The sequence below is a fragment of the Spinacia oleracea genome, chromosome 3 (assembly GCF_020520425.1).
Source record: "Spinacia oleracea cultivar Varoflay chromosome 3, BTI_SOV_V1, whole genome shotgun sequence".
Lineage (NCBI taxonomy): Eukaryota > Viridiplantae > Streptophyta > Magnoliopsida > Caryophyllales > Amaranthaceae > Spinacia > Spinacia oleracea.
The window spans coordinates 56333568-56405656 of record NC_079489.1 but is presented as its reverse complement, the minus strand read 5'-3'; the positions used below and the strand labels follow the sequence as shown (position 1 = coordinate 56405656).

General features: G+C 37.5%; 2 protein-coding genes across 5 annotated transcripts; one reads left to right on the top strand and one right to left on the bottom strand.

Annotated features, from left to right (window-relative positions):
• Positions 1 to 13793: 13793 nt before the first annotated feature.
• On the bottom strand, positions 13794 to 16415 carry LOC130469709 (uncharacterized). The gene is made up of 5 exons (XM_056839141.1): positions 16407 to 16415; positions 14972 to 16294; positions 14630 to 14884; positions 14536 to 14564; positions 13794 to 14436 (listed from the first exon to the last, which is right to left on the bottom strand). The coding sequence occupies exons 1-5, from the start codon at positions 16413 to 16415 to the stop codon at positions 13794 to 13796; spliced, it is 2259 nt and encodes a 752-aa protein (XP_056695119.1).
• Positions 16416 to 30982: 14567 nt separating this feature from the next.
• On the top strand, positions 30983 to 45824 carry LOC110803570 (MLO-like protein 4). Of its 4 annotated transcripts, XM_022009091.2 has the most exons (15): positions 30988 to 31337; positions 31422 to 31479; positions 32700 to 32926; positions 33001 to 33117; positions 33668 to 33710; positions 33988 to 34079; positions 35818 to 35892; positions 36470 to 36555; positions 38838 to 38887; positions 38980 to 39020; positions 39123 to 39293; positions 39380 to 39415; positions 43973 to 44040; positions 45122 to 45182; positions 45266 to 45824. In XM_022009091.2, the coding sequence occupies exons 1-15, from the start codon at positions 31221 to 31223 to the stop codon at positions 45671 to 45673; spliced, it is 1650 nt and encodes a 549-aa protein (XP_021864783.1). In that variant the 5' UTR covers positions 30988 to 31220; the 3' UTR covers positions 45674 to 45824. The 4 variants fall into 4 exon arrangements, with proteins under 4 accessions (XP_021864784.1, XP_021864783.1, XP_021864786.1 ...); XM_022009092.2 differs by lacking the exon at positions 35818 to 35892 and having other exon boundaries at positions 30983 to 31337; XM_022009094.2 differs by lacking the exons at positions 30988 to 31337; positions 31422 to 31479 and adding an exon at positions 32108 to 32494.
• The last annotated feature ends 26265 nt before the right edge of the window (positions 45825 to 72089 follow it).

Below are 72089 nucleotides of genomic sequence, written 5' to 3'. Positions count from 1 at the left end.
TAAAATCGAAAATTAATAAGAATTATTAATAAATTAAATTAATTTCGGATATTTAAATTAAAAGGAAATCCGAAAATAAAAATAAAAATAAATTCAAGAAATTCGAATAAAAATAAAAATAATAAAAAAAATTAATTCGGAAATTTAATTAAAGAAAAATCCGAAAAAAAAGAAGTTCAAATAAATTAAAAATTAATTCGGAAATTCCGGAAAAAAAAATTCGAATAATTAACTTAATTTAAATAATAGTTTCGAACTTTTCAACTCATTTCGAACGACCCAAAATAATTGATATTTGACCTTTAAAATATTGAGTACTCAAAATAATACGTTTTGACTTTAGGAAAGTAATTTTCGAAAATCCTAAAGTTCCGCAATCGTAGTTTAAGGATTTACCACTTTGCACTATTAATTAATGCAAAGCAGCTCTCAAACTAGAGCTCTGCAAATACCACTTTGTAACACCCTAATAATTCCTTGCTTTTATAAAACCATTTTCCAACTTAAAATAAAGGAATTACTAAAGCATTACCGCCACCGTGATAACGGTTAAGGCTATTACCAGAATTACGCAGCGGGATTAAATGTCAACTAACTTTTAAAAACCATAATTAATGAAATATTGAGGCCTCCTACAATTTGGAACCATAATGGCCCAAAACCCAAAGTATAAATAATTCAAACATTTCAAACATAATTAAAATATTAAATAAAATAGTTTCAAAGAACGAAAGCATGCAACTCTCTCAATCATCCCAAGCCACATGATTTCGATCGTACTTGATCTACCAACCTGCTATATTAATCTACTCCCCAACAATGCAAGTGCAAATGATAGATCATCATAGGGTCATTAAGGCAAATGCCATGACCAGAAACACACAAAGCACGTAGTCAGCAAAAGCCGAGTACTTACAAGCATAGAGTAAATGAAACTAAAACATGCATCACTCACTAAGTACTAATCAACATGCAAAAGCCATATAATAACAAATCAAACAATCATGAGATACAAGACTCGACTCTTGACTCACAATTTAATTAGAATAAGCTTCGAACGGGCCAAAGAATAATCCACAAAGGGAAAAGGTGATGGGAGCCAACCATACACCAAATATAATAATAATAAAATCGGGCCATACCGAGTGTCGGGCCATACCGACGGAATTCCTGCGCATAATATAAATGAAACAACGTCTTGTATCATTAGTAGGAGTACGAGCTTTCCGGCAAGACTCCCCCCATTGTTCATACTCAAGGTATATACGTTCCAAGAGTTTTGAAGCTTGTTCTGGTTGCACTTTACGTTTATTAATATTTTATTAAAGGCGAACTCAAGACTCGACAACATGCATACATACCATTAATAAACAACAACCAAAACACTCTTATTTTAATGCTTTAAGACTTGTGATCAACCAAGCAAGTGAAGGAAATAATGCCCTTGGTCCAAGTATGCATTCTATGTTAAGTCTAATAAGTGCGGTTCAGTATTAATTAACAAGTTAATAATTCAGTGAGATCAAGTGAGCTGAATGCCTAGCTAGAGGCCGCTTCAGTTCAAGTGGAATTAATGATATTAATCCACAGCTTACTCTTGACTGAACCCGTAGGGTCACACAAATAGTACGTAAACGGATCAAGTATTTAATGGCATTAAATACTCTATCTATGGATATTCGGAATCGACGGATCTTGGTTTCAGTGGGAGCTGAGACCGTCACAAGCAAGAAATGAATACTCCGGAAACGATGATATTGCCGGAAACGGAAATATGGATCGTATCGGAAATATAAATATTATCCAAGTCGTAGATGTTGCCGGAAACGGAAACATGGTATGTATCAGAAAATATTATCGGAAATGGAAATATTGCCGGAAACGGAAATATTGTCAGAATCGGAAATATTATCGGAATCGGAAAATAATTCCGGAAACGGAAATATTAAATATTTGTTCGAAACGGAAATTGATTCCGGAATCGGAAATATTAAATATTGTTCGTAACGGAAATGAATTCCAGAACCGGGAATTTAATCGGAAGCGTATCGTACGAATAAGCATCGGACGAGGCCTGCCGGACGAGGGCCCAGCACGAAGCCAGGCCATCGCCCAGCAAGCCAAGCGCGCCACACGAACAGCCAAGGCCAGGCCCAGCAGGCCATGGCAGCGCGCGCAGCGCGCGCAGCGATGGGTTGCGAGTTGTGCTGCTGCTCGCGTGGGCTTGCGGCTCGCGTGGGCCGAGCGGCCGTGTGGGCTGTGCGCCGGCATGGCCTGCACGCTCGTGGGTCATGCTCGTGTAGAGTTTGTGTTCACATACGAAACCTAAATTGTGTAGGATTTGTTTGATGATTAAATTCCTAATCCTAAAAGGATAAAATTAATTAATTAGAGTCCTACTAGGATTCTAGTTTAACTAATTAGTTGGTCTAACTTGAGGGCAGACCCGGACGTACTGTGGACTATCTACGGAGGGACGACATTTGGAGTCCTAAAGACTTGTTCTTGTTCGGTTCGGGCGCAGCTAGGGAAGGCACGCTACAACATGTATGCATCAATTCTATGCTAAATGATTATGTGAATGTAATATACTTTCCTGGCTTTATGGTTTTTCCGCATGATTTATGAATTGTCATATGTATCATAACCTAACAGTGGTATCACGAGCCTCTTATTATTTTCATAATCTAAATTGCATAAACATGGTTAAATATTACAAATTTGCAAGAATTAAAAAGGGGTGATTAATTTTCGTAATTGTTAATTAATTGCAAATTGCGTTTATTTAATTATACGTGCGCAGTTTTTCGGCAGTTTCTTCGTTACTCATCCAAATCGAGTGATTTTTGTGTCAATTCCGCATGTAAAAGGCATTCTAAAATTTTGACAAAAATAGTGTTTTTCGGCCGAACCCAGAATTCTCAAATTCGAAGCCTAACTATGACTTTTCGGAGGTTTTAGTTTTTCGAATGCAAAATTTCGTAAATTTAAGATGTTAAATTAAATATTTGCGATGCTTGTTGATAAATCTTGAATTTTTGATTGACCTACTGTATATGTTTAACAAGTTTGAATGCCTAGCCTTGTTAATTATGCAATCTAATTTGTAATTATGATTAATTTGTTGAAAATTGGAATAATTTAGAATTAATTTGATTTTCATAATTAGTTATAATTTAATTAGATACCTATGATTAAAAACCACCATAAAAATTGTAAATTTATGTTAAATTTTAAATTTTTATGACCTAGACTTGAATCCATGTTAATCGGAAATCAATTAAATAATAAATTTTTGATTTTTCGCCCTAAAATTATGAAATTAATATTATTTATTAATTTGTTATTAATTTTGAATATAAATTTTAATTTTTTATGCGATTCGCTCATATAACTTGCACGCACAAAGCAATGGATGCTAGGTGTTACCCTTAAGGGGTGTTGTATAGTGCGGGCATGCGACGACGAGCAAGGGAGCTCGTCGCCCATGCAGTACGAATGCAGCGAGCAAGGGCATGTTGCACGAGCACAAGGCAGCAGCCCTGCCTTGTGTCGTGGGCTGTGAGCAATGGGCGCATGGGCAAGGGCGAGAGCAAAGAGCGAGCAGTCGCGTGTGGGCAGCAAGCGTGCTGCGCCACAGCGCGCACTGCCTCGCGCAAGCATGCGGAGCCTCGCGCGCAGCGAGCGCTAGTGTGCGTGCGACGAGCGCTGCGCCCAGCGATGGCGTGCAGCGTGCTTGTTGCGACGTGCGACGAGCGCTGCGCCCAGCGATGGCGTGCAGCGTGCTTGTTGCGACGTGCGACGAGCGCTGCGCCCAGCGATGGCGAGCAGCGTGCTTGTTGCGACGTGCGACGAGCGCTGCGCCCAGCGATGGTCAGCAGCATGCTTGTTGCGACGAGCGCTGGCGCGCACCTTGCGATGGGGAGCAGCAGCGATGCGACGCAGCGCATGGGCTGCGCGCACATGGCCAGCGATGGCTGTGTGCGTGTGGCCCATGGGCGTGCGTTGCGTGGAGTTGTTGCGTTGCGATTAGATCGTTTTGAAATTTTAATTTGAAATTTTCAGTTTACGTAATTTTAATTAATTTTAAAATTAATAATTTAAATTATTTTCTTGGATTTTAATTTTGAATATTGTAATTATAATAAATTTTATTTATTCTAATTATTTTACTAAAATTAAAATCATGAATTAATTTAAATACGACTGAAATTAAATTAAATTTATGGATTCAATTATAAATTTATATGAGCTTTAAATTTTAATTAAATTTGTATGTTTCCGGTTAGACTAGAAATACATTTTTATGTTTAAAATTAGTAAAGCATATGAATTTATTGGTTTAAGTGGGAGCCCTTTTAGTCATATACTCTTGATTAGGTCTACAAATCCTTAAGGTTAAAACAACTTGATTAGAATTAATAAGGACTGAATAATTTGTAAATTATTGGTGCCCTTGATTAATTGTTGCAAATGTTTATGTGATGCATAATGTGTTTTACTAACCAGCTATGTGGGCCATTCATGATAATGAATGGGTGAATGGTATATATTGTATATGTACTGTTTTGCAGGTTATGAAGTGACTAGTATGGCCCAAATAGGATAGAAAATATGGTCTGCGTACCATTAATTTGAATGTAATTGGTCTAAAGTACCAAAGTTGTTTTTCAATTCAAATATGGTCTGCGTACCATCAAATAGTTGTAATTAGTTTTAATTATAGCTTATCCTATTTGAAGAAAATGGTGCCTCCCACGGAGATTTTCAAGACGGACTTTGAAGTTAAAGCTTCAAGATGAATTCGGGCCATACTAGATCACATTTATCTTATGCATGTTTTAAGTTATTTATTGCTTTTAAATATGTCTTAAACGGCATGAGATCAAAGCTTGATTATGTTGCATGATTAAGGATTTTAGTTCACTTAAAATCTAACCAACATAGTAAGAGCCTTAAGTTCCAAACTAAAAAATTGAGTTAAAAGGTGCCATGCCAAAATATACACTTGCTTGGATATCCTTTACATCAATCTAGTAATAGTTTTCGCTCAGCGAGGTGTTACTTATTGGTCCTAAAGGGGCAAGGTACACAAATAATTGTGAGTACATGTTAGTTTTGGTGAAACTCAACGATATAAGTAAGGAGTCCTTTTATGTCGTGGCAAAATCGATAGGTTTACCTAATAAGTTCTTAGACGTACCTATCAACCAAGAATAGTTTCTAGACTATTAGCAAAAGGCTTTTGCTTACCTAAGATGTTTTAGGATTAAGTCGACAAATTGTGCTTAGTTCTTGAATAATTTTAGGATCTTGGAATCATTTTATTCACACCTGCCGGAACACATAACTTGAATAAAATGCTTAATGAACATTGAATTATGCATGTATGCTAGAATTTAAATTTATTAAGAGAAACTGTGAATGGTTATTTATTTGTTTATTCTTTTCAATTGTAGTTTTAAATATGGCAAACAACAATTCATTCAACATTCGATCAATTCTCGAAAAGGAGAAGTTGAGCGGGAAAAACTTCCTTGACTGGCAAAGGAACTTGCAAATAGTTCTTATGCAGGAAGAAAAGGAGTATGTCCTAGAAGAGGCGATGCCCGAAGTCGCAGGCGACGGGGTCACTCAAGCAGCCCTCAATCGTTGGATTGATGCCAACAAGGATGTGAAATGTCTAATGCTCGCCACCATGAGTGCAGATCTGCAGAAAACGTTCATCAACTCAGATGCTTTCACAATCATCAGTGATTTGAAGAACATGTTCCAAGATCTGGCTCGAGTCGAAAGATTCGAGACTCATAGGAAAATTCTTGAGACCAAGCTTAAGAAAGGCGAGCCCGTAAGTCCACATGTTCTCAAAATGATTGGACTCATTGAGAATATGAGTCGGCTGGATCAGCAATTTTCTCAGGAAATGGCTATAGACACCATCCTCCATTCTCTTCATAGCGGGTATGATCAGTTCAAACTGAACTACAGTATGAATAGTCTGGACAAAACGCTCACTGAGCTTCACGGTATGCTGAAGACCGCTGAAAAGACGCTCAAAAGTGATAAGCAGGATGTGCTTATGGTGCGTGGGGGCAAGTTCAAGAAATCTGGAAAGAAGAGGAATGCTAAGAAAGGTGGCAACAAGGCCAGCCCAACTAAGAAAACTGGCGCCAAATCTGTAAAGAGGAAGGTCAGTCAACCCACTTCTGAATCCGAATGCTTCTACTGCAAGAAGAAGGGGCATTGGAAGAGAGATTGCTTGAAGCTAAAGGAAGATCAGAAGAACGGAACAGTCGTTCCATCTTCAGGTATTTTCGTTATAGACTGTATACTTGCTAATTCAACTTCTTGGGTATTAGATACAGGTTGTGGCTCACACTTATGTTCCAATCCACAGGGACTAAGAAGAAGTAGAAAGTTAAGCAAGGGTGAAGTCGACCTACGAGTGGGAAATGGAGCACGGATTGCTGCATTAGCTGTAGGAACTTATTATTTGTCGTTGCCCTCCGGGCTAGTTTTGGAACTGGAAGAGTGTTTCCATGTTCCAAGTCTTACTAAAAACATCATTTCTGTTTCTTGCTTAGATGCTAAGGGATTTTCCTTTTTAATAAAAGACAATAGTTGTTCGTTTTATTTTAAAGAGATGTTTTATGGATCTGCTAGATTAGTCAATGGACTTTATTTATTAGATCACGACAAACAAGTATATAACATAAATACCAAAAAGGCCAAAAAGGATGATTGAGATCTCACCTATCTGTGGCATTGTCGATTAGGCCATATAAACTTGAAACGCTTAGTAAGACTTCAAAAGGAAGGAATTCTAGAACCATTTGACTTAGAGGATTATGGTAAATGCGAATCATGTTTACTTGGCAAAATGACAAAGCAACCTTTCTCTAAAGTTGGAGAAAGAGCAAATGAACTATTGGCTTTAATCCATACAGATGTATGTGGATCAATGAGTACAAATGCTAGAGGTGGTTTCAGCTACTTTATCACTTTCACTGATGACTTCAGTAGATATGGTTATGTCTACCTAATGAAGCATAAGTCTGAATCCTTTAACAAATTCAAGGAATTTCAGAGTGAAGTAGAGAATCAATTAGGCAAGAAGATTAAGGCACTGCGGTCTGACAGAGGCGGTGAATATCTGAGCTATGAATTTGATGACCATCTGAAAGAATGTGGAATTCTATCAGAATTGACTCCTCCTGGAACACCACAATGGAACGGTGTGTCGGAACGGAGGAACAGAACCTTGCTAGACATGGTCAGGTCAATGATGGGTCAGGCCAAACTTCCATTAGAATTTTGGGGACATGCACTAAATACAGCTGCACTCACTATAAATAGAGCTCCGTCTAAAGCTGTCGAAAAGACTCCATATGAGTTATGGTTTGGAAAGCCTCCAAATGTGTCTTTTCTTAAGATTTGGGGATGTGAAGTATACGTCAAACGATTAATTTCAGACAAACTTCATCCAAAATCTGACAAATGTATCCTTGTGGGCTATCCAAAGGAAACAAAGGGGTATTACTTCTACAATACATCTGAGAACAAGGTGTTTGTTGCTCGAGATGGTGTCTTTTTGGAGAAAGATCACATTTCCAAAATGACAAGTGGGAGAAAAGTAGACCTCGAAGAAATTCGAGTCGAACAACAAACTCTAGAGAATGCTCAAGATGACATTCAGGATGAAACTCAGAGATCTTTAGAAGAATCTGGTGAGAATCATGGTCAATCTAGAAATGTTACCCCGCGTAGATCGCAAAGATATAGATCTCAACCGGAAAGGTACTTAGGTATTTTGACGAACGAGAGCTATGACGTTCTATTACTTGAAAGTGATGAACCTGCGACTTACAAACAAGCTATGACGAGCCCTAGCTCCAAGAAATGGCAAGAAGCCATGCAATCTGAATTAGACTCCATGTCTGAAAACCAAGTATGGGATTTGGTCGATTTGCCAGATGGCTACCAAGGCATTGGAAGCAAATGGGTTTTCAAACTGAAAAAGGACAAGGATGGGAAACTTGAAGTTTTCAAAGCTAGATTGGTTGCAAAAGGTTACAGGCAAGTCCACGGTGTGGATTACGATGAAACCTTTTCACCAGTTGCAATGCTAAAGTCTATTCGGATAATGTTAGCAATCGCTGCATATTACGATTACGAAATATGGCAGATGGATGTCAAAACTTCTTTCTTAAACGGCGTTTTAACAGAAACTTTGTTTATGACACAGCCTGAAGGTTTTGAGGATCCAAAGAATGCTAAAAAGGTATGCAAGCTAAAGAAGTCAATCTACGGATTGAAGCAGGCATCCAGGAGCTGGAATATACGTTTTGATGAAGCAGTCAATGACTTTGGTTTCATCAAGAACGCAGACGAATCTTGTGTATACAAGAAGGTCAGTGGGAGCAAAATTGCTTTCCTAGTATTATATGTCGATGACATATTACTTATCGGAAATGACATTCCTATGTTGAACTCTGTCAAGATTTGGCTGAAATGTTTTTCGATGAAAGATCTATGAGAAGCACAGTACATATTGGGCATCAAGATTTACAGAGGTAGATCTAAAAAGATGATTGGACTTAGTCAAAGCACTTATATCAATAAGGTGCTTGATAGGTTCAAGATGGCAGACTCCAAGCGAGGCTACCTACCCATGTCTCATGGAATAACTCTAAGCAAGACTCAGTGCCCAAAAACACTTGATGAGCGTAAACGAATGAATGGGATTCCATATGCATCATTGATTGGTTCAATAATGTATGCTATGATATGTACACGCCCGGATGTTGCGTACGCACTCAGTGCTACGAGCAGATACCAGTCAGACCCAGGAGAGGCGCATTGGACTGCTGCCAAGAATATTCTGAAGTACCTGAAAAGGCACAAAGATGACTTCCTGGTCTATGGTGGAGATGATGAATTAATTGTTAAAGGTTATACGGACGCAAGTTTCCAAACCGACAAAGATAATTTCAGATCACAGTCTGGGTTTGTCTTCTGCCTCAACGGAGGTGCAGTAAGCTGGAAAAGTGCTAAGCAAAGCACCATTGCGGATTCTACAACTGAAGCGGAGTACATTGCTGCACATGAAGCAGCAAAGGAAGCTATATGGCTAAGGAAGTTCATAGGTGAACTTGGTGTAGTCCCCTCCATTAAAGGACCAATAGCCCTGTATTGTGATAATAACGGAGCTATTGCACAGGCAAAGGAGCCTAGACACCACCAGAGAGTCAAGCATGTACTTCGTAGATTCACCTTCTACGAGAGTTCGTTGAAAGAAAGGAAGTCGAAATAAGCAAAATTGGAACTGATGACAACATATCAGATCCATTGACTAAACCTCTGCCGCGGGCGAAGCACAACTCGCACACTGCAGCTATGGGAATCAAGCATATTGGAGAATGGCTTTGATATCCTTGTTTAATGTTTTAAAGTTTTAGAGTTTAAATCTTTGTAAAACATTATTGGTTAATCATTCACAATAAATGAAGAGAATTCATTTTTCCATTTAATTTGTGGTTTATTAAATGATGAGTCCCTTCAATTTGGCGATATATTCAAGATAGACTGTCAGGACCAGTCCTGTGACTAAGAAATGTCTATCAAGTGAACTTGAATGTCAAAGGTTGAAAATGGTCCCTAGTCGGAGTTTTCTATAAAATTGGACGCATAGAAAACGTTAGACGATTAGAATGCAAGATGACTAGTAGTTCTGTTTCTTGAACTATGTGGACATGGCAATGTCATAATCATTTGCATAGATACTTACTTTGGGAAGACTAGTATCGGACAAGACCTATGAAACTTTACTGTAAGAGATGAAAATCTGTCATAAGTAAATTTCATTAAAATTATTAGACACTAAATCCTCAATACCTGAGTGATTTGAGATTACTTGTTTGAGAACTGGTTGCTTTGACGTTGACCAACCGTCGCACCGTAAAAGGAGGCTATAAAGGCAACGCTCAGGTGATCACCTATCAAACGAAGTCTAATCTCAAGATCGCAAGATTGGGATTGTCCTCCCATAAATCGGGATCAGATGCTTAAAAGTTGTACAAGGCCACTCGGAGAGCTAGAAACTGTGAAATGCATGGCCGTGCTCGGATGAATCATAGGCTATGATTATCTGTTTATTTGATCAGTTGAACTCTGAAACCGAGGAACACCTCTGGACATAATAAGGATTACAACTCTTACCTTATGTTCAAGAGCAAGCATCGAGCGACAAAGGAATTAGGAAATGCACACTTGTCCCTAAGGACAAGTGGGAGACTGAAGGAAATAATGCCCTTGGTCCAAGTATGCATTCTATGTTAAGTCTAATAAGTGCGGTTCAGTATTAATTAACAAGTTAATAATTCAGTGAGATCAAGTGAGCTGAATGCCTAGCTAGAGGCCGCTTCAGTCAAGTGGAATTAATGATATTAATCCACAGCTTACTCTTGACTGAACCCGTAGGGTCACACAAATAGTACGTAAACGAATCAAGTATTTAATGGCATTAAATACTCTATCTATGGATATTCGGAATCGACGGATCTTGGTTTCAGTGGGAGCTGAGATCGTCACAAGCAAGAAATGAATACTCCGGAAACGATGATATTGCCGGAAACGGAAATATGGATCGTATCGGAAATATAAATATTATCCAAGTCGTAGATGTTGCCGGAAACGGAAACATGGTACGTATCGGAAAATATTATCGGAAATGGAAATATTGCCGGAATCGGAAATATTGCCGGAAACGGAAATATTGTCAGAATCGGAAATATTATCGGAATCGGAAAATAATTTCGGAAACGGAAATATTAAATATTTGTTCGAAACGGAAATTGATTCCGGAATCGGAAATATTAAATATTGTTCGTATCGGAAATGAATTCCGGAACCAGGAATTTAATCGGAAGCGTATCGTACGAATAAGCATCGGACGAGGCCTGCCGGACGAGGGCCCAGCACGAAGCCAGGCCATCGCCCAGCAAGCCAAGCGCGCCACACGAACAGCCAAGGCCACGCCAGGCCCAGCAGGCCATGGCAGCGCGCGCAGCGCACGCAGCGATGGGCTGCGAGCTGTGCTGCTGCTCGCGTGGGCTTGCGGCTCGCGTGGGCCGAGCGGCCGTGTGGGCTGTGCGCAGGCATGGCCTGCACGCTCGTGGGTCATGCTCGTGTAGAGTTTGTGTTCACATACGAAACCTAAATTGTGTAGGATTTGTTTGATGATTAAATTCCTAATCCTAAAAGGATAAAATTAATTAATTAGAGTCCTACTAGGATTCTAGTTTAACTAATTAGTATCCTAATAGGATTCCAGTTCCTTTTCCATACCTCTATAAATAAGGGCCTAGGGTCATTATTTGCAGAAACGATTAAAGTATTCAAAGGGTAAGTTTTTGAAATAAAATTAACCATACACTTGCAAACACTAGCCGAAATTCCTAGTAACCTTAAGGGCGATTCTAGTTGGTCTAACTTGAGGCGGATCCGGACGTACTGTGGACTATCTACGGAGGGACGACATTTGGAGTCCGAAAGACTTGTTCTTGTTCGGTTCGGGCGCAGCTAGGGAAGGCACGCTACAACATGTATGCATCAATTCTATGCTAAATGATTATGTGAATATAATATGCTTTCCTGGCTTTATGGTTTTTCCGCATGATTTATGAATTGTCATATGTATCATAACCTAACAGCAAGACACTTGTGATATTACTACCATGTTCCTCCTCACCAAAGTGAGACTCCACATCATTCATATTAACATGAGGGTTGTGCCCTTGCACGACAAATCCTAATTCATTTCATACATAACATTCCCAACTGAACCCTACATGTGCGGTGGCTTACGTGAGCTAACCCTTCACATGTGGTAAAATAAATAGTACAACGAGGTACAAATAAATGGCTCAAAATATGCTAGACATCCCGTACAATAGCATACAAATAATTAATCCATCCTTTGCATGTGAATTGAACCATACATGCATAAATATTGAACAACATGATTGACAATGAAATCCATACTCATAATAATTTCAACATGCTTGTTCAACAATTAATTCAATAAATCCAACATCACAAATCACATGCTCGTTCACCAAAATAACATGATTCCACATAATGTAATTCACATCATCAACAATCATGTAATGTCATTGACAAAAAGGTGTGGTCGCCCTAGACTTGTACGTACCTTGAATACCTAAGCGTAGGGGCCACTTTGCAATAACGAGCACTCAACTAGAAATCACCTCCTATCATCAAAATAATGAAACTTAAATTATTTCCATGTTCATTAAATTTTCAGCAACTTTATAAAATTTAAAACCTCCTTTAAACTTTAGAATTCAATCGTTTTTCAATAATAAAATCGCCTCAATTTGCAAAATCAATCCCTAGTACGAAAACATACTTTTTCCGCCTTTAAAATCAATAAAAATCGACACTATAAACCTTTATTCAAATCTGAAAATATAATTGATCATCATAATTAAAATCATCACCTAATTATGCTAATCAATTGACTCATTAGGTCTAGGTTAAAACCCTAACTTGAAAATCCCAATAACACTAGTTTAATTTCATAAAAATCAATGCTTTATCAAATAAACAAATCTGAAAATTCATCCTTTAATAATTAAAACAACCCTAATGAATCACAACACACAAATCCTTAAACCACGGTATTCATAACCGGTTCCAATCATTTTAATTACTGAAAACAATATTAACATAATAATTTAAAATACGGAATTTAAATAGAATAGGTAAGGAAGAAGAGAATTTATGCGGTTTTTTCATGAAATGCCCCTGAGGTTTGCAATAATGCACCAAATACACCTGCGCGTTTCAAAATTCATAAAATACCCCTATTTACTCAAAACTGTTCACCAAATACCCCTATTATGACTTTCCGTTAGTCCTCCGTTAAGTCATGTTTAAAATTCATAAAATGCACCTAAATATAAAGGTTTTGCATAGTATACACCTATTTGTAAAGTTCTTTGCACCAAATACCCAAACTTCATAATTTGAATCCAACGACTAGTTTTAATTCAATATAGCCGTTATGTTCATGCTGCCTATAAGTAAGGCTGTTGTTCACTTGACTTGCTCCATGTTTAGCCCTCTATTTCCTAAATAGCCATGAGTTCTAATTCAAAAACCGGATCCTCTTCCATCCCAAGTTTGTCATACCTAAGAGTTCCAAATAAAAACTGCAATTGTGGGAGAAGATTTGCAATTAGGAGCTCGGAAACGGCTAAAAATCCGCAAAAGCTTTACTACAAGTGTGATTCTTGTGATAATTTCAAGTGGTGCAAAGGTTTTGTTGAGCAGACATTTGATGAAGCTCAAAGCAAGGGAAACAGAGCTGATGAAAACAGGGGAATGCAAGAAGAAAACAGGGGAATGCAAGAAGGAAGCAGGGGAATGCATGAAGAGTTGAAGCTATTGAAGAAGAAACAGAAACAACAGAAACAACAATTCAAGTTTGCAATAAAAATTGGTGTAATAATGTTTGCATTTCTAATTTGGATAGCAATGAAGTAGAGTTGTAACAAATTTCAAGCAAGAACATCACTTGTTTAAGCATATGAGCTTTACAAAAACTGATTTCTAAGTGGACAAATGCCACTGAAACTGCACAAAAACATCTTGTCTAAGCAATTGTGTTCTTTCCAAAAAGTGATACTAATTGTAAATTGCCTAAGCTATTTTAACTTTGTGCACCTACAATTCACCAAAAACTGACTAACTTTTAACTTTGTGCATGGTTAAGTTGCTGTGTTTGCTCTTTTCCTCCCCCTTGAACCCCCTTGTGATGTACTTGCTCCTGCTGCTGCTGAAGTGCTTGGTCCAGTGCTTGGTCCTCCATTCTTACATGTCCTTGAGTTATGACCAAACTCCCTGCACTTTCCACATTTCACATTGCTGTTTCTCTTCCCCTTCCTGGGTTCATTTGGTCCTCTCTTTCTCTTCTTAGCAGGTCTGCCAGCTTGTCTTTTGATGACTGGAGGCTGAATGGTAGGGAGAGAAAAGTTAGGCCACTGTGTTGGGTCTGACATGGGGTGAATGTGGTCTGCATATGTAAGCTTGTATGCAGCAGACTTGAAGAATGGGGAGACAAAATCAATGGGGTTCAGCCTTTGGTCATAAATCACCCTGAGTGCATGCTTGCAGGGGATTCCAGAAATTTGCCACTTCCCACACCCACAGCTTCTAGTTGATAACCTGATGGGGAAGTTCACATGTGCATCTCTGACCTCAAATTCCCCCCCACCACAGGCTGTAGCATAGCAGAACCTAGACTCTCCTGTTCTTTCATCCACCTCTTTCTTGGCATACTCAGTCAACTGACCATCCTCCATATCAATTTCCATGTCAAATCTTGCCCCAACCCTCTCCATACACCACTTTCTGATTGTTGTACAACAACACAACAACATACAACATTATACACAGAACATCACAAACATCACAAAATAAAGGAACAGAACATGAAGTGGTGAGCTATACCTTCCAACAATGAGAATACAGGCATGTCTCTGTATGGTTTTGTGCATGCATTGAATGACTCCACAAAGTTTGTTGTGTTGTGATCACAACAAACAGCAGGGTCAAACATATGCCTGGACCACTGCTCCTGGCATGTGTCCAAGTATGCAGCAGCATTTGGATCATGAGCAGTGATCTTCTCTAATGCTTTACCATACACATACTCATTGTGTGCATTTGCAGCTATCCAAAACAGTTTGAAGAAAGCAGATCCACTAAATCCATTGTTTTTGCAATTCATGTACAAGTGTTGGAAGCAAACTCTCCTAGTAGCTCTAGGAAAAGTATCTCTCACTGCCAAGTCAACTCCCTACACAGGATATGTTCATTTTAGGCCAATCATATCTGTTGCAATATTATAAAATTGAAACAAAAAAGGAGCAAAATAAACATATACCTTCATCCTGTCACTGATGAAGGTCCAATCATCTTTGTTGCAACCCTCTTGCTCAAACATCTGCCTCAAGCATCTCATGAAATGTGTCCAACTATCACAGCTCTCAGTGTCCACTATCCCATAAGCCAGAACAAATATTTCATTGTTCCCATCAATGCCAACAGCTGTGAGTAGGATTCCCTTGTAAAACCCACTTAGATGAGCCCCATCTATTCCAATTATAGGCCTGCACCCCCTCAAAAACCCCTTGACTTGAGCAGCAAAGGAGAAGAAACAAGCTCTGAACTTGGGGTTCACATCCCCACTTGTAGCACCCCATGAAATCAGTGCATAACTTCCTGGGTTTGTCTGTTTAATCATCTCAGCATACCTAGGAAGCAACTCATAAGCCTCAGCCCAACCACCATGTATCTTCTCTACTGCCATACTCCTTACTTTGTACAACAATCTCTTTTTAACCCTCAATTGAAATGTCTCCTGTGCATACCTTCTCAATGTCTCAACAGGAATTTCAGTGTTGGCCTCAATTAGACTCATCATGTTCTTACATAGCCACTCAGAGGTCACCACAGGGTTCTCCTCCAATCTCCCACAAGTTTTGTGGCACCCACTGATCCCCTTAATAGCCCAACTGACACTGTCAAACATCTTACTTGCATGTATCCTCCAGTCACAAGTTTCTATTGCACACACTGCAGTGTACCTCTTACTGTGAGCCCTCTCAACACTTAGTCCAAACCCCTCTTGTATGCAAAAACTCCTCAAAACATCTAGGAAAGTGGACTTGTCTGGAAAGATCAACCAAGGTTCTAATTTGATGGACCCATATGGTTGATGAGTCCATATCTTTCCATTCTTGTAGGCCTTATCCATCTTACTAGAACCATCCAAACATTCCTCAAACAATAAGTCAGGCACATCATCTGTTATCACCTCAGCCTCCACATCAGAGTCAACCCAATCATCAAGTTTATCCTCCTCTAGTTCAGAGTCTGGTTCAGATTCCTCCCAATCTGAATCCTCACTCTCCTCTTCTGAACCTATATCCTCAATATCAGTGAACACCCTTGCACTCTTTGACCTCCCTATACCCTTCCTACCTATGCCCTTCCCTTTGGATACCCAAGTTCCAGCTTTCTTGGCAGTCACTTTGTTCACCCTGAACCCTGTAGGTCTAGTTCTGGCCCCCTTCCTTTTAACAGCTTCAGACTGATTCTGTGTTGGTGTTGAATGGGGTGGCTGATCATTTTGGGTGTTCTGTGGTGGTGGGGAATGGGGTGGTTGATCATTTTGGGTGTTCTGTGGTGGTGGGGAATGGGTAAGCTATGTGATCCATGATGCAATAACAACCACATTGCAGTCATCCTAAAGGGAAAATTTAAGGAAAAAAAACATGAATTTCGATTCAACCAACAACAATTCATCAATAAACAACCACAATCATGATCACAATGAAATTCAACAGGTCACAATCACAACTTACAACTAACCAAACAATTATTCACAACAAATCCAAGGAATAACTAACTTCTAACCAATCAATTAATCTCAACTGACAATTTCAAAAAATCACTGACAATTTCGCAAAACCCTAACCCTAATCAATTTCGCGAAAAAAATTGTACTTTACAAGCAAAATAAATCAGCGAAGAAGGAATTATTACCTTGAAGTAGATAATCCAACTAGGAAAAGGGCCCTTGTTCGTCCACTGCACCCGAAGCTCTAAATCGCCTCCAAGTTGCCCCCTTTTTGTCGCGAATTCACCAAACGAACACCCACGAACTCGCCAAAAGAGAACGCAACAAATTTCACTAAATTCTTGAAGATCTACCCAGAATTTTGTCAGTTACAGTAGAATTGATGAGGGTTGAAGAACAGGGGAAAGGAGAGAGAAAGAAGAGAAGTTGAGAAGTTTTTTTTTTTTTGGAATTTCAGTCACAATTGTTACCTAAATCGCGCCAAACAACAATTAAGGGCAAATTGGTAAAACGTCACTAACGGCAAGCTAACGTCCGTTAAATCCAGGAGAATTTAATGAACAGTACGGAACTTTAGGGGTATTTTATGAATTTTGAAACGCGCAGGTGTATTTGGTGCATTATTGCAAACCTCAGGGGCATTTCATGAAAAAACCGTAATTTAAAATACGGAATTTAAATAGAATAGGTAAGGAAGAAGAGAATTATACCAATCCGGCCTATAGCACGGAACAACCACGAACTAATGTGATTGGGCGAAAAAGAAATCGAATACGAACACACACACACACAACGCACAACTCGTGTGCGTGCGTGCGAAGCGACGAAGGGGGACGCAGCAGGGTCGCGCGCGCGCGGGCTGGGCTCAGCGCGAGGGAGAGAGCGAGAGGGGTGCTCGGCGCTGTGTGCGAGGGAAGGCGAGGGCACAGCGGGCGCTTGGCGCGAGGGAGCGGGCGAGGACACAGCGCGCGCTTGGCGCGAGGGAGCGGGCGAGGGGAGGCGAGGCACGCAGCAGCGTGCAACACTGCTGGGCGCGGAACGAGAGAGGAAGAGAGGGAGTGTGCGAGTGTGTGGGCAGCAACGACACACCACACAGCAACAACACACGCACGGCAACGAGAGGGCAGCAACGAGCAAGGCTCGTGCTTGCTGCGTGCGGACCGAGCCGGACAAGAGGAGTGTTGGGCAAGAAATCAAAGGGAGGGTTTATGAGATTTTGGGGGTTCATTTAATGATGGGGAGTCCTATTTATAGGCTCCTTATTGTCAATGGGCTAGGCTTAGGGAATTAGAATTGGACTTAGGGAATTAAATGTTTGGGCTAGCTTAGGACTTGAATTAAATACTTTTGATTGGGCTCGTTTAATAAAACGAATTGGACTTTTCATTTAAAACCCGAAGCCTTTAAAAATCATTTGCAACTCGTTTCGTAATTAATTAAAATAATAAATATTCTAATTAATTAAAATACATTAAATAAAATGCATTTAAATATTATTTAAACGATAAAAAATCGTAAAATGCTTTATAAATATAATAAAATATATTTATAAATATTATAAAAATACGAGGTATTACATGTCCACTATCCTAGAGCTTGCTGAAAAGAGTTATGAGGATGGTAGACTAGTAGAAAGCTTAAACCTTGATCATATAGAAGGAGATAGTGACAATGAAAATGCTATGAATGAGGATGAGGATGAAAATGTGAATGAGGATAGTGATGATGATGATGTTGTTGAGATTGAGAATCCTAATCCTGTAGAGCGTGAGCCAACTATTGAGATATCTAGTGAATCTGAGGCAGAGCCTGAGACTAACAATGAGGTTAATAGCATACCACAACAAGATGATGAGAATATGGAGTATGATTCTGATCCTGAAGAAGACATGGATGGTCCTGAAGATCAAGACTTCACTCCATAGCACTACAACGAAATAAATGATCGTCGTGATGCCTTTAGTATTTGAGTATTGTAATAGTTTAGTTATTTATTTTGTTGGATAATAAAGTAGCAAAGCTACTATTTATGGTTTAAGTAATGAATTATTTATGGTTTTAGTGGAATAAAGTATTATCTAAAGGATGTAGAACTCTTTTTATTAAAGTAATAAAAGTACTTAGATTCTTTTCGTTATCCTTAAATTCTAAGTTTCAAATTTAGGTTGAGTGATTATCGCAAAGGGATTTATTTTTATTTCTTCAATGAAATTCTACTTGTATCGTGGTTGAATTTTTCTACCACTTAAATTTGTGATGCGAACAAAGTCGGGACTTGGCCCAATGTTGGTGCCACTTCCCCATATACGTCCGAAATTTGTGCCCTTGTGTGTTATTGATTTGGTTTGTTTAATTGGAGTAATACCTTAGCAACGTCGTGTCCGACCCACTAATTAAAGTTAGTCTTTTATTTTATTTAGGAGAAAGAATATGGCTAACAAAGGAATTATTGATGTGGTTACAATGTTAGCTGAGGTAGTGCATGCAGAACTTAGCACAAGCTAGGAATAACCCATTACATGATCCGACTGGGGAAATGTTCAAAAAGGTGGCCCAAAGTAAGCCTCCAATGTACCAAGGGGAGATTGACCCGAGTGTACTAGAAAACTGGTTAAGGGAGTTCGATAAACTAATTGTGGCTGTGAATTTCCCAGAGAACCTTGGGGTTAATAGTGATGTGTATTACCTTAGGGGAGAAGTTGACTTATGGTGGCAGAGATGTGAGATACCTTGAGAGCTACACCTAACTTTGGATGGGAATCATTTAAGGTTACCTTAAGGAATAAGTTTTACCCACCATACCTAAAAAAGCAGAAAGCTCAAGAGTTCATCGAACAGAAGATGGAAGGAATGTATGTGACCGAGTGCTGCTCTAAGTTCATAGAGTTGTCTAGGTTTTCACCTGAAGTGGTGGCAACGGAAGAGATTAGGGCTCAATGGTTTGAGAGTGGACTCACCATGGATTTGCAGTTGATGCTAGCTAAAGAGACCTTTACCTCTCTAGACACCCAATACGGAAGAGCTTCCCATTTATATGGACTATAGCAGAGGAATAACGGAAGTGGTGAGAAAAGAAAAGACGTTGGGAACCAAAATCAGGGAGGTAACCAACAGAACCAAGGAAACTTTAAGAAGAACAAAGGGAACAACAACTTCCAGTTCGGGGGAAACAACAGTGGAAACCAAAACAACAATTTCCACAACAACAATGGTAATCTAGTGGTTTGTAGGTTCTGTGAGAAGTTATGATTGCAAAAGTTGTCATACTAATCACCCCGGAAAGGATTGTGATGGTAATCTAGTGGTTTGTAGGTTCTGTGAAAAGTTATGCCATAGGGATTGAGTGCTTTTCTAAGAACGGAAAGCCTAACCAGAAAAACTCTCAGAATAACCGCCAGAGCAACAATCGGAATAACCAGAACCGGAATGGGGGAAATGCCGATAATGATGGTGGAAACCAGAGAGGTTACCAAGGCGGTAACAGCAACAACAGTGGCCAGAACAATGGAAATTTTGGGGGAAACTATCAGCAGAATGGGAACCAAAACACCAATGGTAATGCAAACGGAGGTGGCTACAACAAAGGTGTTTCCCAAGGAAAGCTGAATGTGATTACTAGGCAAGAGGTCGAAACTTCATCCGACGTCATAGCCGATACTCTTTCTATTAACTCCATTTTAGTTAAAGTACTATTTGATTCTGGTGCAACTGATTTGTTTATCTCAATGGGTATCTTGGAGAAATTAGGCTTGAAAGAAGCTAAAATAATTGAGGTACCCATAGTCATACCAACTGGTAGGATAGTAAGGTGTACCAAGATCCATAGAGATGTGCCTTTGATCATAGCCAAAACTGTATTCTTATCTAGACTAATGGAGTTCGAATTAGGAGAACTAGACGTGACTTAAGAATGGATTGGTTGGACTTGTTCAAAGCCAAGATCGACTGTGAGAAGCAAAAGATTCATTTAAGGTCTAGCTTAGGAAAGGTAGTGTCCTATCGTCGTTTTGGTGAACCGAGAAATGTAGGAATCATCACGACAATGAAACTCGTGAATCTAGTCAGTAAAGGGAACCCAGTTTTCCTATGCAATGTGAGAAACCTCGAACATGTGACTAAGGATCAACATGAGGATATTGCAGTAGTGAATGAATTTCTGGAGGTGTTTCCGGAAGAGATCCCGGGAATGCCGCCCAACCGACCTATTGATTTTTACCGTAAACTTAGTACCTGGAACTGCACCTATTTCGAAAGCTCCATATCGGATGGCTCCAGCAGAAATGAGTGAGTGGAAGGGTCAATTGGAGGATTTGCTAGAGAAGGGTTATATCAGACCTAGTGCATCACCATGGGGGAGCACCGGTCTTGTTTATGAAGAAGAAGGATGGAAGTATGAGACTCTGTATAGACTATATGGAGCTCAATAAGGTCACAATCAAGAATAAGTATCCTTTGCCTAGGATAGATGACTTGTTTGATCATTTGAAAGGAGCAGGAATCTTTTCAAAGATCGATTTGCGTTCTGGTTATCATCAGTTGAGAATCGCAGATCACTATATACCGAAGACTGCATTTAGGACTAGATACGGTCATTATGAGTTCACGGTTATGCCTTTTGGGTTAACCAATCCACCTGCAATATTTATGGACTGAATGAACCGTGTATTCCATTAATTTTTGGACAAGTTTGTGGTGGTTTTCATAGATGATATCCTAGTGTATTTAAAGAGTGAAGAAGATCTTGATGAACACTAAGGTCTGTATTAAGTACGTTGAGAGATAACCTTTGGTACGCCAAATTCTCGAAGTGTGAATTCAGGCTGGAAAAAGTTGTATTTTTGGGACATTTCCTGTCTAAGGAAGGAGTTGCAGTAGACCCTGCAAAGATTAAAGCTGTTAGTGAATGGCCTACGCCTAAAAGTGTATCGATATTCAAAATTTTCTTGGTTTAGCTGGATATTATAGGCGTTTTGTGCAACACTTTTATAGAATAGCCAAGCCAATGGCTACTTTGATGAAAAGGAAGCTAGGTTATTTGAGTGGAATGAGCAGTGTGAGGAAGCATTCCAAGTCATGAAGACGCGATTGACAACCGTGCTAGTGCTAACTCTACCAGATGGAGGTGATAGCTACGGCGTGTACATTGATGCGTCGAAGAATGGTTTATGATGTGTATTGATGCAAAATGGGAAAGTGATTGCATATGCGCCAAGATAGTTGAAACCGTATGAACCCATGACTTAGAACTAGTTGCTATAGTGTTTGCATTGAAGATATGGAGACACTATATGTATGGTGTGAAATGTAAGATATTCACGAATCATAAGAGTTTGAAGTATATTTTCACACAGAAGGATTTGAATATGCATCAAAGAAGGTGGTTGGAATTGATCAAAGATTATGATTTGGACATTCAATATCACGAGGAAAAATTCAATGTAGTTGCAGATGCCTTGAGTAGCAAATCGAGCCATAGTGTGAATGTATTAGTAGTAGCTAACGAGCTGTGCAAGGATATGCAACGATTGAATTTGGAAATAGTGAATGGTGAATGTCTGGAGGGAATGATGAATGCATTGGCTATCCAACCGTCAGTGTTTGATGAGATTAATGAGAATCGGGCTGGAGATGTTAAGTTAGAGCGAATCAAGGAAAAGATTGATTTCGCAGGTAAAAGAAATAGATTTTAAGATCCATGATGATGGAAGCTTGAGGTACAAAGGAAGGAGGTGTGTGCCTCAAAAGTGTGGAGAACTGAAGGAAAAGTTTGATGAGAGAAGGTCACCATACACCGTATTCTGTTCACCCGGGTGGTGACAAGTTGTATAAAGATCTAAAGAAGGTCTATTGGTGGCCAAGAATGAAGAACGAAGTAGCTGAATTTGTAGCCAGATGCTTGACTTATCAATAGGTCAAGATAGAGCATAGGAGACCTCAAGGAAAGGTCCAACCATTAGAAATCCCGAGTTGGAAATGGGACTGTATTTCAATGGACTTCGTCATTTGTTTGCCAAAGTAAAAAACCGGAAACGATACCATTTGGGTGGTGGTAGATAGGTTGACTAAGTCGGCAGTGTTCATACCAATGAAGAAAACCTGGAAGATGGATAAACTTGCCAAGGCTTACATCAACAACGGTGTAAGACTACATGGAGTTCCTAAGGATATCGTGTCAGATAGGTATTCAAGGTTTCTTTCGAACTTCTAGAAAAGGGTGCAGAAGAACTTTGGTACGACATTGAAAATGAGTACAACGTTCCATCCAGCTACATATGGACAGACTGAAGGGACTATTCAAACACTTGAGGATATGCTTTGAGCATGTGTGATAGATTTCCAAGGAGGATGGGAAGATAATTTAGATCTGATTGAGTTTTCATACAATAATAGCTATCATGCCAGTATATGAATTGCACCATTTGAGGCCTTGTATGGACGAAAACGTAGAAGTCCCCTATGTTGGAATGACATTAGTGAAACCGTTGTGGTAGGACCTCAGATGATAGAGGACACAATGAACTAAGTCAAAACTATTCAATCCAAAATTCAAGTAGCACAAGATCGCCAAAACAGCCATGCAGACTTGAAACGAAAGGATGAAGAATTCCAAATAGGTGACAAAGTGTTGCTCAAAGTTTCACCAATGAGGGTGTAATGAGATTTGGTAAGAAAGGAAAGCTTAGCCCGAAGTACATAGGCCCACATGAGATCATAGAATGGATAGGAAAGGTAGCTTATAGACTAGCCTTACCCATGGACTTGCATAGAGTGCATAATGTGTTCCATATATCCCAGTTGAGGAAGTATGTTCCGAATAAATCGCATGTGTTGCAACCGGAAACCATAGAATTACACCAAAGTTTATCTTTTGAGGAAAGACCAGTGAAAATCCTGGATAATAAAGTGCGTAGTACGCGAACTAAGGATGTTAAGATTATGAAAGCGTTATGGTCTAATCAAGAATCAGAAGAAGATACATGGGAAGCCGGGGAGGAAATGAGAAAGATATATCTCGATCTTTTTCCCGAGGTTAGTTGAGTTACGGGGTCGTAACTCGTGTCTTTTAAGGGGGTAGAGTGTGGTAGAATTTCGCACTCTACCCCCCTTATTTCCCTTATTTTATGCTTACTTTAGTGATTTCCATTGAATTTGCACTTCATATTGTCATGTTGAAACATCTAAAGAGCACAAAAACTAAAATTTTTGCAAGAGAACGCAATAAAGTCTCACAAAGTCTCAAGTTTTGAGTCTCAAGTTTTGAGTTTCAAGTTTTGGTTACCGAGCCCAAGGTTCGGGACGAAAATTATTTTAAAGAGGGTAGACTGTAATACCTCGAATTTTTCATATTTATAAATATATTTTATTATATTTATAAAGTATTTTTATGATTTTTAGAATTTAAATCGCATTTAAATATTATTTAAATGTATTTTTATTCATTAGAATATTTTTTATTTAATTAATTACGAAATGAATTTATTATTTGAAGTCGGGAAATTTATTTGGGTTTCGATATTTAAATGGTTTGAATTAATTCTAAGCCCAACGCGTTCTAATAGTTGAGCCCAACTAAAGTTTCTGATTTAAATCCCTAATTCAAACTCGATCATTAAAGCAAAGCCCAATACCCAAACTCATAAGCCTAGCCCGCTAGGGATTTGGAGAAGCCTATAAATACACCTCTTAATTCAATTGATCCCTCATTAATTCCTCATTATCTCTCTCTCTCTCTCTCTCTCTCTCTCTCTCTCTCTCATACCCGGCTCCCCCTCTCTCCTATGCTCGTCCCTCTCATCCGTGCACAACGCCCCAGCCGAGCACCTTTTCTCGTGCTCCTCTCATCGCTTCCCCTGCACTAGCGCACTCCAGCGCCACACAAGTCTCACTCGATGTTGCTGCTCTCTCACCCGCACACTCGTGCACTCCCTCTCGCTCTCCTTCCCTCGACGCTGCGTGCCCTGCTGCCTTTGTGCCCGCATCCCGCGCCCTCTCTCCTCGCCACATACTCGAACAACATCGTGGCCCTGCCAAATGCTGTTAATTCTTTGTTGCTCGCGTACCCGCACACCCCTACTGCCTTGTGCTTGCTCGCGTCATACACCCGCAGACACACAAGCACTCGTGTGTGTGTCGCGCAGCGTGCTCCATTTTTTTGATCCTTTTTGCGCCAGATCACATTCAATTCGTGATCGTACCATGCTATAGGTCGGTTTCGTATAATTTTGTTCTTTCTAATCTATTATATTTCAATTACATATTTTAAATTTGGGATTTTTTTTATTCATATTGATTTATGATCGATTAAACTGCTAGGATTGGTTATGAACACCAAATTTTGAGGATTTATGTGTTTAGAGTATTGAAGGATATTTTGGTTTGAAGTATTATAATTTTCAGATTTGAAATATTAAATAAAGTGTTGAATTTGATGTTTAAAGTGATTTTAATGATGATTTAGGGTTAGGGTTTTAATCTAAGCCTAATGACTAATAGATTAACATAATTAGATGACTATTTTAATTATCATAATCAATTGTATTATTCAGAATATTATAAGACTTAAAACGTCAATTTTTAATGATTTTTAGCATGAAAATAAATCAATTTCATGCTAGGGTTCTAATCGTTCAATTGAGACTATTATTTTATTAATAAACAATTGATTTCTAATTAATTCAAGTACTTAAAAAGTTAATAAAGATGCGGGAAATTTAGTGAACATGAATAATAATTAAATTTCATTTATTGTAATGATAGGAGGTGATTTCTAATTTAAAGCCTTGACTCACAAAGTGGCCCCCGTACTTAGGTATTCAAGGTACGTACATGTCTAGGGTGACCACCGTTTTCATGAGGAATCATGTGATGTTATATTATTGTGATTCATGTGACTTGGATTATTATGGATTCATGTTTGATGTTGTAAAGAACATGTTGTATTATTATTGATTCATGTTTGATGTGGTGAACAAGCATGTTTGGATTATCGTGGAACTATAGTTGTATTGAACAAGCATGTTGTGATTATTTATGATCGTTGAATTTAATGTCAAGCATGTTGTTCAAGTTTTATATGCATGTATGGGTGTTTCACATGCAAGAGAATATTGTTATGCTATTGTATGTGATGTCTAACATATTTTGAGCCAAGTATTCGTACGTGCCTCGTTGCACCATTTAATCTACCCCGTTTGTAGGGTATGTTTGGGAAGTCTATGTGAATTGAATTAAGGACGTTTTTGTACCTAGTGCACAACCCGCATATTAATGGACATGTCGTGGAATCTCAAAAGTATGTTGTGAAAGAACAATGGGAGTAATATCACTTGAGTCTTGTATGTTTGATCACAAGTACTAATTGATTAAAAAGGGAGTGTTGTTTGGTTGCTTGTTGTTACTTATATGTCTTGTGTTGTGTCTTGAGTTCACTTGGCTTGAAACTATTAATAAACGTAAAGTGCAATCACAACAAGCTTTAAAACTCTTGGAACATATATACCTCGAGTATGAAAAATGGGGGGGAGTCTTGCGGAAAACTTGTACTCCTATTAATGATACAAGACGTTGTTTCATTTCTTTTATGCGCTGGAATTCCGTCGGTATGGTCCGACAAGTGGTTTACTTTTATTATATATTTTGGTGTTTGGGGGGCTCCCAACACCCTTCCTTTAATGGATATTTCTTTTGGGCCCGTTCGAAGCTTATTCTTAATTAATCTATGAGTCAAGATTCGTGTCAACAGTCGATTCTTGTCTCCATGATTAATTGTTTATTTATATGGATTTTGCATGTGGATTATTTATTGTGAGTGAAGCATGTTAGACTAGGATTTCATTCTAGCTTGTTCGTACTCAGTTTTCGCTAACTTCGTGCTTCATGTCTTTTGATCATGGTCTTTGCCTTAATGACCCTACGACGATCCACCATTGCATTTGCATTGTTGGGGAGTAAATTTTAAATAACAGGTTTGTAGAGATAACTTGCTGGAGAAGTTATCAATCATGGGAATGTTGAATGAGCATTGTTTTTTCTCCTGCATCGTTAAACTCTATTATTTTATTAGTCTAGACTACTTAAACTGCTAATTAATGGATTTTATTTACTTAAATTTTTTGGTTTTGGGCCGTTATGGTTCCAATTTGTATGGAGGCCATTAACTACTATTTAATGTTGTGAAAGTTAGTTATTTCCGCTGCGTAATTCTGGTAATAGCCTTAACCGTTATCACGGTGACGGTAATACGTTAGTAATTCCTTTATTTTAAGTCGGAAAATGGTTTCATAAAGGCAATGAATTATTAGGGTGTTACATATGCAACCATGTAATGCATGCGCATGATCCAAATCATAATTTATCAGACTACCCTTTTCTCTAGAAGACGTATCAATAACAAGCTAACAACGTATTCTAAGCACACTTGAGCATGTTTAAGTAACATAGGTTAACATTTACATGTGTGTGCCCAAGAACTTTGAGTTTGGGAAATGTTACCATTCAATCTATTTTATCCTAGAGCTTGATGGCAAGCACTAGAACATTGCGGCGCGTGCAGGTTTGTTGCGCGCGGACAATTTAATCTTTATAACGATGTGCAACTACGTATTAAAGACGTACCGGGATGAGAATGCGACTAAATACGGGTGTAGTCTATTTTGTGAAGGTTTCTATTTATGGAAATTACTATTTTAACAGGTTCTGCTCTGGATGATATTTTCAGTCAACCGAGGGTCGTTTTTCAGATAATCAGAGTTCATTGTTGACAAGTGGTGTAATCCCCCGTAAAATTATAAATATTATTAATATATTTTAACGTATAGTTAATTATATTTAAATAGAATTTACGAATTTTTGAAATAAATATGCAAGTAACGAATATTTATTTCATACGTTTTAAATATTTCAACGATTTATGAAATTAAAATAATTTTAGAATTTTATGTTGAAAAGAAATCGAATTACGAAAACCGTTTGAATTTGGAAAACAATCCTAATTGGCTTGGATTCAAACACTTATACTCAATCCTAGTTCTAGCCCAAATTGGTAAAGCCCAAATAAATAAACCCAAAACAAACCCAAACCCCTTCCACGTGAAACCAAAGATCTCAAATCCCTCCTCTTGTTTCAGCATTCACGTAAAAGAACTCCTACTTCTCTCTTCTCCCTTGTCAGCCGCCGCACCACCCTGCCACCACCGCCGTGTCGCTGCGCCACCGGCCTCCTCTTTTTGGTAACTTCTCCTCCTTCCCTTCCCTCTTATTCTTTCTTGATCCCTTTCGTTTTTTTTGTTTTGTTCTCTCACTCGTTGGTTCTGTTGATTCGAACCAGTACCTCCGCGCCGGGGTGTCGCGCAACCACCGTGCCCTCACTACTTCGTCGCCGCCGACAACACCAGCCGACGACCTCCCTCTTGTTCTGCCTCACGCTCACGAAGCCTTCCTTTTCGTTTGCCCTATACTGCACGCACAGGTCACTGCAGCCGCGAGTAACCACCGCTGCGCCACCGGCCCGCCGTGCTCCGTGCTCCATCCGTCGCTGCCGCACCGCCTGTGCTCCGCCGGCCAGCCACTCCTTCTTGTTTTGGTTATTTCTTAAACCCTAAGTTATTTAAATATTTTGATTTAAGTTTATTGATTTTAATTTATGTTTATTGATTTTAATTTATGTTTCTTGAATTAAATTATTAATCTTTATAGTTAAATTATAATTTTCAGATTTGATATTGATATTGTAAATTAATTAATTCCAGTTTTGGTTGATTAATATGTAAGTTAAGGTTTCAAATTAGTTTAGTGATTTAATTCGTGTTTATTGAATATAAATTACAAGTTATTATGATTAAAGTATATTTTCAGATTTTATATTATGTTTAAGTAACAAATTTAATTTCCAGATTTATTAATTTGGTTAAATAAGTATTTTAAACTATTAAAGCATGAATTTTTAAGGTTTTATTATGTTTAAAATCACAATAGAATGATTATACCTATTAAAGTTATTATTTTTATGATCTTAAGGATGTTGAATATATTTTGAGCAAGTTTTGAATTATTTTATATTGCTGGAAATTTAAAAAGAAACGTTTGTTGGAGTTTATGATAATTAGGGATCGTTAGGGAATTAATCACTATTCTAGGAAGTTAATTAATTAAGTTTCGATATTTGGGAATGTTCTAAATATGTTTCGGATGTGTTTAGAGTACGTTAGTGTTGCTGTAAATTATTAGGAATTGATTTGGGTACGTTTCTTGATTATTTTAGGCGGAGAATTCTCTTTAGGCGACTTTTGAAAGTGTTAAAGTGGCCTATCAGTTTGTTACACAAGGTACGTACATACCTGTGTGCTTGGAATGTGTGCTAATTGTTGAAACCATGTTGAATTTGTTGTTGAACTTGGTTATGTTGAAATTGCATGTTTAATACTGTTGGACGGACATATTGAACTTATATTGCATTATGAGAATTGTAACATGTTAGTATGGATGATTGATACAAACATGTTGGCTGGGAACACTAGATTATTCTATATGTTGGTTTGGATCGATTGATTATTGTTCCCTTTCTAGCTTTTCACTACTTTATGAGGGCGGTGGACCTTGTTTAGTAAGTTGAGACTTTATACCCATATACAGGGTTGATCATGGTTAAAGGAAAGGTTGGGTAAATTGGAATGAGTCTTGATTGATGCCTTTATGATCACGTACTTAATTCCAAGATAAAAACAGTTGTGAACGAATGTGGATTATATGCCTTATGTGATTGTTGAGTCATAACAGAGTCTCAATTTGTAAATCATGTAAAGTGAAACTGAGTAGCAATAGCTTTAGACTGTGCACGTCTAAAGTGACGAACAAACAGGAGTTGGGGTTCATGGTGGTAGCCCATGGCCTTTATCTCGGACCGGATTGATCATTGTGTCCTATTTTTATTCAAATGTTCCTCGATATCGCAGGTCTCTGAGGTTACGGAGTCGCGCCCGTACCTCGTCTTCCTTAGTGAAGGCTGTCGGACGGTCAACTCGGTCCATTGTCTATTTCAACTAAAATAATATTATTGCTAAAAGTCTAGCCTAGTCTAGTCTGGTCAAGTGTGGTCGTCAAACTATCATGTTTTGTCTGCCTTTGTTTGTGTTCATTAGTATCATGTTAGGGTTGTTCGTTTAATAGAATCATGTTAGGATTATTATTGATTTAGTATGTAGTACTCAGCTTTGCTGATTACGTGCTTTTGCTTGTGCATGTTGATCATGGCTATGCCTTATTGATCCTGTGATGACCCAATCTTTGGTGAGCAGTCTCTAAGGATCAATAAGCATTGTCCATCTGCAGGTTTGAAGATGTTGCATCATTGGGATCGGGAATATAGAGCTTGTATTTAGTTTTGATTTGAAAAGTTGACTTGGGTTTGTTTAATTGGACTTTAAACTTGTCGTACTATTTATATTTCCTTATTTTCGTTGGTTGATTTTTGGGACTAAACCTGTAATCGATTATTTATAAACCTAAAGTTAGTTTTATGTTTTCCGCTGCAAAATTCTGAATAAGCCGTTACGTTTTCACACGGGCGATAATGCCTTGATAATTCTCTACGTTTTATATTAAAAGGTTATTTTAGAAAAGAGAGAATTGTCGGGGTGTTACAAGTGGGTTATAATTTCATCATTGAACTTTCGATACGGGACAAGGGTCAAATGTAGGCGTCTACACTCCTGCATATTGACTTTTGCCAATGGTGCATGGATACCTTTGAAAATATCATTTTAAATCCAAATTACTAAGAACCATTTTTCAATAAGGGCGCATTCTATTTACATGATATTCACTTATTGTTTGTGAACTTATCTTACACTTCCCCCGTTTTTATTTACACGACACAAATGATTTTGACACAATTATTAAGGAGAGGTAAAAGAGAAAATTAAAGGACAAAATTGCCCCTTAAAACAACTAAGGTTCACTTTCACCAAATCACCGTCCTTTATTTCTTTAAAAGTGAGGGCAAATATGACAATTCACCATATAAAACTATTTTCATAATAGAATTGTGTAAACTAAAAAGGAATTTTCCTAAAAGAAAATTGTGTCATGTAAATAAGAACGGAGGAAGTATGAACTTATCTGAACTTAACTGAACATATTTCAACTAAAATAACAAAACTTATTTTAATTATAAATTGTACTTAGGTAGCCCTTATTTTTCATGAAATTATATGAACTTATTTTTCTAAAATAAGGGGAAATAAGGTGAATAAAACAAAGGGCTTAATCCAGATCTAAAATAAAAATTGTGTACTAAAAAGAAAAACTAAAAATACAAGGATATATTGAGAATTTTCCAGATTTTAGAAAAAAGGGAGGGAGTTTTTGTGTTTAGGAAATGAAACTAGTGTTAGTTTGAGAAACAAGAGAAGTAGTAGTGTGTCCGTAGTTGTAAGCTCATATAGTCATATTGACTGCACGTGTAGTGTTTGTGTATTTGTCTGAACCAACTGGGGACATTAATATTAAATTTCAACGCTTCATTGATCGCATCCCATTTCCAAACCCATTTAATTTAATACGGAGTATGATTTTCACTACAATTAACATAAAATATGCAAAATTCTGGCTCAATAATTACATTCAAACATTAAAAATATCATTTTCAATTTCCTAGTTCATTCCATATTTTCTGGATCTTCTTTTCTGTACACAAATTCCAAGCTTTACTATAATTTCCTGCTCAATTTATTCAACTTTTATGAATGAAATTGTGCGTTAAATTGTCAAGAAAATGTTAAGGGAAGGGAAATCTCTTGCAGAAACTCCAACATGGTCCGTTGCAACAGTTACTTCAGTTATGGTTTTTGTTTGCTTTCTTGTTGAAAGGTCCATTTACTGGTTTGGCAAGGTAAATTTTCATTATTTTTACTTTGGTTTTAACAATTAAATTTTGAGGGTTTTCTTTGATTTTTTTTTATGTTTGTTTTTGCAGTGGTTGAAGAAGACCAGGAGGAAGGCTTTGTTTGCTTCATTAGAGAAGATTAAAGAAGGTAATTTGACTATGCTACTGTTACATTGTAATTTTTGGTTAAGAATATGTAGTAACAAGCTTCATTTGCTTCCGTGCTTGCTGTTTTGATATTTTATTTTTGGTAATTATCTTTTGTGATTTGCTAGTAATTTATAATGAACAAGTATACAATCTAAAAATTGCAATGCACATTCAATTTAACACTTTTAGAAAAATATAAATAAAAGAAAATAATTATAATATAAAAAGAGATGGTATATTTAATATTTAGATTGTATATTTTGATAATTTATTTACAAAAATACCCTTTGATATGCTTCGCTTGCCAATCATGGAGACTGGGCGGGCCTCATTTGCTAACTGACTTTTGGTTTTCGTGGCCCTTATTGGTATTGTGTTAGAAGCATTATCCTGCTTCAATTATTTGAATATACATGGAAGCATAGTGTGCAATCGTGCATTATATTTTTCCCGTAGTGATGATTGCCTTTTTGTTTTTGCTCAAAGCAAGAAAAATGGATATATGCATATATCAAAGCTTAAAAAGCCAAGAATAGCGCTAGTGTTAAATTTTAGAGAAATATGAAATGAGCCTGGGTAACCTAATAAGGAGGAGGAGGAGAGTTCAGTCCACTTATAAGCCCAATGGAGGTTCCACACTAAAACCAATCGACAATAGTGGAAGTGACTCCACAAGCTTATAAGGTGGTATTTTCTTTCCTCTTTCTCCAATGTGGGACAACTCACATGTGGAGAACATAGGTTTCAACAACAGAGCATACCCTTAGACAAGAAATAGGGGGAAGCAGGCCTACTAGTTCCTCCTCCAGAGCATCTAGCCACATATATTCACAAGTAGCCCAGTAACTATTTCTTAAGCTCTCAAACTTTACAATCATTTGAGCTTTAATTTTGCTTAACAAGAACCACATCAAACTATAACTTTTGCTTCCAAAGAGGTGTTCCAAGCATGCCAGCATCATACTTTTGATACTCTTTGGTCTTGAGCTTCTATTGATCTTCCTCCAAGTAGAGTTAAGATTTTTACCTTTGATGATGGCCTTTGGATTTTGGTAAATATTTGTTTTTCCCTTTGGTCTGGTTATGTATAATAAAGAGAAATTATAGATAAGTCTTTCCTCAAGTTAGCAAATTCTTCCAAGTCTGAATATTTTGGTTCTACACAATGTGAGTGATTTCCCCTTTTGCGTTCTAATTTGTTCCCATTTTCTTTTCCAGAACTTATGCTACTGGGTCTGATATCATTAATGCTGGGGCAATGGGCTAGATGGATTTCTGAAATATGTGTAGATTCGTCTCTTTTTAACAGTCGATTTTATGCTTGTTCTGAGAAAGACTTCACTTCCCATGAGAAATTTGTGTTTAAAGAGTCACTTCCCTCTTCCAATGAGACTGATATACCCCCAAAGGGATTGTTCAATTCTGTTTCTCATCGATGTCCTGAAGTAAGTTGGATTCTTCAGTTCTTATTAGGCATGCAATTAAATTGTAAAGATGTCTAAATGTCTGATTGCTGCAGGGCCGGGAACCTTTTGTATCTTATGAAGGTCTTGAGCAGCTTCACCGTTTCTTATTTGTGCTTGGTATTACCCATGTTCTATATAGTTGTATAGCTGTTGGTTTGGCTATGATTAAGGTATACTTTCCACATTAATTTACAAACTCATTTGTTGATAGTGATCTTTCTTATAAGTTCATCAATGGGACATGTTAATGCATACAACAGATATAGAGATGTGAAGTTTTCCATGTGTGTGTGATGAATGATAATAACAGACTGCAGTCTACCTTCTTTCTTTTAGTTGTTTATTATTCCCTAAAGAATTTGGAACACCTGGGATAAGTAAAGAAGCCGTTCAAGAAATATACTACAAAACATGAGATTGGGCCTTTGATGCAAATTTTTGTTAAGCAAATACTACAAATACACAAGCTAGAATTTGTGAAACTGTTTTCAATGTGAATCATCAGAAAGATTTAATAACTAAATGCAACTCTTGATAGCGGCCCAAATGACGGTGGAAAATAGGTAGACGGGTTAGCTCTGGGAATTGGGAGCCTGATTGAGTTGAAGACTTGAAGTACATATATGATATATCTGCTTAGATTGTTAGTTCATTTTCTTGATTTTACTGTTAAATTATGCTTCATTGACATCATTGTCTTCTTGTGATTGTATTTTGCAGATATACAGTTGGAAAAAATGGGAATTCCAGGCAATTTTGCAAGGTAAATCAATGAAGATATGAACTGATTTTTGAAAAACATTAAAAATTGCTATGGCGTGCCTTATACTGCGTGGATACTTCTGAATATAGTTCAATTGTTTGACATCTAGCACACATGGTTATTTATATTCTACCAGTCAGAACATTCCTCTGTCATATATATGTTTTATTTTTGTTTGTTTGTATGCTAAAGTAATATATTTAGGTTTGACATCTGCCATAAATGTTAGAGCATTATGCTTCAACTGTTTTTTTCACTTTATTCGGCTACTCTGCAGCAAAGAGGAACAAGGTGATGAGGCGACAAACCACCTTTGCTTTCCATCATGCATCACATCCATGGAGCAGAAACCGGTTTCTGATTTGGATGGTAATTTCATAGTTTCTTTCTGTGACAAATTATTTATTCTAGTCCACCCCCCCTCCTCCTCCTCCCGGAAAGGTTCCCTTGTTTGCTTCTTATATTGCGAGTGTTGGAAATTTCAGTCTTAATCCATTGTGTGTAGTGTTTGGTCATGTATATTTTCTGTGTAACACAAGCAACCACATAAAGATTTCTTCTATACATTCTTATTGCACCAGTTCGCCTAAGCGACTTTAAGTAATCTTAGCCTATAGTATACAGGTCAGTCCTTGAATTGACCATCCTCATAAGATTGAAAAGCGGAAAGGAATTCATACTATAATTATGTCTCTGTTTCGTGAGAACTCATCAGTGAGGCTCCTCAGATCTTTATTCCTCGATAGATTTTTGATAATATTGGAGGGGAAAGAGTGAAAGAAATTACAAAAAGGAGTGATGGAGGAACATGAGACCAAGTGAAGGAACAACTTTTTATCACTTGGAATTGGGGACGAGCAAATAACAGTTTGATAAATCGTGTTATTATAGATACAGAGTTGTAAGCTGCATGGTTCTGCTCATCCTATGGAATGGTGACAGTATTCTTGACAGTCTGAGATGCGGTGTGTGCATGGCTCTGGCCTTAGCGTTCAAGGATTCTAGTGCACACGAATTAGCAGTTTTAGCACCCTAGAAGGACGACATGATTTTATTTTCAGCAGTTTTAGCACCCTAGAGGTAATCTGAGTTTCAATTTTCCTATTGTCACTGAAATATTATACTCGATTAACAATGTAGCTGAGATATATCTATCCCTTCAAGGTGCTTACCTGCGTGTGGAAGTAACTACTCAATTCTGTATCTTCCAGTCTTTATTCTTTTGGAGTCCTGCATGTCAAGGCCTCTAAGTTAGTCCCCGAGGGTCTTACTGGTCACCTCAATAGGCTAATTAATTTTGTCCATCAAGCATTTAGCTATGGTCTTGCATGATTTACTTAGATAGTTAGATGAAGTGTTAGATTATATAAGAAGGGACATTTCTGTTAAGTGTGATAGTAAGGGAGTCAAAACAAACTCAGACAGAAAGAAATATGAAAAGTGAGGCTTTAATTATATTATTCATTCCCTTTGTTTCTTTTCATTTACTTCTAGGAGAGGGTTTGAGAAGAGGATTAGAAATGAAGCAAGAAAGAAAGATGCCGTTCCATATAGTAACTGTTTTTGGTCATGTTCTTTTATTTCCCGATCCACCCTTTTTTTGTTACCAGGAGAATTAGTTGGTACTTCATTCTCAAGGAATTTGTGCTCATCTCATTGCAATCTGGGGAATTTATTGTCAACACTAGCTAGTCTGGAATGACGTTGAGTAAATGTTTAGCAGGCCTCGTTCCTCTGTAGTGATAGCCTTTCTTTTTTCCTTTTATAGCTTATTATTTAAGTAAACTTTGATAGCCCTTTCCTTCTGTCCGAGAGAGAATTTTAGGTTTAGCAATTATCGAGTTGTGTGAAGTGATTGAAGAAAATTGGGAGTCACGCAGTCAGCAAGCATTAAGCACAAAAACACACACAAACATTTATTTGCACGCACACACACACATTTATTTGGACATATATTGTATTAGTTTTTTATGTCTTTCATTTTTTTTAACCGTAGTCTTCCATTATCTTATGGGAATACATTTTAAAGGATCAAACCTTCTGTCGCCTTGTCATAGGATTAATCACTATATGACTCATTCAATGGTATTCTTCTTTATTCACGCAGCTATGTTTTCTTCGGCAATTCAAGAGTTCCATAAGGAAGTCGGATTATTTGGCACTACGTTTGGGTTTTATAACTGTAAGTGTAACATTGTCGGTCTTTCATGGTTTCATGGACAGGATGGACCTAATGTTGTAAATTTTTTCTTGAATGTGTGACAATTCTTATCGATTCCATACTATTTTGTGATATATGATATTTTGGGTAGAGATTTATAACTAGCATGTATAGAACTATAGAAGATTAGACGTTTCTGGAGGGGATAAAATCGAACGTTGTCGGAAAAAGTACGAACTATGAACAACCTTTTCAGTTTCGATGAAAAAAGATGTACTAAGGTTGATGATAATTTTGGAAGGAGCACTTTGTACTGTACTGTTATACTCATGTTTGGATGTGTCAGTAACGGATGACTCTTTCGTATTTGTAACTGCTGAAATTCTTAGTTTATTTACTCCGATTTCAGTAAATTGCCTTTTGAATGCTATCCTATACCCATTCGCTTCATCTCTCAGACCACCAAGTTGATATAAGATGTTCCTTTACAGTGGCATCCTCAATTTGATATATGCTACGCAGCATATTGTGTTAATCAGTTTCGCCGTTCAACTTTGAGTAACTCACTTGATATTTCATTGGTGATACTTGTTTGCAGAATCACAAACTGCCCCAACTCTATGACTTTCACAAATACATGGTTAGGAGCATGGAAGATGAATTTCACACAATAGTGGGAATCAGGTATACAATTCTTTGTTGACTTCAAGGATTATTCATCTAGTCCCGAGCGTGAACTTGCTAGCATTGATTCCAGGCTCAACTTGAAAATGAAATTTTGGGTGGGTTGCATGTAATATGCTAATGGCTAGAGTGGGCAAACAAGAGGCCAGTTTTAAGTTTGTCAGTAATAAAAATATCCTTCAATAGCAATCTAAATGTTATTCTAAATGAGTTAAATGGGTTAAAATTGGTTTTTTCGGATTGGAAATTTCATGTCTTACCTAATCCATTTAATTAAATAGATTATTATGTCAACCTGCTTAATAAACACGGTTGATAATCCAAACAAAATCCTGCTTTTACAAAATAAGATTGTGGTTGAATTTTCCTGTATGGCCAACTTTTATCAGCTCTAGCTATAGGATCAGGGTTGGACCCTAGATTACAAATGAGGATTATAGAGATTACATTCCACATACTTTTTTGCACCACATGTAGGTGAGGAGAACATTGGTAAGTTAGTGATATATTTATCAACTTTATGATGACGCTCTCAAACTGTTTTCTTCTTTAAGTGGTGAAGAAAGCTGAATGTGATTTTTCTTATAATGTTACGTGAGGGAGATAGTAGACCAGGTTTGTACTTTACAAAGTAGATACAAGATATCTCTGGCTTAAACTTGATAAAGTCAATACATGATATCTCTAGCTCAAACTTGATAAAGTCGATACAAGATACCTCTAACTTGAACTTGATAAGACAAGTGGAGCCCAATAAATTAGAAATCAAAATCTTGAGTAAAGATGCTCCAATCTACAAGAAGATCCTACCAATTATGATTGGTGCTATTGAAGGAGAAATCAGTGAAATTTCGCATTTTAGCTAACTCGGCAGCAAATATGTCGGTTGTTCCTTTTTGTTACTCTAGTGTATGAGGCAAGTGTCTACTTGCTATCCGCTAGGTCACGGGTTCGATCCCCAGAAACAGTCTCTTTATGAAAATAAGGGTAAGACTGCATACATTGGACCTTCCCCAGACCATGCGTTAAATGTCAGGAGCCTCGTGCACTGGGTACCACATTTTAGGAGCTAAGTGCTGTTGGTTGTTGTAATAGATCATTTTAAGGCTTTATTGGCTCCAAGAACAGTGCAAATGTTGAAATGAATAGATTGAGATTGACTGATGGATGGTGTAGTTCCCTCCGTGGAGTGAAAACAAACAAGGTAAGCTTACTTCCTTTACCTATCTATAATTACATGTATTCTTTTTTTCTTTTTTTTTCTCTGAGAGAAATAAAATTACTTATATTCTGGTATTATTGCAGAAAAAAAAGGAGAAATCAACCTAAGGATTATCCCATTAATTTTCAAGGAATCAACAAAGTGACAACTCAATAGGTTTTATTTATGAAAACATTAAACGTCAATTTGAAATTTTGAATGTATTTATTTGCAATTATAATCAATAACAAGTTTGTATTTTTCTAATTTGTGAGGGAGCATTATTGTTAAAGTGTCTGGAAACATTATGGTTATTTCTTTAAGAGTATGGCTAGTGGAAATTTTATTATATGGTGTTAACTGTCTAGACTTGAGTTGCTTTTGTGTAAACTAGTAACAAAAGTTTTCTTTTACTATAGGGATCGTGTTATCTTGAATCTTGTTTTCTTTTAGGGCATTTTAATTTGTTCATTGTGGTGGATAATTTTCTTTTTCTTAACAAAACCTCTTTTTTAAACAAAAAAACATGTTTACAAATGGGGATTCAGCCTTGCTGGAAGTAAAACTCTCAAGTTTGAGCCGAACATTAAACTTGGGAATTTGTGTGTTATTGAGTTGATTTGACTCGGTGATGAGACTCATTAGTTCGAGTTGAGTTGAGTTGAGTTTAACTTGGGCAAGACTCATATCATAATCACCTCTGTAAGGAGAAGTAGGACTACAGGAGTAATAGAACTATAGGAGTCAAGGTACAACGAATTTGGTAGTAATACTCTTCATCCTTGGAACATGTGAAGTGGACTGGTGTATGTTAGCATATGCAAAAAGGATACTTCCTTTGTAGAAATCAAGGTCAACACGCATGTCAGTGCTCTGTGGTGATGCCAAAGGGGGTTGTGTAGTATAATGTTAATGGCCAATGTCATAGTTTAGAGAGAGACCTTGTGTTTATGTGTTTGGTGCAGTCTCCTTTTTAAGGGGTTTCAGACTTCCATAATTTGATAAGTTAGAAGCTTAATTAACAGTCCAATTTCTGTATCATTATTATAAGTTCTTAGGTTTGATTTCTTCATTTTTGCAGTTGGCCACTATGGGGTTATGCAATAGTATGCATCTTACTCAATGTTCATGGTACCTTTTCCTTATTAAAGATAAGACTTTAGCCTAAATTTCTTATTTGTTTATAATTCTCTTTAAACTTTAATCTACTATGTGATATGCAGGGCTGAATATTTACTTTTGGCTTTCATTTATCCCTGTAATTGTAAGTTTCTTGTCCTTTTTCCCTTATTTTCCTGTGAAAATTAGGATTACCTTTTTCTGTTACGGGTAATGTATTCATGTATACTTTCATTCTTTCCCAAAGCTTGTCATACTGGTTGGTACAAAGCTTGAGCACGTCGTCTCCCTTTTAGCACTGGAGATAGCAGAACCATCATGTCCTTCTACGAGGACTCAAGTTAAGCCACGTGATGAGCTTTTTTGGTTTGGGAAGCCACAACTTATTTTGTGGTTGATTCAATTTGTTTCATTCCAGGTAACTTGATCAAAGTACTAATCTCTAGCTTTTGTTATTATTTATTTCACCACATCCTTACGGTTTGTTTCCTTTTGTACCTACAGAATGCTTTTGAAATGGCAACTTTTCTCTGGTCCTTGGTGAGCTCTTCCCCCACCATACACATCATTTTACGTTTTTACAAGTGTTGTTTTTTTCCCATTAGTGTTTGGGGTTGGTGAAATGCGAGGGAAATTGCGACGAATTTTATTTCTAGGCTCATCAGAGCACCTAATTGAAATTATAATAGAGATGAGAGAGGAGAAAGAGTGTAACAAAATTATACTACTATTTGATTCAATCCGATAAACAATAATGTTATAACGGATGCAAGAAAGAATAATAAAGAATGCAAATAAAAGCACAAACTTAACGTGGTGCACTAACAACGTGTTAGCTACATCCACAAGCAGAGGAGAGGAAAGCTCTGTTGATCTTCAGGATTACATATTACATATTACAGATTACAAAATTGAGAGGTCAGATTTCTGAAATCATCCTAGGTTATGATGTAGGGAGTTTAATATATAGTACTCCTCCCTTAAAACAGATGCGAAAACAGATAACCTAGGCCCAAACGAAAGAACCGTAGCCCATGATCTTTGCTCACTTGCGGACGATCCCTCGCTGCCTCGTCAAGATCCCTAGCTTGACGCGGAGGAGATCCCTCTCTGCCTCGCTGTAGATCCCTCCCTACCTCCCTGCAGCCTATTCAAAGCATTCTAACAAATCTCCACCTTGACTTGAATCCTCTCACAAATACCAGAGGTACCAGATGCACCATAACAATGCCATATGTACCAGAAATGTACCAGATGCACCATAATAGTGCCAGATGTACTAGATACACGAATCCTCCAACAGAGACGCACCTCTGCCCTGAAGGGAAATCAACAGCTCCCCAGGGGAACTGATTATGTGAACATGCCAGTGATATCATCAACAATACCCACTTTGTTCCCCTTATTGGGATCTGAATCCACCTCTTCGGAAAACTGTAGTGCATAAGACACCATGTATGAAGAATATGTTGGTTCTGATTTTGAATGTGAGTGTTGATCTTCTTGATGTGGTTCACTCTCATCTAGAGGGACTTTCTGCTCCACCTATTTCTCAACAAAACAATATATCTTGACAGAATTCACCCAATTCCTTGTGGATCTCAAATGATGCAACAACAACAAAAACTGATGATGTATAACCTTGAAGAACGTACAAGGTACCATGCTTTACACCTTACAGAACCACATTCGAACACATGTAGACATGTAGAACTCCACCTTCACCTTTGAAACTGAACCCCTTGTTATTCAAAAGACTCAACGAGATCAGATTCTTGGTCATGCGTGGAACATTCCTAACATTGTTCAATGTGCAGAATTTACCATTATAAGTCCGTATTTTTGTTGAGCCTATTCCAACCACCCCGGAGACAGAAGTGTTAGCCATAGAATTATTTCCTCAATCTACCTGCTCGTAGGTTGTAAATCACTCCTTGTGCGGACATATATGATAAGAAGGCCCGGAATCTAGAATCCACACATCACTATGATGTGTATATTTATTAGCAATTAGGGCAATATCTGCTTTAGAAGAATTCTACTATAGCAACAGATAGAGTAAATTGTTGCATCTTCTTCTTAAGACAATTGAATTTCCAATGCCCCTTCTCTTTACAGTAAGTACAAACATCGTTAGGTTTAGGACCCTTTGAAACTGGATGCTAGAATTTCTTCCCCGAATTTTCATGTCCAGGAACCTGTTTATTACCAACCGCCTTATGGTGCAACTCTCTGGTATGGAGAGATGACCTAACCTCTTTAAGAGACACACCACCCTTCCCAACAATACAAGATTGCACAAAATTCTCATATACTAACAAAATTAAGGTTGCATCCTCGTCTTCAACTTTAACATCAATATATGTTTTCCTAATATAATTCTATTTAATTGATCTAAGTGATCTCTTAGATTTATATTGTCTTGCATTCGCAGACTGAACAAACATTGCTTTAGAAGCAACTTATTGGTTAGGGACTTCGTAATGTAAAGACTCTCGAGCCTACACCACACACCAGTCGCGGTTTCCTCGTCCGCAATCTTTGTGATGATATCATTTGCAAGACACAACATAATTGTTGAGTGTGCCTTCTCCTCCAAAACGGCCATCTCAGCGGTAATTGGACAAGTCACCTTCTTCACAAGCTTTGCCCACATGCCTTGTGATTTCAACAAGGCTCACGTCTTGATCTGCCATAGACTGAAACCATTTTTTCGCGTGAATTTGTCGATCTTCACATTCAATCCAAACATCTTTCTTACCAGAGTACAAACCCTTAACCTCAGCTCTTGATACCAGTTTGTTATAACATATGGGAAAATCAAGGAGGAAATAAAATCCCACTAACATAGCCCAAGTGAGGTTCCATCCTAAAACCAACCAATAGGAGGAGTTGCGCATTTAGGTTATAAACTACTCCCTCCGTCCCGATTTAATCGGCGCACTAAGCTTTTCCAGGAGTTTTTTGCGATAAGTTATTGTGGGATTATCTATTATAGTTTAATAGAAAAGTAGGTGGAGTGGCAGATTGTGGGAAAATATTTTAATTCAACGTGAGAGGACGTGGGACCATAATTTTGGGCAGTGGAAAGAGAGAATTAATAAAATATTAGTGGGTCCATGCCATAAAAGGAAATGTGACAATTAAATTAGGACGAACGTAAATGAAAAGTGTGACAATTAAATTGCGCAGAAGCTCTTTGCTTCATCTTCCGATGCGGGACACAATACTCACACTTACTTTTTAACAAATCCCCCCTTAAGTGTAAGCCCCCCCCCCCCCCCCCCCCCTGAACGAAACAGTTTAGCACCCAAACCCCAACCTCTTAGGAGACACCAACAGACGGGCCATAATCAGAACAAGCCCACAAATAAAGGTGTTAAACTTTATTGATCTTAAGGATTACGTATTACAGAATTCAAAGTTCATTGTTTATAATGGTGTACTAGGTTATGATCTAGGGAGTTTAATATATATTACTCCCTTAAAACAAATATGGAAAACTGACCGTTGCTCACTTGAGGACGATCCCTCGTTGCCTCGTCAAGATCCCTCGCTGCCGCGCTTGAGATCACTCGCTGCCTCCGTGCAGCCTATTCAAGGCATTCTAACAAATGACACAAACATAAGCCTTATATCGGCATAACAATAACTATAACTAGGGAAGCCTAATCCCATGACTAACTCAATTGCCTAAATGCATAAGCCAAGTTACTCGCTAACACATTAATCCTGTCCCTTGAATTAAGTACCACAGATCCACTAATTTGAAGCACAATCCAACCCTCTCCCTTGCTTCAAATTTTCATGACCTTCACGTTTGACCTCGACCAAAACATTCAATTCTCGAACACAATGAAGAGCTTTCCCTCTTTCGCGTTTGAAGCAAAAAGTTAATTTGTTTGCTCCAACTCGTCAAGTTCACGGAAATTTCTTCAACCATAACAACAATTTCCTTCTTGGTATTAATTATTTGACGCACTTCTCGTCCAATATCACATGTTGCTAAATACTTTAATTGTGATGCACATTTCATCACCAACACAAACATAACTCTTAAATAGGTATAACAATAACTATAACTATAACTATAACTAGGGAAGCTAAATTCCACGACTAACTTAGTGGCCTAAATGCATAAACCAACTAACCCACTAACATTTTAATCATGTCCTTTAATTAAGGACCACTAATCCACTATTTTGTAGCATAATCCAACACACCTTCCTAAATACAAGATATGCCCCTTACACATGCAAAGGAAAATTCCATAATTTTTTTTGATGCAGATTTCCTCTTTTTGGTACTTTATTGCCGGATGATTAGACATCATAAGATCAAGATAAAAGTGAAAGGTATCCTCTTAAATATCAGAAGGCTATAAAGAGACCCCTTTTCTTTTATAGAATTTGGTTCATGCCTCCTTGGAAAGACACAATTGATGGTAGGACATGTATTTTTATCGCGTCTTTTCCAACCAATGTTTCTTTCAATACTTAGTAAGTAACAAAAGAAGTCAAGATGTGGTGGTTTATATATGATTAACAATTATACTTAGCAATAATAAACCTCACTAAGGCAGTTCCAACTACTTGCCTGATTTGAAAATTCGGACCTTTAAGAGAAGGGCCCCCATAGTTGATAAATTCGTTGTTTATTTTTCCAATATTTTCTGCAGATAGTTATTGCAATCGGTAAGGTGCCCAAAGGTTCACCCTTAATGGCAAGGTGCCTTTTTTCAGCGACAATTCACTATGAGAGACACAAAGGCTTTGCTTCAAAGTTGATCCAAATATGTTTAGCTTTTGCATATTCTTACTTCATAGACCTCTCATATCATTATATTTTTCTATTAATTTAATAATTTTAACATATAAGGTGCTCACACTTAATGGGAGGAAAGGGTCAAAAGAGAATAAAACCCCCAAATATAGGATGAGGAATACTTATCTCATTGAGGAGTAACTTACTGTTTCTCCCGTATGCGATCTTTCCTCGTGTCACTATAATTAATCAATAGTTCTTCCTTTCTTATTATGTGTGTCATTTAACCAAGAAAGGGGAACATAAACTGACGTTTATTTTTTTCCTTTCCAGTGGGGATTTGAGCAGCGGTCTTGTTTTATGAAGAATCACGCCATGGTAATCATCCGTTTGGCTTCTGGGTATGTAAATCCATTTTCTTTCCCGTCACTTATTTATTGTTAAGCAAATTTATAGTTAATGAAAATATTGAGTTCTCGTGGTTTGTGACTTTGTGTTACGTAACTTAATTACTGTTAGAAATGTAGTGATGTAAATACTTATCTAAAATAATGCACAGTATGTAATAAGCTTCAGCAATGCACTCCACAAATATTGTGGGTTTGTCTTACTTTTCATAGTATTTCTGTATCAATTCATAGTTGTCGAAATATATTTTCTCAATGAAAAACTCAGACGAGGTAGTTATGCATGCCAGTGACATAGTGTTAAAACTTGATTTCATGCTATGAGTTTTCTCACATTGGAGAAGAGGAGAGAATATAACCAGTTTATAAGCTTTAGGTTGGAGAGGTACTCCTCTCATTGCCAATAGGTTTTGGGTTGGAACGTACTTTGGGCTTGTAAGTGGTCTTAACTCTCCTCGTTTTTGGGCAGCCTAACAAATTAACACATGGAATTGTCTTGTTGGCATGGATAAAATACCTTTGTCATCTAAGATTCTCCACAAGTAGACGACACCAAAGTTGTTTCCATGAAACTTCATCTACTTGCCACTCTAATTCCATGTTCTAGCTATATATGTTACTCAGACTCTTCATTTTACCTTAAGTGCCCATGTACTTGACCCTCAGACATGGGTATGACATTTTGACACCTCATGTTGTACCAAAATCATGCAATTTGTTTTTATTAATTTTCTGCATCTGACAGTTGGACACATACCTGGTTTCAGACACTTGTAGCTGAACCCCAGTAACATAGCTCTCCACTAGCCATTTTGCATTAAATATGCATGTCTGACAAGTGAGGTTAGGTAAATACTTTATTCATCGAAGTCTAAAACTGAAAAGATGGTTGGGTGCAAGTGAAGGAATGTGTAATTCATCTATTTGGTATTTGATATCCATTGTTACTAAATCGCAATGTTGGAAGATGACTTGACAAACTCCATCGATGTTCTCAATTTATGCTCTATTGCTATGTTTCTGTTATGAGATACTTATATTGTTATATTTTCTACGTTGGCAATCTTAATTGCAGAGTTCTCATTCAATTCTGGTGCAGCTATAGTACTGTCCCTCTTAGTGTGATTATAACACAGGTAAGAATCTTGCATTTCCCTCTTAGATAATTACCAATATTTTGAATGTAATAATTGTGTTGACCGGCCTTTGATGGTGGTAGATGGGATCAAAGTGCAAGAAAGCGTTGGTTGCAGAAAGTGTAAGAGATTCATTGCATAACTGGTGCAAGAGAGTAAAGGAGAAGTCAAGGCGCTCACTTGCAGCAAGGTCAGTTTGTTCCCTTGATGAGATAGATGAAGTAACAACTGTTGCATCCCTCACTTTATCACGGACTTCTTCAGTTGCTTCTTTAAATGAGGTTAAAGTTACAGATTTTGAGCATCCAGATCAAGCTACAATACAAAATTCCACTTCAGTCCCCGACGATTTCTCATTCCGTATGTCAGAGTATATTTCTCAGTCTGCTCTAAATACGTTTCCAGATACACCTCATCACACCAACCCCTTAAGCAATCAGCAAGATCAAGGAAAGTTTGACACCCTAGCAGATTTACTACAGAAAACCTGATTTTCGAGGTTGTAATCTTTTATTATATAATTTCTATTGTTAGATTAGCACATAACTTATATTATTATGCACCAATCTTAAAACCAAACAAATTCTATGATGCAGTAAGCAGTAAGTATTCTAGAGGAAATTGATCACCTTTTTTGCAGAACCCTGCACAACATGGTATCTTATGAATCTAGTTTCCCAGTGGGAATCCACTCTCACCGGCGACTAGACTTCATAATCCAGTTAGTAACATTCTCATAAGAACGAGGCCATCAATACCCCCTAAGTCCCTAACCCTCCTGGGTACCACTTTAAGGTCACGCAAGGGGTGTAGGAACAAAAGCATGGAGTGAGAATCCCGATGGTCATACTTACTAAGAAAATGACACAAATCACCCAACAGTCTATGGAAATGAAATTGACATGATGGATAAACCCCCAATTCAATTCATCTAAAACCCTAACATTAGAGTCACCCAACCCCCTTGTTGGGTGACTACTCACACATATTGCAATTAATAGCAAGCCAAGACAAATGAAAACATTAATTGACAATTATGAAAGTAATACTAGAAATTCAGTATATTCAAAGCAATAAATGTAAGATAACAAAACTTCAATCAATGAAGAGCTTGGAGAGAGAAAATCCCCAAAAGTTTTCCAATTGGGCAATTAACTATCCTGATGCTTATTAAGGGAGGACCCCAAAAGAAGTAAGTAAATACTAGTGCATAAGAGAGTGAAGCTTTTGCTTGATGAGCTAGGCTTAGGGTTTGCATTCCAAGTTAGACTATTTATACAAAAGAGCAAATTAAATAAATGTCCGTGTAAAACGCGGTAAAACAGATAGCACTGCACGGGTTGTGCAGAAGTGGCACGGTCCATACGTGCACGACAGGACAACAGATCCCGTGCAGGAATGGCATGGGGCAACGACTGCTTCTCTTCTCTTCTCTTCGTGTTGATATTGCACGGGGCTTGTTAGGTTGTGCATAGCTTTCTCAACCTTCCTCTTCTCTCCTTCCCTTCCTCTTGCTCCTTTCTTCTAGTAGAGAGGGTCACACACACACACACATGGTTGAACAACCCCTAGTATGCGAGTGAGTGTCCTATACGTCACTTGGCCTTCAAAATTTGTTAGTTCATTAAAATAAACACCAAGGCAAGGCAAGGCAAAAGGGCGTAAAATGAAACTAATAAAGCAATAAACGTGCTCTAATCTAAAGAAAGGGTCCTAGAAAAGAGGTGAAACAAACTATAAAAATCAACAATAAAGGGTGTTATCAAAATTTCTCAAGCTTGCCTTTTGCCTTTTACTTGTCCTCAAGAAAAGTTCAAGGATAGGAGTGAGTGATAACAAAAAGGAAGACACGAAAAATAAATTACGAAAATAAAGAGAAAATAAACAAAAACCTAAGAAGCCTACAACATTGGTACTCCCTCGGTTACAATCCCAACCATAAGCAATGTGAAGAATACGAACTCAAAACACCATAACCCCGTGAAGGTCGGGTCCGTAACATGTCCCTTCCTCCCAACCAATCTTAATTACCGCGTTCCTTCCCCCAAGCTTGACTTTGGCCTATGGAATGATGTCTCTTGACTCCTCGAAGGAGCCGGAAGAATAGAGTATGAGATGAGAAAGAAGGGTCTCTCGTCGTCTTCCCGATATTTCTCTTCATATGCTTGGCATTAGCTCCCGCCACCGACGAGGACGAGGACGATGACTCAACTACAAGAAGAAACGAAAGGGCTTAAAGGGTTGAAATACGGATAAGGTTAGGGTGTGGAAGAATTTGGCAAGTGATGGTATACGTAATGGTGAAACTCATTGCAAAGGACCGAGTGGAATTATTGAATTTAACTCATGAGAGGAAAATATTGCCTAGAAAAACTTGGCAACGGGGGTATGCCACATGCGCTTTAGACTTTAATATTCACGGTGCTTTCTAACATGCTCAATTGAGAGAGAAAGTGAGAATAGGGAGGAGCATATATACATTGGATACTCTAAAAGCAACAAAATAAAGGAACTTATTTTTGTATATATATAATTTTTTTTTAACATACTAATACCACTTCAAACATTACGAGATTCACCATCTAAGGGTAGTGAAAATGGGGGACAAGGGTTATGTGTCGTGATTCACAAAGAAAAGGGTAAAAGGCTAGGCATGGGTTAACTAAAGGTGAATTAAAGAGAGAAACAAACCAACATAGAGTTAGCTCAAGTGGTAAGCAGCTTGATGCCGCTTAAGGGAGGTCTCGGGTTCGAGCCTCGCCGTATGCAGAAACTCTTGTTGGGAGACTCACCCACCACAAGCAAGGTGTGCGACCCGAGTCGAATCCGGATGTAGTCGGAGCTAAGCTCCGGTGAACCGGGTGTGCTATGCGTAAAAAAAAGAGAGAAACAAAAATTATGGTATGGAAAAATGAAAATAGTATAGCCTATGATGGTGCCTTTCTTCAAAAAAGTAGCTCGGTCGCGGCTTTGAGAAAGGTGAAAGTTGTGTCTGGTAGATACATGTGCTGTAACACCCCGACAATTCTCCCTTTTCTAGAATAACCTTTTTATAGATTATAAATATAGATAATTATCAAAGTATTATCGCCCGTGTGAAAACATAACGGGTTATTCAGAATTTTGCAGCGGAAAACATAAAACTAACTTTAAGTTTATAAATAATCAACTATAGAGTTAACTCCAAAACCAATCAACGAAAATAAAGTCAACTTAGCTAGTTCAACAAGTTTAAAGTCCAATTAAACAAACCAAAGTCAACTTAGCAAATCAAAACTAAATACAAGCTCTCTAGTCCCGAACCCAATGATGCATCATCTTCAAACCTGTAGATGGGCAATGCTTATTGATCTTTAGAGACTGCTCACCAAAATGGGTCATCACAGGATCAATAAGGCATAGCCATGATCAACACACACAAACAAAGCACGTAATCAGCAAAGCTGAGTACTACATACTAAATCAATGAATAAATATTCCTAACATGATGCTAATAAAGCATAAGTAAGGACAACCGAAACATATTGACTTGGATACCACATTTGACTGGACTAGACTAGACCTTTATATCATTAATATTATTTTAATTGAAATAGTCAATGGATCGAGTTGTCCAACCAGAAGTCTTCACTAAGGAAGACGAGGTACGGGCGCGAATCCGTAACCTCAGTGACCTGCGATATCGAGGAACTTTTGAAGATATCGAGGAACGTTTGAAGAAAAATAGAACATAGTGATAAATCTGGTCCTAGAAAAGGCCATGGGCTACCACCATGAACCCCAACTCCTGTTTGTCCGTCACTTCAGACGTGCACATTCTAAACCTATTGCTATTCAGTTTCACTTCACATGATTTACCAATTAATACTTTGTTATGACTCGTCAATCACATAAATCACATAATCAACAAGTATTCACAGATGTTTTTATCTTGGAATTAAGTAAGCAATCACAAAGTTATCAATCAAGAACTCATTCCAATTAATTCAACCTTTCCTTTTGAAGGAAATAATGCCCTTGGTCCAAGTTTGCATTTAATGCATTTAATGCTAAGTCTAATAAATGCGGTTCAGTATTAATTAACAAGTTAATAATTCAGTGAGATCAAGTGAACTGAATGCCTAGCTAGAGGTCGCTTCAGTTCAAGTGGAATTAATAATATTAATCCACAACTTACTCTTGAGTGAACCCGTAGGGTCACACAAATAGCACGTGAACGGATCAAGTATTTAAGTGAATATATTATTCATAAAGTACTCTATTTATGATCATTCGGAAATGACGGATCTCGGTTCCAGTGGGAGCTGAAATCGTCAAAAGGGAAAGTAAAGAATATTCCGGAAATGGGGATATTGCCCGAAACGGAAATATGGTTCATGACGGAAATATAAATATTATCCAAGTCATAGATGTTGCCGGAAACGGAAACATGGATCATATCAGAAAATATTAACGGAAATAGAAATATTGTCGGAATCGGAAATATTGCCGGAAACGGAAATATTACCGGAATCGGAAATATCGATGGAATAGGAAATTATTCTCGGAATCGGAAATATTAACGGAAACGTAAATATTTGTTCGAAATGGAAATAGATTCCGGAATCGGAAAACGAATAGGAATCTCGACGAGCGACAAGCCGGCAAGCGAGCCGACCAATCGCTCGAAAAGCAAAAGGCCGAGAGCACAACACTAGGCGCGAAGCCCAGCACCGACTCCCAGCCGTGTGCGATGGGCCTGGAGTGACGTGGGCCGCAGCGAACCAAGGCAAGCAGCAGAAAGCCAAGGCAAGCAGCAGCGCATGGCCGAGACCAAACGACAGCGCGCGCTGGGCCTTGGGCCATCAACGACTGCGTTTGGGCCTAACCAGGCACGCGCGCCAGCGTGGCCCTTGTGGTTGCGTTGGTTGCTTCGTCTTGGGCTTCAAGCAATGTCCGGTTATTTAATCTCCAAGTAACTTTGGCTTTGAGTATTAGTTTTCCTAGGCCTACTTGAATTGGATTAATTAAGAGTTTAATTATTGCTATAATTCTAATTGGTTAAGAATTTCAATCCAAATGGGATTGGTAATTGTTTTCCTAGTAAGACTCAAATTCCTTATTTCCTACTCTATAAATACGAGGCTAGACCTCATAATTAATATACATCAAATCATATTCTTTACATATAATGTGTTCAAGGGAGAACATAGTTTATAGCCTAACCCGAGTGCATAAAACCTTAGTAATATCCTAGTTGGTTGAACCTAAGGCGGATTCGAACGTGCTGTGTACTTTCTACGGAGGGGCGACACTTGGAACTCTAAAGACTTGTTCTTGTTCGGTTCGGGAGCAGCTAGGGAAGGCACGCATCACATTGTATGTAACCTAAATTATGCTAATTGACTATGTGGCAATTAATTTGGATTAATTCCTGACTTTATGGTTTTTCCGCATGAATTATATTGTTTGTATTATTCATAACCCGTCAGTGGTATCACGAGCCTCTAATTAATTCCATAATCATTTATAGTTAACATGGATTAAATTTTATAAATTTGCAATGAGTTAAAGGGGTGATTAATTTCGTGATTGTAATTAATTGCAAATTCGTGCGATTATTTGATTATATGTTCGCAGAATTTTCGGCAGTTTTGTCAATAATGATCGACTTCTTATGTTTTTATAGTGAATTTCGCATGTAAACGACGTTTTAAAATTTTGACAAAAATCACAAAATTGATGCCGAACCCAGAATGCCCAAATTCGAAGCCTAACTATGACTTTTCAGAGGTTTTAGTTTTTCGAATGCAAAATTTGTAATTTTTATGATGTTAAATTAAATATTTGGGAATCTTGTTTGTAAATCTTGAATTTATGATTGACCTACTGTAACACCCCGATAACTCTCTCTTTTCTAAAATAACTTTTTAATATAAAACGTAGAGAATTATCAAGGCATTATCGCCCGTGTGAAAACGTTTCGGCTTATTCAGAATTTTGCAGCGGAAAACATAATAAATAACTTTAATAACTTAAATAAGTCAACTACCAAAACCAACAAACCGAAGTCGACCTAATTAGTTCAAATCAAATTCAAGTCCATTAAAACAAGTTCAACAAAACCAAATTCAAATGAAATAAAATAACGACTGCACAAATCTCTCCAGATCCCGAACCCCAGTGATGCATCATCTTCAAACCTGCAATGGACAATGCTTATTGATCCCTAGAGACTGCTCACCAAAGTTTGGGTCATTACAGGATCAATAAGGCATAGCCATGATCAACATGCACAAGCAAAAGCACGTAATCAGAAAAGCTGAGTACTACATACTAAATCAATAATAATCCTAACGTGATTCTATTAAACGAACAATCCTAACATGATACTAATGACGTAAATAAGGACAACCAAACCATAATAATTTGAAACCACACTTAACTAGACTAGACTAGACTAGACTAGACTTTTATAACATTAATATTATTTAATTGAAATAGTCAATGGACTGAGTTGTGTACTAGAAACTTCTTCACTAAGGAAGACGAGGTACGGGCGCGACTCCGTAAACCCCAATGACCTGCGATATCGAGGGACTTTTGAATAAAATAGAACCGGTGATCAATCCGGCCCAGAGAAAGCCATAGGCGACCCATGACCCCAACTCCTGATTGCCCGTCACTTTAGACGTGCACAGTCTAAAGCTATTGCTACTTAGTTTCACTTTACATGATTTACAAATTAAATTGTGTTATGACTCTAGAATCACATAACTCGTACAATCAACAATTAATCACAACTATTTTTATCTTGGAATTAAGTAAGTGATCACAAAGGTATCAATCAAGACTTATTCCAATTAATTCAACATTTCCTTTAATACTGATCAACCCATCTATATGGGTATAAGGTTTCAACTTACTAAACAAGGTCATCGGCCCTTATAAAGTAGTGAAAAGCTAAAAGGGAACAACGATCAATCGATCTAAACCAATATATATGAAATAGTATAAAGTTCCCAACTGACATGCTTGCATCAATAATCCATGCTAACATGTTATAATTCTCATAATAAAGTTCTATGCTCAATGCATTCATTCAACGACATTGAATCATGAAATTTCCAACATAAACCAGTCCACACATACCTTTAACATAGTTTCAACAATAGCACACATTCACAAACACACCGGTATGTACGTACCTTGTGTAAACAAACTGATAGGCCACTTTAACACTTTTAAAAGTCGCCTACAGATAATTCTCCGCCTAAAACAATCAACAAAGATTCCCAATCAACTTCTAATCATTCACCACAATAATAGATCACTCTAAATACACCCTAAACATATTTAGAACATTCCTCAATATCCAAACTTAATTACTAAATCTCCTAGCATAATGAATACTTCACTAACGATCACGAATCATCACAAATCCCAATATAACACGCAATTTACAATTTCCAGCAATATAAAATAGTTTAAAACTAATCCAAAATATATCCAACATACTTAAAATCATAAAAATAATAACTTTAATAACTTATAATCATTCTACCATGATTTTAAAATATTAAAACCTTAAAAATTCATGTTTTAATAATTAAAATCCTTATTTTAATTTAATTATATAAATCTGAAAATTAAATTATTAATTATGCAAGGTATATATTATAAAATTTCATAACTTAATAATAAAACTATAAGTTAATTCAAGAAACATGAATTAAATTAATAAAACATATTTAATAAAACATAACTAAAACATAATTTAGTTTAGGGTTGAGAATTAACCAAAAACAAGAAGGGGTGGCTGGCCGGCGGAGCACAGGCGGTGCGGAGCGACGGACGGAGCACGGAGCACGGCTGGCCGGTGGCGCAGCGGTGGTTACTTGCGGCTGCGAGTGACCTGTGCGTGCAGAATAGGGCAAACGAAGAGGAGGGCTTCGTGAGCGTGAGGGAGAACAAGAGGAGCGTTGGCTGGTGTTGGTTGGACGGCGGCGGTGACACGGTAGTGCAGCACTAGTGGTCGTCGTGGCCGGTTTCGCGGGTGGTTATGGCTACGCTACAGACAGAATCACGAGTGAAGGGAGAGATAAAACGAAAAGATAAAGGAAGAACAAGAGGAGGAGGAGAATTACTGGACGAAGGAGGATAATTGGTGGCTGTGTGGTGGTTGGTCGACGGTTGCGGCGGCGCTGCAAGGGTGCAGCGGTTCAGCAAGCTACACGTGAATGGAAGAGGAGATTGCGGGTTTGCATATTCACGTGAATTGTATGTGGGTTTGAGAGGAGTGAAACTTGTGAGTCAATTTTGGGTTTTATCTATTTGGGCTTTTCCAAGATTGGGCTAGGATTAGGATTTGGGTTTGAGTGTATGAATCAAAAACCGATTCGGATTGTTTTCTGAATTCGAATTCTTTTCAAAGTAAAATTCAAAACTATTTTGATTTCATAAATCGTTAAATATGTAGAACGTAATTAAAATAAATAAATATGCGTTAATTATATATTTATTACTAAAATTCATAAATTTTATTTAAAATAAATAATATACGTTAAAATATATTAATAAAATTTATAAATTTACGGGGGATTACAATCTACCCCTCTTAAAAGAAGTTTCGTCCTGAAACTTGACACGAAATTTCACACATTTTCCCCAAAAGCTTTTAACTTATTCTTACTAGAGAAGTACTTGTGCCACCTATGTGCACTCTTTTGCCAACTCAAAGTTGCTTGTGTTACTCATGAACACCTTTTTTTCTTATGCGGAGAATCTATTTACTTTGCACCAACATGTATAAGTTGCTAAAAATGAGCATAAAATGCATAAAATTGCTATAAAAATAGGTAAAAAGTGCGAATTTCTATCGCATTCTACCCCCCTTAAAGAAAACGAGTTACGCCCCCGTAACTCATCTCAGGGAATAACTTTGGATATTTCCACTTCAACGAATCCTGTCCCCAATGCAATATTTTCACTCAAATCATTCCAGCAAATGGACTTCTACACTTTTTCCCACACAATGCCTCAACATGTGACATCGTAATGCTCGCATGGTAATTATTGATGCACGAAAATTCAATAAAATCTAGATGATCTCCCAACTTCTCTTTAAAGCCAATAGCACAGGCTCCCAACATATATTCCATAGTTTGGTTAGTCCTCTCAGGCTGACCATCAATTGTAGGATGAAAAGCAGTACTCTTTTTCAATCTTGTCCCCAAGATTAAACTGGACCTTATTGCCAAAATTTCAGACTTTTGTGCTCGGTAAGGATCTTATATGTTGCCCTATAAAGGTAATGACTCTAAATATTCGCAGATAACACCATAGCAGCTAGCTTTAGGTCATGAGTAGGTTAATTAGCCTCGTAAGGTTTCAACTGACGCGACAACGAGTGTGGAGGTCAAATGCTCCTTTAAAATCTGGAAAGCTTCCTCACATTTCTCACTCCACTTGAATTTCGATTCCTTTTTCAACAAGTTGGTCATTGATTTTGCTTTCTTCCAAAAGTCTTTCACAACCTCCTATAATGGTCATCTAGGCCTAGAAAACTTCAGATATCAGACACGCTCTTGGAATAGGTCACTCACTCACAGCTTGGATCTCACGTAGGATCTACCGAAACTCCTTCTGCTCACTTTTCCTTTTTTTACCGAACTTCATCGCGCCTTTCATGGATGCATAACTTTTGGGCTTAACTCTTTGTTCTTTCACCAATTCGTATAATACTCCCATTTTTCAAGACACCAAATGATTTCTAACGATCCTGGACCACCCGAATCTTCTCTTAAATTTATTCCTTTACGTAACGTAGTTTTTAATCAATTTAGTCCTTCACTTTTCCATCTGTGTCACTTATACACACATGACTTCAAGATTTGTATACTTCATCTAATAAAACTAGATTCTTTCTAAGCGTCTCCAAAATAATCCTCAAGTGTTTGCCATGCTCTTTCTCATTGTTGAATAAATCAGGATATCGTCAATAACATAATAACGAACTTAATTCGGAATTCGTGGAAAATCTTATTCATCAAATCCATAAATATGGCAGGTGCATTGGTTAACCCAAAAGACATTACTCAAACACATAGTGACAATGACGAGTCCTAATGAGGTTTTAGGCCCTTATCAGCTATTCTCAATTGGTGGTACGTCAAACACAAATAAGTCTTCGAGAACACACTCGCCCAATTCAATTGGTCCAATATGTCATCTATCCTAGGCAAAGGATATTTGTTCTTGATGGTGTTTAGCTCCCTAAAATCGATGCATAATTCCATACTCTTATCTTTCTCCTTAACAAACAACACAGGAGCTCCCCACGGTGATGCACTAGGCCTAATATACCCCTTAACGAAACGACTCTTGCAATTGTGTCTTAATTCGCTCATTTCAGGAGGTGTCATTCTATATGGTGCTTTAGATATAGGTGTCGTTCCAGGAACTAAGTCTATAGTGAACACAAAGGCTCTAACAGGTAACATACTTGCAATTTCACTCGGAAACACATCAATGAATCCACTCACAATGGTGACATCCTCGATCTTCACTCCAACTTCTTTACTCACCTCTAACACACTACATAAAAATAGTTCACACCCCCTATTCATCAATTTCCTCACTTGCATTACGGAAATAACTAAAGGTTCTTGGACTTCTTAAAACATCTATATGAGGTCAACCTTCCAATAGGGTTCCTTACTTACTTTCTGAATTTCACAATCTACCTTAGCCTCGTACAAACTTAGGCAGTCCAATTCCAGAATTACATCTAGGTTTCCCAGGTTAAACTCTAACAAATTAGAAGGAAAACGCAATCTTTTATCTTTCAAGACAAGTTCTTAAACAACTTGATACACCTTATGGTTACACCAGTGGGTATACTAACCGATAAATCAACCACCTCAAAATCCACTAAATTTAGACTCTTAACAACAAATGACAAAACAAAAGAATGAATTGCCCCTGAATCAAACAACGTTTTAACTAGCACGGAGTTAATAGAAAAAGTACCATAAACTACGTCTGCAAAACGTTCAGCTTTATTTCTACTCATCACGAACAGTTTACCCGGAGCCTTATTATGGTTGTTATTCTCATTAGAAGACTTATGGAGGTTCTCTTAGTTGTCTTGCGCCCCTACAGGCTTCAAACCCTAGTTTTCTGGCTGGTTAAATCCCTACTTCACCTGGTTACCACTCCCATTACCATTTTTTTTCTCTTGAAATTCCCTTGGTTTTCCCCAGCATTAAACTCTTTTTCTTTCCTCCCCAACAACAATATTTTACTTGTCCCTTCTAGACTGTAAACCATAAATATCAGCAGCTTTCCCATACACAATATCCAAAGATGTAAAGGTTTCCCCACCTAATCCTAATTGGATCTCATCAATCAAACCTTGCTCAAACCTCTGAGCCTTTAGCTCCTCTGTGGCTACAACTTCAAGTGCAAACCTCGACAATGCTATAAATTTGCTATAGTAATCGGCAATGGTCATACTTCCCATCCTAAGGTTTATGATTTTTTGTGCCTTTTGCTTTCTCATAAAAGGAGGATAAAACATTTTCCTTAAGGCAGTAACAAACGAATCTAAATTCAATCCCTCAACAGCGCTAAGTCTAGCCCCATTTTCTCTCCACCACAAATCAGCTTCATCTTCCAAGTATAGTACAATTGACCCACTCTTATGTTCTCAAGACAGTTCACAGCCCCAAACAGTTTCTCAAACTCTCTAACCCAGTTCTCTAAAAAGGTGGGATCAGCTTGCCCCTTAAAGTATGGCGGCTTAACTTTGGCTAACCTTTCAAACATGTCCCCAGTAGAATCAGGACGCTCAGTTCTCTCTTGAGCCAGTCTTTTCGTCAAAAGGCGAATAGCAGCAACTAACTCACTATTGCTTGTAATTCTAGTGTGCGACCTAAAATTAATGACTCTACGATACATAACTCATATGTCACCTCTACGAAAGAAATTTTGATTTGATCATAGAGATCGCATCAACAAACACTTATTCAAGAATGTACACCAATATTAGAGAAATCATCGTCACTCATTCATGAAAAATATCCCCATCAAGGACAAACAATTTGAAAACCAATGAATGGAAGTTCAATCACAACAAATAAGTAATAATATTCTCATTCGCGTGCCCAAAATAAACTCTTGATCATTTGGATTATCAATAATCTAACTTTTATTCCTCGAAAGAAAAGGTTGATAACAATTCCTAAATCGTAACATTGTGTTTGTCCTAAGATAAAATAAAGGTTCTATGACATAAATTTAAACTACTGTTGGCGAATATTGGAATTCCCAAATTGGAAAAGAATACTTTAACTTCTATTGCTAACTCTATAAAGGTTTATTATATCCTTGAAAAGAATAAAGAATAACTGAAACTCCTATTGCTTTAACTTTAAACTGTTGTAGCTTTGCTACTTATTCTCCCAAACATTTAAGAACAAACTAACTATTACAACTTCAAATGTTTAAGGCATCTTGTCTATCTGTTATTTCCTTGGAAATTTGTGGAGTGAAATCTAGATCCTTAGTATTCATCGATCTTCTCAAGGGATCCTATGTTGGTGTATTTGGAAAGAAACATTTTATTCCTGAAAGAGACAACTTAAGGTCTTACTAACGATTTCCCAACCAAAGCATAACCAAAATTCAATAAAACAATAAGTTTGGTGGACTCAAACAATTTCTATGCACATTTAAATGCAACACTTAAACATTTAACACATGCACATAGCAAGTAACTTCTTATGCTAGCAATTAACTACTAATGCACATGTAATTCTATCCTATATGCCCTTTTCTATATTACCCATCTCTAATAATAAATCATAATAGGTCAAACATTGAAGAATTTAAAGAATAAAGCAAGAACGATTAGTAAGAAATAATTTTATTAAACAAATTAATAATAAACGAATAAATAAAATAAAGAATTTTTTTTTAAAACGAATAAATAATAAGAATTTTTTTATTAACGAATAAATATACTTAAGGAATAAGATTTTTAATTTTTTCGAATATATTTAATTTAATTTCAAAAAGAAAGAAAAACGTACTTAATTCACATAAACGAAAAGTTTCGAATAAATAAGTTAATTTCGAACTTAAATGAGAAATATTAATATACTTTCAAACAAAATAAAATGAATTTGGTCCCCCCCCAAAAAAAAAGTACGCATTTTAAAATGATATAATGAGTAGGAGCTCAATTCTAGGAAATTCGTTTTAGAGAACTAGCTAGTTTAGGCGCCTAAAAATCATTGAAGTAAAACCATAAGCTCTGATACCACTTTGTAACAGCCCGATAACTCTCTCTTTTCTAAAATAACTTTTTAATATAAAACGTAGAGAATTATCAAGGCATTATCGCCCGTGTGAAAACGTTTCGGCTTATTCAGAATTTTGCAGCGGAAAACATAATAAATAACTTTAATAATTTAAATAAGTCAACTACCAAAACCAACAAACCGAAGTCGACCTAATTAGTTCAAATCAAATTCAAGTCCATTAAAACAAGTTCAACAAAACCAAATTCAAATGAAATAAAATAACGACTACACAAATCTCTCCAGATCCCGAACCCCAGTGATGCATCATCTTCAAACCTGCAATGGACAATGCTTATTGATCCCTAGAGACTTCTCATCAAATATTGGGTCATCACAGGATCAATAAGGCATAGCCATGATCATCATGCACAAGCAAAATCACGTAATCAACAAAGCTGAGTACTACATACTAAATCAATAATAATCCTAACGTGATTCTATTAAACGAACAATCCTAACATGATACTAATGACGTAAATAAGGACACCAAACCATAATAATTTGAAACCACACTTAACTAGACTAGACTAGACTAGACTAGACTTTTATAACATTAATATTATTTAATTGAAATAGTCAATGGACTGAGTTGTCTACTAGAAACTTCTTCACTAAGGAAGACGAGGTACGGGGCGACTCCGTAAACCCCAATGACCTGCGATATCGAGGGACTTTTGAATAAAATAGAACCAGTGATCAATCCGGCCCAGAGAAAGCCATAGGCGACCCATGACCCCAACTCCCGATTGTCCGTTGATGAGCGACATTTATTTCGCTCTTAGCTTAGGATTTTATGTTAGTTTTTATGCTTTTTTATAGTTTTTATAGCTTTTTGTGTGCATTTTATAAGTTTCGTTCCATCTTATGCTTTACAGGTGATTATGATGAAAAGTGATGGAAAACAAGTAGAATCGAGCCAAAACAGGGCTTGTGCGATCGAGTGATGGTTTGTGCGCCCGAATAGAGCAGTGCAAATGGACTTAAGGAATTTCCAGTTTTGTGCGATCGAATGCCCTCTGTTGTTCGGTCGCACAGAATGGATTTCTGAGACAGAATGTCCCAAATTTGGAAAACGACCGCACAAGGCCTTATGTTCGACAGCACAGCATTTGTTCGACCGCACAGCTTTTTGAGTTCGACCGCACAAAAGTTGTGCGCCTGATTAGTTCTTCTTGTTCGACCGAATAGTGCTGCAAAGGAGACTTGAGCCAAAGAAACCCCATTCGACCGAACAGGATTTTACGTTCGGTCGCACAGGACGAAGGAAATGATCTTCGTTGTCTTCGCTCGCACAGGACTGCATTTGGTCGAACAAAGTCATATACGTTCGGTCGCACAGTGGGTACGTGCGACCGAATCGCTGCACGGGCTGCTATTTTTTGAACTTTGACTTCTATTTGAGGAAACATATAAATAGATTTTTCGTTATTTTTATGGGGGGAGTTAGTTTTTTTTACGTAATTCATTTTTTCTAATCTTCAGATTTTAGGCTTAGCTTAGAATTCTCTCTCTAGAAATAGTTTAGGGCTTAGATTAGAGATTAGGATTAGGATTCTTAGCTTCAAATTCTTCATTCTTAGTTGAATTCAATCATCAATTTTCAGATTTCTTTCCTCTTTCTCTTGAGTTTTGTTCTTCAATTTTGTGCTTCAAGTTTGATGCAATTTCTTCATTTCAAGGTATAATTCTGATTCTGATTCTTCTTTTGATTTTGTTCTTTAATTCTTTAATTGCTTTGTTAATTTCGTTATGCTTTGATTTCATGCTTGAATTCTAGAATTAGTTTCAAATTTTGATTGTTCTTAGTTTTTCCCCAATTTTTGTGGTTTGAATTTTCTGAATTTTCTTGATTCAATTAGCTTCATTGTTGCAATTAGATTCATGATTAGGATTAATGTTAGTTTAATGTTGATGTTAATCATGCTAATTGAGTAGTTTAGTTTAGAGGTTAGGGATGAAGCTTTGGGATTGAATTTGGAGAAGTTTTGGGGAAATTCATGATTGATGTTGTGATTAAATGTGATTCGGTGCTAGGACATCCATGCCTAGTTAAGTAGTAGTCGCGAATGCTATTTGATTAGAATCTATTGGAATGCATGGTTAGGTTTGGCAAGAGATTGTGGGCCTAATTTGTGCATGTGGATAGTAGTGCCTATTATATGCTAGTTAGTTTAATCCAGGATTAGGCGAAAGCTCTTCCGTGGGTTAGACGCTTAGCGTTCCCTATCCGAGAGGTGGCGGGTTCGTCATTAGATTCTATTCCCCTATGCATCAAGTCTATGCATATTCATGATTGTTTGGACCTTGTGCTTCCTTTGATTCGATTTCCATAGCAGATTCCCGAATCCTCTAGAGTTTCCTTATTTGTTTGCTTTTCTAGCTTTGATTAGTTTAATTCAAAAACTCAAATTCCTTCCGAACTAGCTTGTGAACGCATAGATTGATAAGTCAAACATATCAATTCCTATGGGACGATCCCTATGCTTGCCGCTATAGTCAATATAGCCGGTAGTTTAGGTGTTTTATAAATTTTGTTTGATTAGGTTGTTTTCTATCAACGACGGAAAATACACTTATCATCCGTCACTTTAGACGTGCACAGTCTAAAGCTATTGCTACTCAGTTTCACTTTACATGATTTACAAATTAAACTCTGTTATGACTCAAGAATCACATAAGTCGTACAATCAACAATTAATCACAACTATTTTTTTATCTTGGAATTAAGTAAGTGATCACAAAGGTATCAATCAAGACTTATTCCAATTAATTCAACATTTCCTTTAATACTGATCAACCCCTCTATATGCATGGGTATAAGGTTTCAACTTACTAAACAAGGTCCTCGGCCCTTATAAAGTAGTGAAAAGCTAAAAGGGAACAACGATCAATCGATCTAAACCAATATATATGAAATAGTATAAAGTTCCCAACTGACATGCTTGCATCAATAATCCATGCTAACATGTTATAATTCTCATAATAAAGTTCTATGCTCAATGCATTCATTCAACGACATTGAATCATGAAATTTCCAACATAAACCAGTCCACACATACCTTTAACATATTTTTAACAATAGCACACATTCACAAACACACCGTTATGTACGTACCTTGTGTAAACAAACTGATAGGCCACTTTAACACTTTTAAAAGTCGCCTACAGATAATTCTCCGCCTAAAACAATCAACAAAGATTCCCAATCAACTTCTAATCATTCACCACAATAATAGAGCACCCTAAATACATCCTAAACATATTTAGAACATTCCTCAATATCCAAACTTAATTACTAAATCTCCTAGCATAGTGAATACTTCACTAACGATCACGAATCATCACAAATCCCAATATAACACGCAATTTACAATTTCCAGCAATATAAAATAGTTTAAAACTAATCCAAAATATATCCAACATACTTAAAATCATAAAAATAATAACTTTAATAACTTATAATCATTCTACCATGATTTTAAAATATTAAAACCTTAAAAATTCATGTTTTAATAATTAAAATCCTTATTTTAATTTAATTATATAAATCTTAAAGTTAAATTATTAATTATGCAAGGTATATATTATGAAATTTCATAACTTAATAATAAAACTATAAGTTAATTCAAGAAACATGAATTAAATTAATAAAACATATTTAATAAAACATAACTAAAACATAATTTAGTTTAGGGTTGAGAATTAACCAAAAACAAGAAGGGGTGGCTGGCCGGCGGAGCACAGGCGGTGCGGAGCGACGGACGGAGCACGGAGCACGGCTGGCCGGTGGCGCAGCGGTGGTTACTTGCGGCTGCGAGTGACCTGTGCGTGCAGAACAGGGCAAACGAAGAGGAGGGCTTCGTGAGCGTGAGGGAGAACAAGAGGAGCGTTGGCTGGTGTTGGTTGGACGGCGGCGGCGACACGGTAGTGCAGCACTAGTGGTCGTCGTGGCCGGTTTCGCGGGTGGTTATGGCTGCGCTACAGACAGAATCACGAGTGAAGGGGAGAGATAAAACGAAAAGATAAAGGAAGAACAAGAGGAGGAGGAGAATTGCCGGACGAAGGAGGAGGACTGGTGGCTGTGTGGTGGTTGGTCGACGGTTGCGGTGGCGCTGCTAGGGTGCAGCGGTTCAGCAAGCTACACGTGAATGGAAGAGGAGATTGAGGGTTTGCATATTCACGTGATTTGTATGTGGGTTTGAGAGGAGTGAAACTTGTGAGTCAATTTTGGGTTTTATCTATTTGGGCTTTTCCAAGATTGGGCTAGGATTAGGATTTGGGTTTGAGTGTATGAATCAAAAACCGATTCGGTTTGTTTTCTGAATTCGAATTCTTTTCAAAGTAAAATTCAAAACTATTTTGATTTCATAAATCGTTAAATATCTAGAACGTAATTAAAATAAAATAAATATGCGTTAATTATATATTTATTACTAAAATTCATAAATTTTATTTAAAATAAATAATATACGTTAAAATATATTAATAAAATTATAAATTTACGGGAGATTACACCTACTGTATATGTTTAACAATTTTAAGGTCTAATTTTGTTAATTATACAACCGAATTTGTAATTATAATTAATTTGTTGAATTTCAAATAATTTAGAATTTGTTTTGATTTTCATAGTTAATTGATAATTTAATTAGGATCATATGATTAAAATCCACCATAAAATTTGTTGAAGTTGAAAAATTTTAAAATTTTATGACCAGATTTTAATCCCTAAGAAATCATGTAATCCGAAATTAATTTGACTAATAAATTTTCGATTTTTCGCCTAAATTTAGTGAAATTAATATTGACTATTAATTTGTTGTTAAATTTAAATATAAAAGTTTTAATTTTTTATGAATCGTTCACAATCTTGCACGCACGAAGCAATGGAAGCTAAGTGTTACCCTTAAGGGGTGTTGCATAGTGTGAGCATGCGACGACGAGCACGGGAGCTCGTCGCCCATGCGGTACTAGGCAGCGAGCAAACACGAGCATGCGCGCGCGGGCATGGACCTGTGCGGTGTGTGCATGTGCGAGTGAACGAGCAAGGCGAAGGGTGGGACGCGCACATGGGCAGCAACGATGGCCTTGGTGCCATGCGCATACGATAGCCTTGTGTTGCTCCTAGTTAGCGATGGCGACAAGGCATCGACAGATGCACTCGTGCCATGCGCGCATGCCCAATGAGCACGAGCAGCATGTGTTGACGAGGGGTGGCCAGTGCGATGGCTTTGGCCATGCGTGTAGTCTGCTCCTTGCGACGCTGCAGCCTGGGCGAGGCATCGACCTTGCGCCCATGAGCCTTGCCTTGGCCCAAATGACTTGTTTCGTTTTTTTTTAAAAATTTTCGGTTGAACAACGATTTTAATGAAATTTAATTTCGTAATTTTAATTTTTCTCGGAATTTAATTTTGATTAATTTAATTATTATAATTTATTTTATACTAATTATTTTAATTAAATTAAAACCTTGGTAAAATTATATTTAATTAATTTAATCAACTGGAAAATGATAAAGGGATTTAAAATTAATTTTATGTGAGCTTTAAATTTTAATTAAATTTGTAAGTTTCCGGTTGGACTAGGAAATACAATTTTATGTTTAAAATTAGTAAAGCATGTAAATTCTTGGTTTTAGTGGGAGATTTTAATCATTAAACTCTTGATTATGTCTTTATTCCTTTAAGGTTAAAACAACTCGATTAGAACTAATAAGGTTGAATAATTAGTAGATTATTGGAACCTTTGATTAGTTGCTGCAAATGTTTATGTGATGCATATTTTTCTATTAACTTGCTATGTGGGACATTCATTGATAAATGAATGAATGAATGGTATATTGTAAATGTAATGTTTTGCAGGTTGTGAAAAGAGACTAGTGTGGCCCAAATAGGATAGTAAATTGTTAGGTTATGATACATATGACAATTCATAAATCATGCGGAAAAACCATTTAGCCAGGAATACATATTATTTACACATAATCATATAGCATTGTTTAGATGCATACTCTTTGTTGCGTGCCTTCCCTAGCTGCGCCCGAACCGAACAAGAACAAGTCTTTAGGACTCCAACTGTCGTCCCTCCGTAGATAGTCCACAGCACGTCCGGATCCGCCTTAAGATTGACCAACTAGAATCGCCCTTAAGGTACTAAAGATTTTCGGCACTTATAGTCAAGAAATGTGTCTGAATTTTCTCTCAAAAACTCACTTTGAATACTTGAATAATCTATGAAAATATGTGACCCTAGGCACCTATTTATAGAGTTATGGAAAGGGTTTTGGAATCCTATTAGGAGACTAATTTATTTAATTATAACCCTACTAGGACTCTAATTAAATAATCATTATCTAATAGTTTTAGGATTTAATCACACTTCGAATCCTGATTGTTTCAGGATTCCCGCACAAGCATTGCACGAGCACCGTGCACCCGCGCAAGCCTTGCGGCCCACGCTAGGCGCACAGCGCTCGGCCCACTGCTGTGCTCCGCGCGCGCGCCCAAGGCCTTGGCTGGGCCTGGCCTTGCGCTGGGCCTGGTCGAGGCTTGGCGTGCGCTGGTGCGCGTTGGCTCGCTGGGCGACGGCCTGGCTTCGTGCTGGGCCTTCGTCTAGCGGGCCTCGTCCGATGCTAATTCGTACGATATGCTTCCGATTAAATTCCCGATTCCGGAATTCATTTCCGATACGAACAATATTTAATATTTCCGATTCCGGAATCAATTTCCGTTTCGAACAAATATTTAATATTTCCGTTTCCGGAATTATTTTCCGATTCCGATAATATTTCCGATTCTGACAATATTTCCGTTTCCGGCAATATTTCCGATTCTGGCAATATTTCCATTTCCGATAATATTTTCCGATACGTACCATGTTTCCGTTTCCGGCAACATCTACGACTTGGATAATATTTATATTTCCGACACGATCCATATTTCCGTTTCCGGCAATATCATCGTTTCCGGAGTATTCATTTCTTGCCTGTGACGATCTCAGCTCCCACTGAAACCAAGATCCGTCGATTCCGAATATCCATAGATGGAGTATTTAATGCCATTAAATACTTGATCCGTTTACGTACTATTTGTGTGACCCTACGGGTTCAGTCAAGAGTAAGCTGTGGATTAATATCATTAATTCCACTTGAACTGAAGCGGCCTCTAGCTAGGCATTCAGCTCACTTGATCTCACTGAATTATTAACTTGTTAATTAATACTGAACCGCATTTATTAGACTTAACACAGAATGCATACTTGGACCAAGGGTATTATTTCCTTCAGTCTCCCACTTGTCCTTAGGGACAAGTGTGCATTTCCTAATTCCTTTGTCGCTCGATGCTTGCTCTTGAACATAAGGTAAGAGTTGTCATCCTTATTATGTCCAGAGGTGTTTCTCGGTTTCAGAGTTCAACTGATCAAATAAATAGATAATCATAGCCTATGATTCATCCGAGCACGGCCATGCATTTCACAGTTTCTAGCTCTCCGAGTGGCCTTGTACAACTTTTAAGCATCTCATCCCGATTTATGGGAGGACAATCCCAATCTTGCGATCTTGAGATTAGACTTCGTTTGATAGGTGATTACCTGAGCGTTGCCTTTATAGCCTCCTTTTACGGTGCGACGGTTGGTCAACGTCAAAGCAACCAGTTCTCAAACAAGTAATCTCAAATCACTCAGGTATTGAGGATTTAGTGTCTAATAATTTTAATGAAATTTACTTATGACAGATTTTCATCTCTTATAATAAAGTTTCATAGGTCTTGTCCGATACTAGTCTTCCCAAAGTAAGTATCTATGCAAATGATTATGACATTGCCATGTCCACATAGTTCAAGAAACAGAACTACTAGTCATCTTGCATTCTAATCGTCTAACGTTTTCTATGCGTCCAATTTTATAGAAAACTCCGACCAGGGACCTTTTTCAACCTTTGACATTCAAGTTCACTTGATAGACATTTCTTAGTCACAGGACTGGTCCTGACAGTCTATCTTGAATATATCGTTAAATTGAAGGGACTCATCATTTAATAAACCACAAATTAAATGGAAAAATGAATTCTTTTCATTTATTGTGAATGATTAACCAATAATGTTTTACAAAGATTTAAACTCTAAAACTTTAAAACATTAAACAGAGACATCAAAGCCATTCTCCAATATGCTTGATTCCCATAGCTGCAGTGTGCGAGTTGTGCTTCGCTTGCGGCAGAGGTTTAGTCAATGGATCTGATATGTTGTCATCAGTTCCAATTTTTCTTATCTCGACTTCTTTTCTTTCAACGAACTCTCGTAGAAGGTGAAATCTACGAAGTACATGCTTGACTCTCTGGTGGTGTCTAGGCTCCTTTGCCTGTGCAATAGCTCCGTTATTATCACAATACAGGGCTATTGGTCCTTTAATGGAGGGGACTACACCGAGTTCACCTATGAACTTCCTTAGCCATATAGCTTCCTTTGCTGCTTCATGTGCAGCAATGTACTCCGCTTCAGTTGTAGAATCCGCAATGGTGCTTTGCTTAACACTTTTCCAGCTTACTGCTCCTCCGTTGAGGCAGAAGACAAACCCAGACTGTGATCTGAAATCATCTTTGTCGGTTTGGAAACTTGCGTCCGTATAGCCTTTAACAATTAATTCATCATCTCCACAATAGACCAGGAAGTCATTTTTGTGCCTTTTCAGGTACTTCAGAATGTTCTTGGCAGCAGTCCAATGCGCCTCTCCTGGGTCTGACTGGTATCTGCTCGTAGCACTGAGTGCGTACGCAACATCCGGGCGTGTACATATCATAGCATGCATTATTGAACCAATCAATGATGCATATGGAATCCCATTCATTCGTCTACGCTCATCAAGTGTTTTTGGGCACCGAGTCTTGCTTAGAGTCATTCCATGAGACATGGGTAGGTAGCCTCGCTTGGAGTCCGCCATCTTGAACCTATCAAGCACCTTATTGATATATGTGCTTTGACTAAGTCCAATCATCCTTTTAGATCTATCTCTGTAAATCTTGATGCCCAATATGTACTGTGCTTCTCCTAGATCTTTCATCGAAAAACATTTCCCAAGCCAAATCTTGACAGAGTTCAACATAGGAATGTCATTTCCGATAAGTAATATGTCGTCGACATATAATACTAGGAAAGCAATTTTTCTCCTACTGACCTTCTTGTATACACAAGATTCGTCCGCGTTCTTGATGAAACCAAAGTCACTGACTGCTTCATCAAAACGTATATTCCAGCTCCTGGATGCCTGCTTCAATCCGTAGATTGACTTCTTTAGCTTGCATACCTTTTTAGCATTCTTTGGATCTTCAAAACCTTCAGGCTGTGTCATAAACACAGTTTCTGTTAAAACGCCGTTTAAGAAAGAAGTTTTGACATCCATCTGCCATATTTCGTAATCGTAATATGCAGCGATTGCTAACATTATCCGAATAGACTTTAGCATTGCAACTGGTGAAAAGGTTTCATCGTAATCCACACCGTGGACTTGCCTGTAACCTTTTGCAACCAATCTAGCTTTGAAAACTTCAAGTTTCCCATCCTTGTCCTTTTTCAGTTTGAAAACCCATTTGCTTCCAATGGCTTGGTAGCCATCTGGCAAATCGACCAAATCCCATACTTGGTTTTCAGACATGGAGTCTAATTCTGATTGCATGGCTTCTTGCCATTGCTTGGAGCTAGGGCTCGTCATAGCTTGTTTGTAAGTCGCAGGTTCATCACTTTCAAGTAATAGAACGTCATAGCTCTCGTTCGTTAAAATACCTAAGTACCTTTCCGGTTGAGATCTATATCTTTGCGATCTACGCGGGGTAACATTTCTAGATTGACCATGATACTCACCAGATTCTTCTAAAGATCTCTGAGTTTCATCCTGAATGTCATCTTGAGCATTCTCTAGAGTTTGTTGTTCGACTCGAATTTCTTCGAGGTCTACTTTTCTCCCACTTGTCATTTTGGAAATGTGATCTTTCTCCAAAAAGACACCATCTCGAGCAACAAACACCTTGTTCTCAGATGTATTGTAGAAGTAATACCCCTTTGTTTCCTTTGGATAGCCCACAAGGATACATTTATCAGATTTTGGATGAAGTTTGTCCGAAATTAATCGTTTGACGTATACTTCACATCCCCAAATCTTAAGAAAAGACACATTTGGAGGCTTTCCAAACCATAATTCGTATGGAGTCTTTTCGACAGCTTTAGACGGAGCTCTATTTATAGTGAGTGCAGCTGTATTTAGTGCATGTCCCCAAAATTCTAATGGAAGTTCGGCCTGACCCATCATTGACCTGACCATGTCTAGCAAGGTTCTGTTCCTCCGTTCCGACACACCGTTCCATTGTGGTGTTCCTGGAGGAGTCAATTCTGATAGAATTCCACATTCTTTCAGATGGTCATCAAATTCATAGCTCAGATATTCACCGCCTCTATCAGACCGCAGTGCCTTAATCTTCTTGCCTAATTGATTCTCTACTTCACTCTGAAATTCCTTGAATTTGTCAAAGGATTCAGACTTATGCTTCATTAGGTAGACATAACCATACCTACTGAAGTCATCAGTGAAAGTGATAAAGTAGCTGAAACCACCTCTAGCATTTGTACTCATTGGTCCACATACATCTGTATGGATTAAACCCAATAGTTCATTTGCTCTTTCTCCAACTTTAGAGAAAGGTTGCTTTGTCATTTTGCCAAGTAAACATGATTCGCATTTACCATAATCCTCTAAGTCAAATGGTTCTAGAATTCCTTCCTTTTGAAGTCTTTCTAAGCGTTTCAAGTTTATATGGCCTAATCGAAATTGCCACAGATAGGTGAGATCTGAATCATCCTTTTTGGCCTTTTTGGTATTTATGTTATATACTTGTTTGTCGTGATCTAATAAATAAAGTCCATTGACTAATCTAGCAGATCCATAAAACATCTCTTTAAAATAAAACGAACAACTATTGTCTTTTATTAAAAAAGGAAAATCCCCTAGCATCTAAGCAAGAAACTGAAATGATGTTTTTAGTAAGACTTGGAACATGGAAACATTCTTCCAGTTCCAAAACTAGCCCGGAGGGCAACGACAAATAGTAAGTTCCTACAGCTAATGCAGCAATCCGTGCTCCATTTCCCACTCGTAGGTCGACTTCACCCTTGCTTAACTTTCTACTTCTTCTTAGTCCTTGTGGATTGGAACATAAGTGTGAGCCACAACCTGTATCTAATACCCAAGAAGTTGAATTAGCAAGTATACAGTCTATAACGAAAATACCTGAAGATGAAACGACTGTTCCGTTCTTCTGATCTTCCTTTAGCTTCAAGCAATCTCTCTTCCAATGCCCCTTCTTCTTGCAGTAGAAGCATTCGGATTCAGAAGTGGGTTGACTGACCTTCCTCTTTACAGATTTGGCGCCAGTTTGCCTAGTTGGGCTGGCCTTGTCGCCACCTTTCTTAGCATTCCTCTTCTTTCCAGATTTCTTGAACTTGCCCCCACGCACCATAAGCACATCCTGCTTATCACTTTTGAGCGTCTTTTCAGCGGTCTTCAGCATACCGTGAAGCTCAGTGAGCGTTTTGTCCAGACTATTGATACTGTAGTTCAGTTTGAACTGATCATACCCGCTATGAAGAGAATGTGGATGGTGTCTATAGCCATTTCCTGAGAAAATTGCTGATCCAGCCGACTCATATTCTCAATGAGTCCAATCATTTTGAGAACATGTGGACTTACGGGCTCGCCTTTCTTAAGCTTGGTCTCAAGAATTTGCCTATGAGTCTCGAATCTTTCGACTCGAGCCAGATCTTGGAACATGTTCTTCAACTCACTGATGATTGTGAAAGCATCTGAGTTGATGAACGTTTTCTGCAGATCCGCACTCATGGTGGCGAGCATTAGACATTTCACATCCTTGTTGGCATCAATCCAACGATTGAGGGCTGCCTGAGTGACCCCGTCGCCTGCGGCTTCGGGCATCGCCTCATCTAGGACATACTCCTTTTCTTCCTGCATAAGAACTATTTGCAAGTTCCTTTGCCAGTCAAGGAAGTTTTTCCCGTTCAACTTCTCCTTTTCGAGAATTGATCGAATGTTGAATGAATTGTTGTTTGCCATATTAAAAACTACAATTGAAAAGAATAAACAAATAAATAACCATTTACAGTTTCTCTTAATAAACTTAAATTCTAGCATACATGCATAATTCAATGTTTATTAAGCATTTTATTCAAGTTATGTGTTCCGGCAGGTGTGAATAAAATGATTCCAAGATCCTAAAATCATTGAAGAACTAAGCACAGTTTGTCGACTTAATCCTAGAACATCTTAGGTAAGCAAAAGCCTTTTGCTAATAGTCTAGAAACTATTCTTGGTTGATAGGTACGTCTAAGAACTTATTAGGTAAACCTATCGATTTTGCCACGACATAAAAGGACTCCTTACTTATATCGTTGAGTTTCACCAAAACTAACATGTACTCACAATTATTTGTGTACCTTGCCCCTTTAGGACCAATAAGTAACACCTCGCTGAGCGAAAACTATTACTAGATTGATGTAAAGGATATCCAAGCAAGTGTATATTTTGGCATGGCACCTTTTAACTCAATTTTTAAGTTTGGAACTTAAGGCTCTTACTATGTTGGTTAGATTTTAAGTGAACTAAAATCCTTAATCATGCAACATAATCAAGCCACAATCTCATGCATAATTAAGACATATTTAAAGCAATAAATAACTTAAAGCATGCATAAGATAAATGTGATCTAGTATGGCCCGACTTCATCTTGAAGCTTTAACTTCAAAGTCCGTCTTGAAAATCTCTGTGGGAGGCACCATTTTCTTCAAATAGGATAAGCTATAATTAAAACTAATTACAACTATTTGATGGTACGCAGACCATATTTGAATTGAAAAACGACTTTGGTACTTTAGACCAATTACATTCAAATTAATGGTACGCAGACCATATTTTCTATCCTATTTGGGCCATACTAGTCACTTCATAACCTGCAAAACAGTACATATACAATATATACCATTCACCCATTCATTATCATGAATGGCCCACATAGCTGGTTAGTAAAACACATTATGCATCACGTAAACATTTGCAGCAATTAATCAAGGGCACCAATAATCTACCAATTATTCAGTCCTTATTAATTCTAATCAAGTTATTTTAACCTTAAGGATTCGTAGACCTAATCAAGAGTTTATGACTAAAAAGGGCTCCCACTTAAACCAATAAATTCATATGCTTTACTAATTTTAAACATAAAAATGTATTTCTAGTCTAACCGGAAACATACAAATTTAATTAAAATTTAAAGCTCATATAAATTTATAATTGAATCCAAAAAGTTTAATTTAATTTCAGTCGTATTTAAATTAATTCATGATTTTAATTTTAGTAAAATAATTAGAATAAATAAAATTTATTATAATTACAATATTCAAAATTAAAATCCAAGAAAATAATTTAAATTATTAATTTTAAAATTAATTAAAATTACGTAAACTGAAAATTTCAAATTAAACATTCAAAACGATCTAATCGCAAC

What these genes read in the sequence shown, in the direction of transcription:
- LOC130469709 (XM_056839141.1), bottom strand. An exon ending in GGCATATGTTTGACCCTGCT is followed by an intron (nt 14,565 to 14,629) that starts GTTTGTTGTGAT and finishes AAAACCATACAG; the next exon opens with AGACATGCCTGTATTCTCAT. An exon ending in TGTATTCTCATTGTTGGAAG is followed by an intron (nt 14,437 to 14,535) that starts GTATAGCTCACC and finishes TACAACAATCAG; the next exon opens with AAAGTGGTGTATGGAGAGGG.
- LOC110803570 (XM_022009091.2), top strand. Translation starts at nt 31,221, where the DNA reads ATGTTAAGGGAAGGGAAATCTCTTGCAGAAACTCCAACATGGTCCGTT. An exon ending in CCATTTACTGGTTTGGCAAG is followed by an intron (nt 31,338 to 31,421) that starts GTAAATTTTCAT and finishes TTGTTTTTGCAG; the next exon opens with TGGTTGAAGAAGACCAGGAG. An exon ending in CACACAATAGTGGGAATCAG is followed by an intron (nt 36,556 to 38,837) that starts GTATACAATTCT and finishes TCATTTTTGCAG; the next exon opens with TTGGCCACTATGGGGTTATG.